Genomic DNA, 72,089 nt, shown 5'->3' with positions numbered 1-72,089 from the left:
CAGCAGATCAGGCAGCATTTGTGGAAAGGAATAAACAGTCGACGTTTTGGGCTGAGACCCTACTCTGCATCAGGCCTGGGAAGAGCATTTTGTGTGATTTGCTTTGGCGTAAAAATCTACATTTGACAACTGGCACAGACCTCTTGGTGCGTTTCTCCACTGTACCTGCGTCTGTGGCTCGTTCTGTTGTGCTCTCTTTCTCTCTAATTCCCATCAAAATAGATTTGTTCAAATCAATATCCAAGTGCTGAGGCTTGGCACCTTCTGCTGAGTTTAAGACTGAACAATAAATTCTGGTTGGTGAGTGCATTGACTTGTTGCACAAAGGAAGAACAGGGGTGGGGGTGTACCAGCAGCAGCAGAGGCCTTTTCTAAAAAGCACCTAAACAGTACTACATAAGGTGAGATCTTGACTGAGCACACGCACATCTACACCATAACATTCATCTGCTCAGATGTTCCTCCAAAATGCTAATATATATTGCTGATAAGAAATTCTCGGTAAATCTTTAAAGAGCTCATTACTGCATCTGCAATGTGGATAGAGATATTTTCAAAAACGCAGAGTGTGGACGCCTATCGTTTTTACTCAAAACCAGCGTTTTCAAAATTATCCAGTCTGGTGTGGATGTAGCCTCAGAGTAGTAGTTAGAGAAATAAGACTTCTGCATAACAAAAGACTTTTTATGACTGACGAATTTTAAAGACAACTTGGCCCAAAATTCAGACAAAGTGATTAAAAGAGGACTTAATTCCTCATCGGGGTTGGCACAGTGATGCAGCTGATAAAACCAGAGATATGGGTTCAATCCCAAACTTGGGTGCTGTCTGCGGGGAGCAAGCACATGCTCTTTGTGACTGCGGGAGCTTCTTCTAAGTGCCCAGGTTCCCTACCACATCACAAAGACAGAAACATAGAAAATAGGTACAGGAGTAGGCCATTTGGCCCTTCAAGCCTGCACCGCCATTCAGTATGATCATAGCTGATTATCCAACTCAGAACCCTGTACCTGCTTTCTCTCCATACCCCTGATCCCTTTAGCCGCAAGGGCCATATCTAACTCCCCCTTAAATATAGCCAATGAACCGGCCTCAACTGTTCCCTGTGGCAGAGAATTCCACAGATTCACCACTCTCTGTGTGAAGAAGTTTTTCCTCATCTTGGACCTAAAAGGCTTCCCCTTTATCCTTAAACTGTGACCCCTCGTTCTGGACTCCCCAACATCGGAAAAAATCTTCCTGCATCTAGCCTGTCCAATCCCTTTAGAATTTTATACGTTTCAATAAGATCCCCCCTCAATCTTCTAAATTCCAGTGAGTATAAGCCTCGTCGATCCAGTCTTTCTTCATATGAAATTCCTGCCATCCCAGGAATCAATCTGGTGAACCTTCTCTGTACTCCCTCTATGGCAAGAATGTCTTTCCTCAGATTAGGGGACCAAAACTGCACACAATATTCTAGGTGCGGTCTCACCAAGGCCTTGTACAACTGCAGTAGAACCTCCCTGCTCCTGTGCTCAAATACTTTTGCTATGAATGCCAACATACCATTTGCTTTTTTCACCGCCTGCTGTACCTGCATGCCCACCTTCAGTGACTGGTGTACAAAGACACCCAGGTCTCGTTGCATCTCCCCTTTTCCTAATCGGCCACCATTCAGATAATAATCTGTTTTCCTGTTCTTGCAACCAAAGTGGATAACCTCACATTTATCCACATTAAATTGCATCTGCCATGAATTTGCCCACTCACCTAACCTATCCAAGTCACCCTGCATCCTCTTAGCATCCTCCTCACAGCTAACACCGCCGCCCAGCTTCGTGTCATCCGCAAACTTGGAGATGCTGCATTTAATTCCCTCGTCTAAATCATTAATATATATTGTAGACAACTGGGGTCCCAGCGCTGAGCCTTGTGGTACCCCACTAGTTACTGCCTGCCATTCTGAAAAGGTCCCATTTACTCCCACTCTTTGCTTCCTGTCTGCCAACCAATTCTCTATCCACATCAATACCATACCCCCAATACCGTGTGCTTTAAGTTTGCACACTAATCTCCTGTGTGGGACCTTGTCAAAAGCCTTTTGAAAATCTAAATATACCACATCCACTGGCTCTCCCCTATCCACTCTACTAGTTACATCTTCAAAAAATTCTATAAGATTCGTCAGACATGATTTTCCTTTCACAAATCCATGCTGACTTTGTCCGATGATTTCACCTCTTTCCAAATGTTGTGGCGACCCATTTCCTGGCACATCCGAACCGGCTCACAATTTGCCAGCGTTCCAGCTAAGGGACATAGCCTACGGGGGTTTGTGAGTACGTGTCTTTTGGAGCATCCACGCCCACGGGGGGCGGGTTGAGGGAGGCTTAAAAGCAAGGCTCGAATAAAGTTATCTTTGACTGCAGTTTACCGACTCCGTGTCGTTATTTTAGCGCTGCGTGTAGCACGCCGCTACAATTGTTGACCCCGACGGTCCAAACGATTTTTGGACCAGAAATAACCGACGCCGCCTCTGTTCATGCGGTTTCGTTGAAACTGCCCGGTTTCTGGACGCCACAACCTCACCTATGGTTCCAGCAAGCAGAAGCCCAATTCCACGTTCGGCAGATAACCTCAGAGGACACCCGCTACTACTACGTGGTGAGTTCCCCCGACCAGGACACAGCGGCCCAGGTCGCGGAGTTCGTACAGTCGCCCCTGGCAGACGGCAAGTACACGGAATTCAAAGCCCTGCTCCTCAGGACTTTCGGACTCTCACGGCGCGAGCGGGCTGCCCGTTTACTGCACCTGGATGGCTTGGGCAACAGACCTCCATCGGCTTTAATGAATGAGATGTTGTCTCTGGCCGACGGACACAAGCCGTCCCTCATGTTTGAGCAGGCATTCCTAGAGCAGCTACCCGAGGACATAGGCCTGCTGCTGTCCGACGCGGATTTCAGCGACCCCCGGAAGGTGGCAGCCCGGGCGGACTTGCTGTGGAACGCCAAGAAGGTGAGTGGGGCGTCCATCGCACAGATCACCCAGCCCCGCTCCCAGCAGCAAACCAGTCCAGGCCCGGCCACAGAGCCCGCTAACCCCAGAGGCAGGGGTGGGGAACCCAACGAACAATGGTGTTTCTACCACCAGCGGTGGGGCGCAGAAGCCCGCCGTTGTCGCCCGCCCTGGAAGTTCTCGGGAAACGCCAGGGCCAGCCGCCGCTGATGGCTACGGCGGCTGGCCATCGGGATAGCCTCCTGTATGTGTGGGACAGAAGGTCGGGACGCCGGTTTTTGGTCGATACTGGTGCAGAGATCAGCGTCTTACCTCCGATGAGTTACAACACCCGCAGCAGGGCACCGGGTCCCCCCCTGAGGGCCGTGAACGGCAGCACAGTAAGGACCTATGGCACCCGTCAGGTGCAGCTACAGTTTGGCTCCAGCCAGTTCACGTGGGACTTCACACTGGCCGCCGTAGCCCAACCGCTTCTGGGTGCGGATTTTTTGCCAGCTCACAGCCTACTGGTCGACCTGCCCAGGAAGAGACTGGTACACGCCGAGACCTTTCAGACGTTCTCCCTGGGTGCAGCCCAGTTGCCAGCCCCTCACCTCAACTCCATCACGCTGTCCAACAACGACTTCACCAGGGTCCTGGCGGATTTCCCATCGGTTCTGGCACCGCAGTTCACGGCGGCCATGCCCCAACACGGCGTACAGCACCACATCCCGACCCAGGGACCACCCCTCCACGCCCGTGCTCAACTTCCCCCGGACAAGCTCCGACTGGCAAAGGAGGAGTTCAAGAGAATGGAGGAATTGGGGATCATCTGGCGGTCCGACAGCCCATGGGCCTCCCCCCTGCACATGGTGCCCAAAGCGACAGGGGGCTGGAGACCATGCGGCAACTACCGCAGACTGAACGAGGCTACAACACCGGACCGCTACCCTGTGTCGCACATTCAGGACTTTGCAGCAAATCTGCACGGTGCACAGATCTTCTCCAAGGTTGACCTCGTCTGAGGGTACCATCAAGTCCTGATGCATCCGGACAACGTCCCCAAAACGGCTCTCATCACCCCGTTTGGCCTTTTCGAGTTCCTCCGAATGCCATTCGGCCTGAAGAACGCCGCACAGACGTTCCAGCGGTTAATGGACGTGGTGGGACGCGACCTGGGCTTCGTGTTCATCTATTTGGACGACATCCTCATAGCCAGCAGCAGTCGTCAGGAGCATCTGTCCCACCTCCGTCAACTCTGCGCCCGACTGAGTGAATACGGTCTTACAATCAACCCCGCCAAATGCCAGTTCGGGCTCGACACCATTGACTTCCTGGGCCACAGCATTACTAAAGACGGGGCAACCCCTCTGCCCGCTAAGGTAGATGCGGTCCGCCACTTCCCCCGACCCACCACAATCAAAGGCCTTCAGGAATTCGTAGGTATGGTCAATTTCTACCGCCGCTTCCTCCCTTCAGCTGCCCGGATCATGCGTCCCCTGTTCCCCCTGCTGTCCGGTCCGGGCAAGGACATTACCTGGGACGAGGAGTCCGCCGCCGCTTTCATTCAAATGAAGGAATCCTTGGCGAACGCCGCGATGCTAGTACATCCCAGAATGGACGTCCCTACCGCCCTCACAGTGGACGCATCTAACACGGCAGTCGGTGGGGTGCTGGAGCAACTCATCGAGGGTCGCTGGTAACCCCTGGCGTTTTTCAGCAAACACCTGCAGCCACCCGAGGTCAAATACAGTGATTTCGACCGGGAACTGTTGGCGCTCTACCTGGCAATCCGGCATTTCAGGTACTTCTTGGAAGGTAGGCCCTTCACCGTGTTCACGGACCACAAACCGCTTACCTTTGCATTTACGAAAGTGTCCGACCCCTGGTCGTCCCGCCAGCAGCAATATCTATCCTACATCTCTGAATACATGACGGATGTCCGGCACGTCTCGGGTAAGGACAATGTCGTGGCGGATGCGCTCTCTCGCCCTACCGTTCATGCCCTTTCCCAAGGGGTAGACTTTGAGGCACTGGCAGAGGCACAGCAGGCAGATGAGGAGATTCCGAGTTACAGAACCGCAGTCTCCGGTTTGCAGCTCCAGGACCTCCCCATAGGCCCAGGTGAGAGGACCCTACTCTGTGACGTCACCATCGGCCAACCCCGCCCCGTTGTCCCGGCACCTTAGCAGCGGCGCGTTTTCGACTCCATTCATAACTTGGTGCACCCCTCTATCCAGACGACTGTCCAGATGGTTTCCAGCAGGTTCGTTTGGCACGGACTCCGCAAACAGGTCAGTGAATGGGCCAGAACGTGCATGCACTGCCAAACAGCCAAGGTGCAGCGGCACACCAAAGCCCCACTGCAGCAGTTCCACCCCACTCACTGGCGTTTCGACCACATTCATGTGGATATCGTGGGCTCCCTGCCAGTGTTGCGAGGAGCGCGGCACCTCCTGACTATCATGGACCGGTTCACAAGATGGCCAGAGGCGATCCCGCTCACTGAAACCACCTCTGAATCTTGCGCCCGAGCACTGATCGCCACCTGGATATCTCGCTTTGTTGTACCGGCCCACATTACCTCCGACAGAGGCGCCCAGTTCACATCCAGCCTGTGGTCAGCCATGGCCAGCCTTTTGGGGACTCAGCTGCATCACACCACTGCCCACCACCCACAGTCGAACGGGCTAGTGGAGCGTTTCCACCGTCACCTGAAGTCGGCTCTCATGGCCCACCTGCGAGGAGCTAACTGGGTGGACGAGCTTCCCTGGGTCCTACTCGACATCTGCACGGCACCCAAAGATGATCTGCACGCCTTGTCGGCCGAGTTGGTGTACGGCGCGCCCCTGGTCGTCCCCGGGGAGTTCATACCAGCCCCAAGGGGGCAAGAGGAGGAACCAGCAGCAGTCCTGGGCCGACTACGCGAGAGGCTCAGTCACCTGGCCCCCGTACCCACTTCGCAGCACGGGCAAAACCCGACCTGCGTACCCAAAGACCTGCAGAACTGTAAGTTTGTGTTTGTACGAAGGGGCGGGCATCGGCCACCGCTGCAACGGCCCTACGAGGGGCCATTTACGGTGCTCCGGAACAACGGGTCCACGTTCGTGCTGGACATTGGGGGGAGAGAGGAGGTTTTCACGGTGGACCGCCTCAAACCGGCCCATGTGGACCTGGCGCAACCGGTCGAGTTTCCGGCACCTCGGCGCAGAGGCCGACCTCCCAGACTGTGGACATTGGGGGGTGTATCGCCGGTTCTGGGGGGGGGGGGGTTATGTGGCGACCCATTTCCTGGAACAGCCGAACCGACTCACAATTAGCCAGCGTTCCGGCTAAGGGAGATAGCCTTCGGGGGTTTGCGAGCACAGAGCTTTGGAGCCTCTGCGCCATGGGGGGCAGGTTGAGGGAGGCTTAAAAGCAAGGCTGTTTAGTTCGAATAAAGTTATCTTTGACTGCAGTTTACTGACTCCGTGTCGTTATTTTAGCGCTGCGTGTAGCACACCGCTACAATGTGCTGTTATTACATCTTTGATAACCGACTCTAGCATTTTCCCCACCACCGATGTCAAAGTAACCGGTCTATAATTCCCCGGTTTCTCTCTCCCTCCTTTTTTAAAAAAAGGGGTTACGTTAGCCACCCTCCAATCCTCAGGAACTAATCCAGAATCTAAGGAGTTTTGAAAAATTATCACTAATGCATCCACTATTTCTTGGGCTATTTCCTTAAGCACTCTGGGATGCAGACCATCTGGCCCTGGGGATTTATCTGCCTTTAATCCCTTCAATTTACCTAACACCACTTCCCTACTAACATGTATTTCCCTCAGTTCCTCCATCTCACTAGACCCTCGGTCCTTTACTATTTCCGGAAGATTATTTATGTCCTCCTTAGTGAAGACAGAACCAAAGTAGTTACTCAAATGGTCTGCCATGTCTTTGTTCCCTATGATCAATTCACCTGTTTCTGACTGTAAAGGACCTACATTTGTCTTGACCAATCTTTTTCTTTTCACGTATCTATAAAAGCTTTTACAGTCAGTTTTTATGTTCCCTGCCAGCTTTGTCTCATAATCGTTTTTCCCTTTCCTAATTAAGCCCTTTGTCCTCCTCTGCTGGTCTCTGAATTTCTCCCAGTCCTCAGGTGTGCCGCTTTTTTTTTGCTAATTTATATGAAATTATGTAATTTTTTTTACATCATTTACATGTAATTTGGTCGAGTAATTGCCCACTATACATTGTCCGTAGGGTGTAGATAAAGGGTAGAAATTGGAGGGAATAGGAAAATCAGTTAATGTTCAGCGCAGGCCTGGTAGGATGTACAATGTTTCCAAGGAATTAAGATCAACATGCATTCCAATCCCAGGCTTTTCACCACTGTTGTAATGTGAGTATTATTAAAAGTAAGTTAATACTACTCGGGGAGCTGTTGGTAGCAAGAGGTGGGATCCGGGGTTGGCGGGGTCTTTACTTCCGCTCTTTCTATTCCCAGTATGCATTGTATATAGTTCCTCCACCCAGGCCGCATGAGGTACCTGGAAGCCCCTGTATTGTAAATATCATTTGCCATCCCAGATAAAGATGCTCTTTTGGCCATAAAATTGTTGAGTTGTTGAATTGTTGAATTGTTTACTATTTTGTAAAGTAGAAGTTACCACAACCACGTTTATTTAGATTACAGGAATCTAATACATTTATTTAGATAAGGTGATAAGCATTGATAGGCAGTCAGGACTGTTTTCCACTTGCAGAAGTGTCAAGTACCAGAAGATGTGCAGAGTGGGAAAGTTTAAGGAAGATGTTCTTTACACAGAGTGTCTAGGTGCCTGGATTTGAATTAGAATTTATTTAAATCTTACATCCGTCCCACAACGTGTGGGAGTAAAGACCTTTGCATTATGACTCTGTTGCAATGTACAGACGTGTGAATTTAAAAGTCTTGTAGAAAGAGGCCTTCCCGTAGCCTGCCGGTCCTGGCTTTAATGCTGCGGTCCTGTTTGCTAGATGGAAGCAGCTGAAACAGTTTATGGTTGGGGTGACTGGTGTCCCTGATTATCTTCCTGGCTTTCTTTACGAACCTGCTGCTATAAATATCCTCAATGGGGGAAGTTCACATCCCTCCAATGGTCTGCTAGGTGTAATGGTGCAAGCAGATGCAATAGTGGTATTTAAGGAACTTTTAGATAGATACATGAAATTGCAGAAAATGGAGGGATATGGATCATAAGCAGGTAGAAGAAATTTAGTTTAATTTGGCATCATGATCGGAACAGACATTATGGCTGAATGGCCTGTCCTAGTCTTTACCACATCATCCACTTCTTATTGTACAAACTATCTCCCAGTCATAGCACGAGTTTACCCTGGGACACAATACTGAACTTCAAATAATAACCTTCAACTTGATTATGCTTTCAAATCTTCAAAAAATAGTGAAATCTTCTGGAATGTAGCTTCAGCTTATTAATTGCAGGGTTGGACAGCAATAAAGTTCAAAAACTAAATGCCCATTTCAGTCAAAAATGAAAAAAAGGACCTTTATGTATGGGCTGTAAATTGATTATTAGCCTGGCCTTTGTGTACTTAACCAGAGGTGGTGAGTCTGTGGAACTTATTGCCACAGACAGCTGTGGAGACTCGGTCATTGGGTATATTTAAAGCAGAGGTTGATAGGTTCTAGATTAGTAAGGGTGTCAAACGTTACAAAAAGAATGCGGGAGAATGGGGTTGAGAGGGATAATAAATTAGCCATGATGGAGTGGCGGAGCAGACTCGATGGGCCAAATTACCTAATTCTGTTCCTCCATCTTATGGTCTAACCCAGGCATGGGCAAACTACGGCCCGCGGGCCATATGCGGCCCGTTAAGCTTTTTATCTATGTCAATCAGTCTTTAAAATGCAGCTTGTTGTTTACGTGCATGTTGCCTCCTTCTCTGCTGGCCCATTGCAGTGTTTTTGCCCCTTCAGTCTCTGGTAACTGAAACTATCAGGCATGGCTGTCAGTAGTTACTCTGTGAGCAAGATATCTTTGTTTCAGGTTCCCTGGCAACAGGTTCTGTGCCATGATTCTGGATTGTTAGAATAATCTGACCCAAATCCCTCTGATTGATATACAGGAGGGTTTGCAATGGTCTCTATTCAAATACTATAGCTCCAAGGACCTCACTCTGGTGGCATACCTTTCCGACCGTCCCTTCGGTTGCTGGCCCAACCACTGAAAGGAGGTGCAGTGGCTAACAGACTGGTGCAGAGCCAACAACCTGTCTCTGAATGTGAACAAAACAAAAGAGATGGTTGTTGACTTCAGGAGGCATGTAGCGACCACTCCCCACTGAACATCGACGGCTCCTCGGTAGAGATTGTTAAAAGCACCAAATTTCTTGATGTTCACCTGGCGGAGAATCTCACCTGGTCCCTCAACACCAGCTTCATAGCAAAGAAAGCCCAACAACGTCTCTACTTTCTGGGAAGGCTGAGAAAAGTCCATCTCCCACCCCCCATCCTCATCACATTCTACAGGGCTTGTATTGAGAGCATCCTGAGCAGCTGCATCACTGTCTGGTTCAGAAATTGCACCATCTCGGATCGCAAAACCCTGCAGCGGATAGTGAGGTCAGCTGAGAAGATCATTGGGGTCTCCTTTCCCGCCATTACAGACATTTACACTACACGCTGCATCCACAAAGCAAACAGCATTATGAAGGACCCCAATGCACCCCTCATACAAACTCTTCTCCCTCCTGCTGTCTGGGAAAAGGCACTGAAACATTTGGGCTCTCACGACCAGACTATGTAACAGTTTCTTCCCCCAAGCCATCAGACTCCTCAATAGCCAGAGTCTGGACTGTCACCAACTTACTGCCCTCTACTGTGCCTATTGTCTTGTTTATTATTTATTGTAATGCCTGCACTGTTTTTGTGCACTTTATGCAGTCCTGGGTAGGTCTGTAGTCTAGTGTAGTTTTTTTCTGTGTTTTTTTTCTGCATTTGCATTCCCATTCCTTTTCATCCGCAGACCTGCTTCCAACAGGAGTGGTCAGATGAGATGCAGCCAGCTGGGGGTCATCACTATGGTTCTCTGCAATGACACTGTTACCAGGTGTACCTGATCCCTTGCTCTGTCTGTGGGGGTGATAAACAGGCGAATCATGCGGCTTAACCCGAGTCCAACATTTCCACTGGCTGCCTCACCAAGTCTGTACACAAACCCAGGTGTCATTTGTCAGAAGCACCACCTGTGGTCCTATCCACCTGGGAGTGACCTCTTCCTTTTCAGGTAGATCCCTTATCAAGACGTGGTCACCCGGCCGTGGGAGGGCTGTCTCCGCTCCCTCAGGCTGCTCTGATTAGCAATATGTTGTTGCTGTGTTTCAGATTAGATTAAATTAGATTCAACTTCATTGTCACTGTGCTGAGTACAGATACAAAGCCAATGAAATGCAGTTAGCATCTAATCAGAAATGCAAAGAATAGAGTTATTTACAGAATAACTGCAGATAAAAAGTAAGTGCCACAGCACACAAATATAAAAGTACTGAGACAGTACAATATGGGAGCAATACGGCTTAGCGCTGTGATGTGAGGTTCAGCAGGGTCACAGCCTCAGGGAAGAAGCTCTTCCTGAGCCTGCTGGTGTGGGAGCGGAGGCTCCTGTAGCGCCTACCGGATGGGAGGAGAGTAAAAAGTCCATGGTTAGGGTGAGATACATCTTTGATAATGGTTTTCGCCCTGCCCAGGCAGCGCTTATGGTAGATGTTCTCAATGGGGGGCAATTGGATGCTGATAATCCACTGGGCAGTTTTCTCCACCCACTGGAGTGTTTTGCGGTCCGATACGGGACAATTGCCATACCACACTGAGGTACAGTTGGTGAGTATGCTCTCAATGGTACAGCGATAAAAGTCCGTCAGTATCCTGGGACAGAGGTGAGCTTTCTTGATGCTCTGCAGTGCAATTGGGCAGAAGTCATTCAGGCCCGTGGTGGTGGAAAGCTTCGGCACTGGCACGATGATGGTGATCTTGAATCTTGTGGAGACAACTGCCTGGGCCAGGGACAGATTGAAAATGTCCGTGAAGACCCCGGCCAACTGCCCTGCACAGACTCTGAGCACACGGCCAGGACCAGCTGCCTTCCGTTCATTCACCCTGCTCAGGGTGGCGCAAACATCGGAGGTGGAAAGTGAGAGAGGGAGTTCACCAAGTGGGAGATCCACTTTGAGGGTGACCTCCTTTTGCCCTGTCCCTCAACATTTTTACCTCACATTGTCATATAATCTTCCTGAACTGCCTCCAATAGTTTCTTCCCATCGACTGGTGTTCCTTTTTTCTCTTTGCTCCATGATCTGCACACTCATTCCCAATCTGATCCTTACTCTCCCCCTCACTGTAACTGCTGCTACCTCTGCAGGCAACTGCACTGCTTTTAACACTTCTTGACCGTGTTTCGCCCCGACCCTTTGGGACTTCCTGACATGATTCACGCACATCATTACATGTCCTGTCCCTGCTTGGGGTTGCAGTCTCTTTGTGGGCCATGTTGTCTGCTCTGTGGGTCACACATATTCGCTGCTCTTGTCTAACTTATTTTATTTAGACATACAGTGTGGAGTAGGCTCTGCTGCCCAGCAACCCCTGACAGCTCCTGATTCAAACCCAATCTAATCACGGGACAATTTACAATGTCTGTTTAACCTACCCGGTACTTCTTTGATGGACTGTGGGAGGAAACCGGAGGACCCAGAGAAAACGCACACATCCCATGGGGAGTACAAGCACTCCTTACAGAGGATGCTGGGATTGAACCCTGATTTTCAAAGCTCCGAGCTATGATAGTGCTGTGCTAACCGCAACTCTACCACAGTCTTGTCGATGTTATTTTCCTTTTTCCTGAGTCTATGATAACATCTGCCTTACTCATTGTATCTATCTCCAGGACAGTTCCCTCATGTCTGGGCACACCCAAAAGTCTACAGGAAGCTGCACTCTCTCAGTCTCAATTACCCAACGCTAAGTCTTCTCCAACCCCCCCCCCCCCCCCACCCCCGCACTGGCAACAAAAATCACCTCTCCAGTCATTGGCAAGCATAGATCAGATATTGGTACTGACAACCCTATGTCCACTAACATATCACATAGCTGCCCACCTAATAAACATCTGTGGGTGACCACCATCGCCAATAGCTGCTGCCGCTGGCTGTTCGCCTGACCTCAAACAAGCTCTATAATCTAGTCGACAGTCAAAATCAGACAGAGATGGTGCTGCCATCATTTCTGCCTGTTTTGATGAGTGACTCTCACACCTTCCTCCCTTTTTAGGACACTGCCTCCAAACATGGCCAATAGGCCACAGCTATAACATATAACTTTTCTTTACCCATCTATATCTATTCTGGCACTTCCTTGCTAGGTGTACACGAAGCAAGTCTTTTGCATCGTCATAGCAGCTACATTCACGACAGCCACCTAATGACCTCTCTTCCGCCTCCTCTGGTCTATCTCACCAGCCCACGATACTATCTTGAGGTCGGTCAATCCCACCGCTTATCTGCAGATCTAAAACTTCCCGGTGGGCTGAGCTCAGGCCTTTCTTCAGTGTTTTCAGGAAAGTTGGATCATCCCTCCCTGGACTGTCCAGCCCTGAGTACTCCTCATACACTTGATATTTATGCTCTGCATAATCTATGGCAGGCTCATCAGCTCTCTGAACCACTGACATAATCATTCCTCAGTTATTCTCATTTCCCCCTTGTTGCTGCCTCACTTCCCCTTTAAAAAAGTGATATTTCCCCTCACTACTGTCATTCCTACTGGTTTCCCACATACCATCCCACACTCCCGGGTCATATTCCTTGGGCACTTTGCTTTTAACAACACGTGAATATCTTCTGCGTGCATCTGGCGAATTTCAATCATTTCTTAGAGCTTGCTCCAGAATTCTGAATTCCCACATGCGACTTCAAGTGAGTGCAACTCTGACAAAATGCTCTGCTTCTCCCCAGGGTGAAGGGTTTATGAATGGTCGTAATCAAGGTCCATGGCTGGCTGGGATTATCACAAATCTCGAATTGATGTTGTCTGACCTCAACAAGATCCATCCTGACAGATACATCTGGGTAAAACCTCTCCCTCAAATATCTCCACACTCCCTAATTTCCGCACTACGCAAAATATAAACAATGGATAAAAATTAAACAGTACATACTTAAAACCACAGAGTATGTGCTCTGCAATCTGTCACTTCTGTGCGACTGAACTCGTGATGCCTGTCGTATTCCCTTTCATATGAAAGTCTGTTACACCAAGGTTTCAAACTTGTTCTTAAAAGACACTAACAGTCTCCTGAATGAGGATGCGTGCACCTCGCTGGCATCCTGAATGATCAGTAACCACCTATCACCACTAGAGCCACTGTCTCACCAAATTACCCCAACCTGTCTGATAGCTGGTTCCATAGACAAACACACAGGCATGCACACACACAACAGTTATATACTTACTAGTTCAGCTCTCCGTTAACTTCGTTAGTATTTCGTGATCCCGCAGTCAAGAATCTGAATAGACCTAAAGCGTGGGTATAACTCTTTAAATTACTCATCCCCTTAGACAGTTTGTTACTGGCCTCACAGTGGGTCATGGACGTATCCTGGACAAGTCCCCAAATGTTGTGTCTGTGATCAAAGTGACTGGAAAGACACTGAAGCTGGTGATATAGAAGCCTTTATTCATCATAACAAGCAAGCATCATTCTGGAGACAGTCTCAGCAGAGGCTCACAAACGCAAATGTGCATCACATTCTGATACCTTTAAGATCAAAGGCAACAGCAGGAGATTAGTTAGAATGACATTCAATAGTTACAATGACATTGTTTACTTCAATACTTCGAGTTGACAATACTTCCTTTGAACTCACACAAATAGTCTAAACGCCTCTGAAGATAGAGAGTCAGACACCCAAAATTTATGTTGGCGGGGCTGTCTCTGACTGGACAGAAATATCAAGTACATCAAAGCTATTGATTGCAAGAATGCCTGTGACCATATTTTATATGCTAAATAGCAACACCAACCTGGTCTGTCAGTTTGAATTCAAGTCATAATGGTGCAAATAATTTAGCCATGTTGCCTAGTTTGATGCACTCCAATTAACACAACCCCATTGTTTTAGCGTTTGGCTCATGCATATGAAAAAAATCTCATTGTCATCATTTTGCAAACCTTATAGTCTGTGTGTTTTTAACTTCAGTATACTGCTTACAATTTACAATAGAAACTGAAGTCTAATTGCAAGCTTCCTGAATTTATTTACATTTACAATAAGAACAGAAGTCTGGTTCTTGTTTGAATTGGTATCTGCTAATTCTCACAGAACTTCAGAACACTCCCTAACAGTGAAAACATATCACTGTTCCTTCACTTTTGCTGGGTCTGAACCCTGCAGATCTCTATCCAAAACCATGAAACTACCATCACCAGAATGATGCTAGTGGATCGGAGTGGCTTATCTTCTTAAAGGTGTTTGGAAATGGGTTATCAGGAATTTTAATATCTAGTAAATGAAAACATAAAATACTCCAATAACTGCTTATCTGTATAATATTAATAAAGAAATCTCACTATGCAAGTCTCAAATATAAATTATATTATTATATTGTACAAAAATTATAAATATAAATAGTGTACTGTATACATTTTGGCAATGATGTGTCAGAGGGAGCAAACAACCTGTTGTAAACCTTCACTTCCTCTGCCAATAATGTGCTTTATCTTAGAATTTTGGTACATATTGGTACCCCAATATTTGCATTGGTTAAATTAGTATCCACGTTTCAATGAAGGACTCACATTGCTCTCCTAACAAGAAGTATTCTAAAGGAAGGACAAGGCAACTGTGTCTGACAAGGGAAGTCAAAGACAGCATAAAAGCAAAAGTGAGGGCATATAATAGAGCAAAAATTAGTGGGAACTTAGAGGATTGGAAAGCTTTTAAAAACCAACAGAAGGCAACTAAAAAAGCCATAAAGAGAGATAAGTTGAAATATGAAGGTAAGCTAGCCAATAATGTAAAAGAGGCTACCAGAAGTTTTTGTCAGATACAGTATATAAAGAGTAAAAGAGAGATGAGAGTGTATATCAGACCACTGGAAAATGATGCTGCTGAGGTAGTAATGGGGAACAAAGAAATGACGGACAAACTTAATAAGTATTTTGCATTTGTCTTTACTGTGGAAGACAATAATGGAATGCCAGACATGTGAGAGTGTCAGGAGCTGAAGTGAGTATTGTTGCTATTAGCAAGGAGAAGGTGCTTGGGAAGCTGCAAGGTGTGAAGGTAGATAAGTCACCTGGATCAGATGGACTAGAACCCAGGGTTCTGAAAGAGGAGGCTGAAGAGATTGTGGAAGCATTAGTAATGAGTTTTCAAGAATCACTAGATTCTGGAATAGTTCAGGTGGACTTGAAAATTGTAAATGTTACTCCACTCTTTAAGAAAAGAGGGAGGTGGAAGAAAGGAAATTATATGCCAGTTAGCCTGACTTCAGTGGTTGGAAAGATGTTGGATAAAAACACAAAATGCTGGCAGAACTCAGCAGGCCAGACAGCATCTATGGGAGGAGGTAGTGACGACGTTTCAGGCCAAAACCCTTCATCAGGAGATGTTGGAGACTATTATTAAGGATGAGGTTTCGGGGTACTTGGAGGCACATGACAAAATAGGCCAAAACCAGCATGGTTTTCTTAAGGGGAATATTGGAATCTTTGAGGAAATAATAAGCAGGATAGACAAAGGAAAATCAGCGGATGTTGTATATTTGGATTTTCAGAAGGCCTTTGACAAGGTGCCATACATGAGGCTGTTAAACCAGATATGAGTCTGTGGTATTGTTGTAACGTGAACAGTCACTGGAGAGACACTGTAGCTAATGGATACAGAAGTGCTTTATTCAACAAAATAAGACACTCTCTGAGGAAGAGGCCTCCCTATCCAGTATTACATGACATCTTTATATGTTAATGATCAAAGGTTACAGCAAGGCAATTCTATAGTTACAATGCTTCCTTTGAATTACATATAATTTTCACACCTCTTTCTTTGCACCCACACTCCAGACACCCAAAATGAATGTTAAACAGCTATGTCTAGTTTTCAATTAATTGGTGTCCACACCTCCAGGAAAATATTGCCTAGGGCTGCATTTTAAATTTAATCTAGAATCCACATTCAGGTCTAAAGTTTGGTTGCTGATGTTAATATTCACTATATACCCTAACTCCAGGAGATGGCCTAACAGTATCACAGGAAAGATACAAGCAATGATAGAAGATTGGCTGTTTGGCAGGAGACAAAGAGTGGGAATAAAGGGGGCCTTTTCTGGTTGGCTGCTGGTGATTAATAGTGCTCCACAGGGTTCAGTGTTAGGTCTGCTACTTTTCACATGATATGTCAATGATTTGGATGAAGGAATTGATGGCCTTGTAGCCAAGTTTGCAGATGATATGAAGAGGGGTAGGAAATATTGAGGAAGCAGGGTGTCTGCAGATGGACTCAGAGAGATTGGGAGAATGGGCAAAGAAGTGGCAGAAGGAATATATTACAGGGAAGTGCATGGTCATGCACTTTAGTATAAATGTGGAGAAAATTTTAAAAAATCAGAGATGCAAAGGGACTTAGGAATTCTCATGCAGGATTCGCTAAAGGTTAACTTGCAGGTTGAATCTATGGTAAAGAAGGCAATTCCAATGCTAGTATCCATTTTGAGAAGACTAGAATACAAAAGCAAGAATGTAATGCTAAGGCTTTATAAGCCATTTGTCAGACCATACTTGGAGTACTGTGAATACTTTTGGGTCCCTTATTTAAGAAAAGATGTGCTGGCATTGGACAGAGTCCAGAGGAGGTTCATGAGAATGATCCCAGGAATGAAAGGGTTAACATATGAGAAGTGTTTGATGGCTCTGGGCCTGTACTTGCTGGGTTTAGAAGAATGAAGGGAGATCTCATTGAATTCTATTTAATATTGAAAGGCCCAGATAGTGTGGATATGGAGAGGATGTTTCATATAGTGGAGGATTCTAGGACCAGAGGGCACAGCCTCAGAATAGAAGGACATCCATTTAGACAGAGGTGAGGAAAAATTTCTTTAACCAGAGGGTGGAGAATCTGGGGAATTCATTGCCACAAATGTTACACAGACCAAGTCTTTGGGTATATTTAAGGGAGAGGTTGATAGGTTCTTGATTAATCAGAGCATCAAAGGTTATGGGGAGAAGACAGGAGAATAGGGTTGAGCGGGTTAATAAATCAGCCACGATGGGATGGCGGAGCAGACTCGATGGGCCAAATACTCCAACGTCTTATGGTCTTATGTTCCATCAATCATTTTACTGCTTTAATTTAGACTTGTGATTCTGAGCACATTCACAGGATATTTCAGCGTTATTTTGTTGTTTATGAAGGCAGGTTCACTATGGTGCTGTTAAGGCATCAAGGAAGCATGAAATGAGCTGTCCAGCCAATCAAATGGAATCCTGTACCTTGGTTTGGTGTAACTCATTGCTAGCCAGTTAGCCATTGTTCTTCTGTGAATCATTGCTCAAAGTGGCTCCAATTATTATATGCTTCACTGTGAATTGCTCTGGGAAGGTTGTGTTTAGAATATGCTCAGTAGTATTCCTGGAAACAAAACAACTGTGCTCTCTCTTGTGTGGCGAACTGATCTCTACTTTTCTGAGGCTGGGTGGCAATTGTCAGACAGCTCCTCTTACTTACCTCTTGAAAAGGACCCCAGTCTGGACCATCACTAAACTCATCAATTCTGGAGATCTTCCATCCATTGACACCAAACTCTTAGTTCCCTTACCCCACACTTCTCATTTCTACCTTCTACCCAAGATCCACGAAAGTGTCTGTCCAGGTAGGCTCATTGTCTCTGCCTGCTTCTGCTCCACTGAACATGTCCTCATACTTCAACTTCATTCTATCCCCCTTTGTTCAGTCCTTTCCGACCTACATGCACAACACTTTACACGCTTTAGATCTCCTCAACAACTTTCAATACCCTGGCCCTGATCAGCTTGCTTTCACCAGGGATATTCATTCCCTATACACTTCTATTCACCCATCAAGAAGGACTTAAAGCTCCCTGCTTCTTTCTCAACAATAGACTCAACCCATTCCTTCCACTATCACCCTCCTCCATCTGGCTGAACTGGCCCTCACCCTCAACTATTTCTCCTTCAGCTCTTCCCACTTTCTCCAGACTCAAGGGGGAGTCATGGGCACCCACATGGGCCCAGCTATGCCTGCCTCTTCATTGGCTACATAGAACAGTCCATGTTCCAAGCCTTCCCTGCTAATGCTCCCCAACTCTACCTGTGCTACATTGACGACTATATTGGTGATTCTTCATGCATCCATGCTGAGCTCATCGGGTTCATCAACTTTGCCTCCAACTTCCATCCTGCCCTTAACTTCACCTGGTCTATTTCTGACACCTCCCTCCCCTTTCTCAATCTCTTTGTCTCCATCTCTGGAGACAAACTGTCCACTGACATCTTTATAAAACTACCAGTTCCCATTGTTATCTTGACTATATCTCTTCCCAACCTGTCTCCTGTAAAAATGCTATTCCCTTTTCTTAGTTCCATCATCTCTGCCACATCTGTTCCAGGATGAAGCTTTCCTTTCCAATACATCAGAGACGTCTTCTTTCTTCAATGAATGGGGTTTCCCTTCCTCCACCATTGATGCTGCCCTCATCCAGATCTCCTCCATTTCCCAAACAAACGCGCTCACCCCATCTTCCTGCCACCTGAACAGGGATAGAGTTCCTCATGTCCCCATGTACCATCCCATGAGTCTCCGCGTCCAACACATCATTCTCCACAATCTTGGCCATCTTCAATGGGAACTTACCATCAAACACATCTTTACCTCCCCCAGGCTCCACTTTCTGCAGGGATTGACCCTTCATGAGTCCCTTGTCCATTCGTCCCTCCCCACTAATCTCCCTCCTGACATTTATCCCTGCAAGCGACAGAAATGCTATGCCTACCCATTCACGTCCTCCCTCATTTCTATCCATGGTCACAAATGGTCTTTCCAGATGAGGCAACACTTCACCTGCAAATCTCCTGGGGTTGTTTATTGTATCCGATGCTCCTGATGCAGCTTCCTCTGCATTAGTGAATCCCAAAAGCAGAATTTCCCAGTAGCCAACCATTTTAATTCCTATCTCCATTCCTGGTCCTCTTTCGCCACGATGAGGCCCCTCTCAGAGTGAACATAAGAGATAGGAGCAGGAGTAGGCCAATCGGCCCCTCAAGCCTGCTCCACCATTCAACAAGATCATGGCTGATCCAATCTTAACTCTAGTTATCACCAAATCCCACAAGGCAACAGTGCCAACCAACAGGGCACCAGGCCGCCCATTTTATTTTATTATTCATCCCGCCCAAACCCATGTGATCACCTGGGGGAAAAAAAACGATTTGCCAATTGAGGAGAAAAAATCTGGAAAATTCCTCTCCGACCCATCCAGGCTATCGAAAACTGGCCCAGGAGATCACATGGCTGATCTAAACCTAGCCTCATGTCCACTTACCTGCTCGCTCACCGTATCCCCTAAAGCCATTTTTATCCAGGAAAATGTCTATCTCCGTTTTGAATTTATTGAGTGTAGTAGCTTCCACAGCTCTCTGGGGCAGTAAATTCCACAGCCCCACTACCGTCTGGGTGAAGAAATTTCTCCTCATCTCAGTCCTGGCACGGCATCCCCTTATTTTAAGATTATGCCCCCTAGTCTTAGTTTCACCCATCATTGGGAACATTCTCCCCGCATCCACCCAATCAAGCCCTTTCACAATCTTATATGTTTCAATAAGATCGCCTCTCATTCTTCGGAACTCCAATGAGTAGAGTCCCAATCTACTCAACCTCTCATCATACATCAACCCACCCATCCCCGGAATTAACCTAGTGAACCTTCTCTGCACTGCCTCGAGAGCCAGTATGTCCTTTCTTAAATATGGACACCAGAACTGCACGCAGTACTCCAGGTGTGGTCTCACCAATACCCGGTACAACTGCAGTAAGACCTCCCTGTTCTTATACTCCATCCCCCTAGCAATAAAAGCCAGCATTCCATTGCCCTTCTTGACCACCTGCTGCACTTGCATACTAACTTTTTGTGTTTCCTGCACCAGGACCCCCAGATCCCTTTGCACAGAAGCACTTTCAAGTTTCTCTCCATTTAGATAATAACTTGCTCTATTATTTTTCCTGCCAAAGTGCAAGACCTCACACTTGTCAGTATTATATTTCATCTGCCAAATGTCTGCCCAATCACTCAGCCTATCTATGTCCCCCTGCAGAGTTTCAATGTCCTCCGCACTCATTACACTCCCTCCCATCTTTGTGTCATCAGCAATCTTCAATACGTTGCACTTAGTCCCTTTCTCCAAATCATTAATATAGATTGTAAAGAGTTGGAGTCCCAACACTGACCCTTGCGGAACACCACTAGTCACCAACTGCCAGTCTGAGAATAAACTATTTATCCCAACTCTCTGTTTTCTGTTAGAAAGCCAATCCCCTACCCATGCCAGAATATTATGCCCAATCCCATGATTTTTTACTTTAAGTAATAATCTTTGGTGTGGCACCTTGTCAAATGCCTTTTGGAAGTCCAAATACACCACATCCACTGGTTCCCCTTTATCTACCCTATATGTTATGTCCTCAAAGAACTCCAACAAATTTGTCAAACATGGCTTCCCTTTTGTAAAGCCATGCTGACTTTGTCCTATTAAGCTATGTTTATCCAAATGCCCTGTTACTGTTTCCCTAATTATCGATTCCAACATTTTGCCAACCACAGATGTTAGGCTAACTGGCCTATAACTCCCATAACTCCTATAACTGTCTATTGCCCTTTTTAAATAAAAGAGTTACATTAGCATTTTTCCAATCTGCCGGGACCATTGCCAAGTCCAGTGAGTTTTGAAAAATTATCACTAATGCATCCACAATCCCGACCGCCACTTCCCTTAAGACCCTAGGATGCAAGCCATCCGGTCCAGGGGATTTATCCACCTTCAGTCCCATTAATTTATCAAGTACCATTTCCTTGGTGATTTGAATCGTAGTTAGCTTCTCTCTCCCCTGTTTATCCAGTGTTGGGATATTTTGAGTGCCCTCTACTGTAAAAACTGATACAAAATATTTGTTCAGCGTTTCCGCCATCTCCACGTCCCCTACCATTAATTTCCCGGTCTCATCTTCTAAGGGACCAACATTTACTTTAGCCACCCTTTTTCTTTTTATGTAACTATAAAAACTCTTACTATCTACTTTTATGTTTTTTGCCAATTTACTTTCATAATCTATTTTCCCCTTCTTAATCAATCTTTTTGTTATTTGCTGCTGATCTTTAAAAGCTTCTCGATCTTCAAACTTCCCACTAGATTTAGCTACCTTATATAACTTTCTTTTTAGTTGTATACTTTGCTTTATTTCTTTATTTAGCCACGGATAACTATTTTTTCTTTTACACCCTTTTTTCTTCAGTGGAATATATTTTTCTTGATAGTTGTAAAATAACTCCTTAAATATACACCACTGATCAAGTACCCTTTAATCTATTTTCCCAATCCATCTTAAGCAATTCCGCTCTCATACCATCATAGTCTCCTTTATTTAAGATCAATACGCTTGTTTGAGATCCAACCCTCTCATCCTCTAATTGAATATGGAATTCGACCATGTTATGGTCACTCATTTCAAGGGGATCCTTTGCTAGGACATTTTTTATTAGTCCTGTCTCATTACACAGGACCAGATCTAAGACTGCTTGCCCCCTTGTTGGCTCAGTAACGTATTGTTCAAGGAACCCATCCCGAGTACACTCAATAAACTATTCTTCAAGGCTGCCGTGTCCGACTTGATTAGTCCAGTCAATATGAAAGTTAAAATCCCCCATAATTATAGCTGTTCCCTTATTACAACACCTCGTATTCCATCTGGGTAGTCTCCAATCCGGTGGCATGAACATTGATTTCTCCTTCAGGTTCCATCCCCATTTTGATATGTCTATTCATGGCCTCCTCTATTGTCAAGATGTAGCCACACTCAGGTTGGAGGAACAACACCTTACATACTGGCTGGGTAGCCTCCAACCTGATGGCATGAACATTGACTTCTCTAACTTCCATTAATGCCCCTCCTTCCCTTCTTACCCCATCCCTGATTTATTTATTTCCCCCCCTTCCCTTTTTGTTCTCTCTCTGCCCTTCACTCTGCCTGTTCTCCATCTCCCTCTGGTGTTCTCTCCCCCTTTCTTTCTCCCTAGGCCTCCCATCCCATGATCCTTTCCCTTCTCCAGTTCTGTATCCCTTTTGCCAATCACCTTTCCAACTCTTAGCTTCACCCCACCCCCTCCGGTCTTCTCCTATCATTTCGCATTTTCCCCTCCCCCTTCTACTTTCAAATCTCTTACTATCTTTCCTTTCAGTTAGTCCTGACGAAGGGTCTCGGCCCAAAACGTCGACAACGCTTCTCCCTGTAGATGCTGCCTGGCCTGCTGTGTTCCACCAGCATTTTGTGTGTGTTTCTCCTTCTGGTAATGTTTTTTCTTCCTCCTTTCCTCTTCTATTCCCACTCCTGCCTGCCTATCACCTCCCTCTGGTGCCACTCCGTCCCTTTCTCCCATGGTCCACTTTCCACTCGTATCAGATTCCTTCCTCTCCAGCCCTTCACTTTTCCCACCCACCTAGCTTCACCTGTCACCTTCAAGCCATCCTCCTTCCCCTCACCCCCCATGTTTTTATTTTGGTGTCATTCCTCTTCCTTTCCAGTCTTGAAGAAGAGTTTGCCCAAAATGTCGACTATTTATTCACTTTCAGAGGTGCTGTCTGACCTGCTGAGTTCCTCCAGCATTTTGTGTGTGTGTTACCTGAAGATCTATTCCTTATTTATTATGATTTATGTATCAGATGCCACAGGACCACCAATATGTTGTACTTTGGGATGGCACGATAGCGTAGTGGTTAGTGTAATGCTATTACAGTGACAGTGACCTGGGTTCATTTTCCGTTGTTGTACATTCTCCCCATGACTGTGTGCGTTTCCTCAGGCACTCTAGTTCTCTCCCACATTCAAAACATGTGTGGGTTAATAGGTTAATTGGTCACATAGGTATAATTGGGCTGCACAGATTTGTGAGCCAGAATGGTCTGTTATTGTGCTGTATCTCTACATAATGTATGAGGGAGAATCGATAGGCTGGGTTTGATTTCCTTGGATTAGAGGGGGCTGAGGATGGATCTGATTGAAGTATACACAATTTGTAGTGGATAGGTGGTGAGATACTTTTCCCCATAAAAGAGGTATATATAACCAGGAGCAGAGTTGTATAGTAAAGGATAGGAAGTTTAGGAGGGACCTATGAAGATTTTTTAAAATCCAGATTGTGACTGGAATCGGGTAGGTACTACCATTGTTGTTAATCCCCATATATCATTTCTAAGGTGCGGTGTCCAATTTGCCACAGACCTCCGAATATGGTGTAAATGGGGCTTTAACCAACCTTGGTTGAGAGAGTATGGAGGCAGAGAGATTCGCATAATATCAAGACAAACATGGGAACTGCTACTGGCCAAATGCCAGAAGCTAGGATTTGTATGGAGGGGTATTTGTCAGCTTGAACATAATGGGTCAAAGGACCTTTTTTTCTGCTGTGTGACTCTATGATGACTAGCATTGGTGGTCAAAGCACTGATGTTCTAAGAAATTGTCCAGTTGAAAGATTTTAGATTGTTTGCAGATTACAGAAGGATCACTGGATTCATGAAGGAGCAGGTGCCTGAGCTGAATCATTGAACCATTCAGATTGCACACACTGTTATTGTCTTCTGACAGCAAGTGGTGTTTCTCTGGAGTTTTCTGCCCCAGAAGATGACAGAAACTACATTTTGAGAGGTATTTAAAAAGGTGGTAAATACAGTTTTTGAAAGATTGGGCAATGGATGATTGTGGGAAGCTGGTACTTATGACCATATTGAATAGCGAGGCATTCATGCTCTTACTTTCCTGGGACACAAGCTCCAGGATATCACCCTGAAATCTCTTCAGTGCTTTGTGCCTGTCTATTTTGATTCAATGACAAATTTTGTCTGATTATGTAGCTAAAATAAACTTCAGAATATTCTGCCACTTTTTCAATGTTTTCTTGCTATTCTATTGGAACAATGGGGTGTTTGAGGCATCCAGGGAGGGACAGCACCTTTGGTGGAAGGGCTTGTCGTGTCCATTCTGGGGCAGCTCACTCACCTTTGGGCCCTACCAGACGCACAGCTCTCACCTGTGGCTCCAAGTAGCTGTTTGCATGCGACAGCGGCCACACCCCGGTACACCGCTTTGACAGGTGGGACAAACTAGGTAAAGGTAGCTGGTGGACCTCCTACCCCCATAAGATAGAGACTGCCTGTCCTAGCATGTGAAGTCAGCTCTGGGTGGATGAGATCAACGGTGAGATCTAAAGGCCAGAAAGGCTGTTCTGCGATGCTTTACGGAGAAGTCATGATCATCCATTGCATCCAAGGAAGACCCCAGTTTGTGACAACCACTCGTTCCACTGGACCTGGACTTCCAAGGTCAAGAGAGTGGAATTGCCCCAGTTTCCACTTTAGAAGCTCTCATACATAGGCTTCCTGTCATTGTTAGATCAGATCGACAACCAACTTTAGAACAAAATGGGAACATTTTGCCATCAGGCTCCTGAACCAGTGTGAATAATTTCACTCACTTCAACACTGATTAGATTCCACAGCTATAGACTCACTTTCAAGGATTATTTAACTCAAGTTCTCAATATTATTTATTTACTTACTGATTCAATTTTTTTGTATTTGCAGTTTGTTTTCTTTTGTACATTGGTTGTCTGTCTTTGTCTGTGATTTTCCATTGATTCTGTTGTTTTTTTTGTTCTACTATGAATGTCTGCAAGAAAATGATATCTCAGGATAGAAATATGCTGGTATACATACTTTGAAAATAAATTCACTTTGAACTTTTGGACATTTTACCCCCTGCCATCAATAATGGACTATAGCAGAGAAGAGAGCTTTGATACCTGAGTCTTAAAATTGTACAAGAAGACCCACGAGAAGATGCAGATAAATCTAAAAGGGGCGTGAATAAACAGACCAGCCTGTTTAAGATAAATTGCATTTAACCCTTCAGGAGGTATATAAAACCAGCACAAAAGAAAGAAAGCTTTAAATTCCATGCTCTTCTGTTTACCCAGGTGAACACAACAACACCCCCCCCCCCACTCACGTTTAAAAGAGTCATATTTTCCATATCCACTGGTAACCTGTTAAAGAACAACGTAACATAAATTGAAGTCAAGATGCCCCAGGCTACAAGGTCAAGTAACATTATACAAAAAAAAGACTGGTACGAGCAGATGACAGAGTAAAACAACTGCATGTACAGTCAAAACTTTTGCATAGAATCGTGTACATACTGTAATTGGAGTGCAGGTAATAATTACACTTAATATTATGTCACTTTAGTTTTTTAAGCAAATTTTAATGTTTTTTATCTTTCTATTTACGTTTCAGATCCATGTGGACTTTGGCAACCTGATAAATCAATAGGTATAGGTATGTGCTATATTAAACACTAGTCCTCGATTTGATATTGATGGACTCAGCTTCCTGCTGGACTGTGGATTCAGAAATTAATAACACAATAAATCATCAACAAAGTTGAGAGTAAGTGTGTATTTTAAAAAATGTTTAATTTGAAGAAAAAAAAGGCCGTGATCTTGACCGCGTGGTGAATCAGCTTCTGGGCCTTTACACTGGAGAACCCAGAAACAAAAGCAAGGACTATAACTGCTTTACGAGGAAATCTGCAGATGCTGGAAATTCAAGCAACACACACAAAACGGTGGTGGAACACAGCAGGCCAGGCAGCATCTAAAGGAAGAAGTGCAGTCGACATTTTGGCTGAGACCCTTCGTCAGGAGTCCTAACAAAGGGTCTCGGCCCAAAATGTTGACTATACTTCTTCCGATTGATGCTGCCTGACCTGCTGTATTCCACCAGCATTTTGTGTGTGTTACTATAATTGTTTGCATGTTGTCCAGTAACCTCTCTTGGTGGGGTCTGGCCTTATGTATTCCTGGGCATAAATTTCACAGGGATCCAAAGAACATCCAGCTCCAGTTCTCCCAATCCCATCACTGTCAATACATTCATACACTGCTTGTCCAACATCAAATTTATCAAAGATATGAAATTTTCCACATCACGGTAGTGTAGTGGTTAGTGCAATGCTATTATAACCAGGGCATTCCGGAGTTCAATTCCGGTGCCATTCCGTGAGGATTCTCTGTATATCCTCCTCATAGAATGTGTGGGTTTTCTCTGGGTGCTCCAGTTCCTCCCACAGTTCAAAGACAGACTAGATAGGTTAATAGATCATTGTAAATTGTCGTGTGATTAGGTTAGTGTTAATTGGGTTTGTTGGGGTTGCTGGGGCAGCAGGGTTCAAAGGGCCAGGGGGGTGGGGGTTCCTACTCTGCACCGTATCGCTAAAATTTAAAAAAGATGCAAAATCAAAGCCAAAGTCTTTGAATCACAAAGAGTTCCATAAGATTGCTCTCCCAGCTACACTCAGAATAAACCAGGTTGTCAGTATCTACTCTATCCCATAATCCCTCTGCTACTAACACCATCCACTTTTAATCATACCCCTACTACTGCTATCTGTTGCTAAAACTCTCATCTATACCTTTGTCAGTTTACCTAAAACTATCCCAATGCAGATAAGCAGTACTCACCCATACATCATAACCAATATCATCTCCTACACATCCTTCTTTCCCCACCTTCCCTGATATTTCCATGAAGATTCTCATTTCAGGTACAGTACTAACAAATACTATCTTGACTTAATGCTGATTTTCAGCTCAGAGACTATTTCTGTCAAACACCACTGCAATTAATGCAATAGACAATAGACAATAGGTGCTGAAGTAGACCATTTGGCCCTTTGAGCCTGCCCCGCCATTCTGAGATCATGGCTGATCAACTACTATCAATACCCGGTTCCTGCCTTGTCCCCATATCCCTTGATTCCCCTATCCTATCTAGCTCCTTTTTGAAAGCATCCAGAGAATTGGCCTCCACTGTCTTCCGAGGCAGTGCATTCCAGACCCCCACAACTCTCTGGGAGAAGAAGTTTTTCCTTAACTCTGTCCTAAATGACCTACCCCTTATTCTCAAACCATGCCCTCTGGTACTGGACTCTCCCAGCATCTGGAACATATTTCCTGCCTCTATCTTGTCCAATCCCTTAATAATCTTATAAATTGCAATCAGATCCCTTCTCAATCTCCTTAATTCCAGCGTGTACAAGCCCAGTCTCTCTAACCTCTCTGCGTAAGACAGTCCGGACATCCCAGGAATTAACCTCATGAATCTATGCTGCACTTTCTCTATAGCCAGGATGTCCTTCCTCAACCCTGGAGACCAAAACTGTACACAATACTCCAGGTGTGGTCTCACCAGGGCCTTGTACAAATGCAAAAGGATTTCCTTGCTCTTGTACTCAATTCCCTTTGTAATAAAGGCCAACATTTCATTAGCCTTCTGCACTGCCTACTGCACTTGCTCATTCACTTTCAGTGACTGATGAACAAGGACTCCTAGATCTCTTTGTATTTTTCCCTTACCTAACTACAATCTGCCTTCCTGTTCTTACTCCCAAAGTGGATAACCTCACACTTATTCATATTAAACATCATCTGCCAAGTATCTGCCCACTCACTCAGCCTATCCAAGTCACCCTGAATTCTCCTAACATCCTCATCACATGTCACACTGCCACCCAGCTTAGTATCATCAGCAAACTTGCTGATGTTATTCTCAATGCCTTCATCTAAATCATTGATGTAGTTCGTAAATAGCTGTGGTCCCAATACTGAGCCCTGTGGCACCCCACTAGTCACCACCTGCCATTCCAAGAAACACCCATTCACCACTACCCTTTGCTTTCTATCTGCCAACCAGTTTTCTATCCATGTCAATGTCTTTTCCCCCAATGCCATGAGCTCTGATTTTACCCACCGATCTCCTATGTGGGACCTTATCCAATGCCTTCTGAAAATCGAGGTCCTGCCCAAGAGACAAAAAGAAATCCGGGAAATGCTTGATTAAAGTAGAACAAGCAAAGCAATAATTCATTAATTTTAAAAATCCAGATCACATCCAAGCAATATGTCAATTTCTCTTCACAGATCATGCAGAGTACTCTCACATAATGCAAAACAATGCATTTGTTGGAACATTTGCCAGAAACCCAGACAGGATACGCGCTGTCGTCTGAATTCAGTTTTATCCAAGTAACTTAACTTTAAACAGAGGGTATAAATCTCAAATAAGAGGATGTTTATGGCTCCAATTATAATTCAGTTTGCCATTTTCATTCTTGCTTGGTAATCTTTAACTTTTGTTCACTTTGTCTTTCCACGGATTAATGAAAAACAAAGAGACACAGGTGTTCTTTATAATCACCAATTTACTTTAAACTGATAAGGGATCTGGATTTCAAATTGACCCCTTACTGGAGGCCGGCAAAATTAAATTTGCTTTGCTCTCTCACTCAAAATATTGAAGTTAGGATTCTGCTGCATCCGACTGTAACATTTTCAATTTTTAACTTAGGTCTGATTTATTTTGTTTATGTATGTTTTTGCTTTAAAAGCAAAATAAATCAGTAGGACAGTTTCATGTTGGTGTTAACTAGTTTATATTGTCTTCAGGCCAACTCCAATCACAATCATCTTGGTTTAAGACAGAACATCCAAGTGTTGTGTGAATGAAATTATCCAATGTTGTTTGTTCAGTTTTGAATTTGAATGAATATCATCTTCCACCAATTCAATTTCACATTAATTGCAGATGAATGGAAATTATGCAAGTTTTAAAATATCCTTGTGTTTTTTTTCAGTTGAATTTCTAAATGGGAACAAAGAATTTAACATCAAAATAGTATTCAAATTCTCATTAATACTTTTGGCATATCCAATTGAGGAAACACATCCAGGCCAGAGAAATACTACTGTGATTTAGAGGTTTAACAGAAAGTTATGTACTGATAAAGTTCCAATCTAATAGGTACCAGTGCCTGGACCAGGAGGGCTGCCATGACATTTTATACTTGTCTCCCTGGTGATATTTTGACAGTAATGTGTTCCTAGCATTTTATCAAGGGAGGACTCCACTGAAGTTAGATTTTCCCTATTTCTTCTTGGCAAGAGGATTGCATTGTTTTCTAAGCTTCAGACTGAGGAGTATCAGATTGTCTCTCACTGGAATGCAAACCATGTTTTTTTTCCAAGGTTGGAGTTGAGGACCTCTTTGGACACATCCGTAGCTTCCCAGACTGGGGTGTCTAAGAGTGTGCCAGAGGATCATGAGGCAATTTTTTATCCCATGGCTTTGGAGGGGTGGAGTTTACAGTCTAGCCCAATCTAGATGGCAAAACCCATCCCATAGATAACTTGCCCTTCCAGAAGGGTGGCGATGTTACATGGTCTGAGGCACCCGGCTATGATAATGGGGTGATGTACAGGTCTCTCTCCTAGGATTATCCATGGGGTTCTGATATTTTAAGTTCAAAACCTCGAAGAGAGGGGTGGAATTTACTGTGCAAGACTCCTGTTAATTTAGAATTACCATTTGACATCAGCTACCACACAGACTGACAGAGTGAGGTCCTGATCCAATGGCAGAGTTCATTTTTGTTCTGACGAAGAGTCTTGGCCTGAAATGTTGACTGTTTATTCATTTCCATAGCTGCTGCCTGACCTGCTGAGTTCCTCCAGCATTTTATGTGTGTTGCTTTGGATTTCCAGCATCTGCTGAGCCACTTGTGTTTTTGAGATGATATTGGGTAAGATGAGAACCACAATGGACTAATGACTGCCTGGGCCTCATTCAAAGCTGTATTCTGACAGTATTGCTCTATATACTGAGATTAGAATGAGTCAGAAAACCATGCTCTAACTCTCAACTGATCCAAGCCTATACCATAACCTCTGATCAAACTGCTTATGTTTTCATATATGCAAAATAGAAGTGATTATATTATGAATATTCCCTTCCACTAAAAGTGTGCTAGGTATTGGATCACTGTAGGAACAATGGCTTCAGCAGTGTTTGGGGGTGGGGGTGGGTGTGGTGGAGGAAGGAATTGTCGATGTTTCAGGTTGAGACCCCCTTGCCTGCAGATCTCTGCAATATCTCCCATCTTCAGGTGAAGTATTTGTTCAGTCACTCATCATTTCTAGCTCCTCAGCAGCATCTAGTGGTTGGAGTTATAATGAATCAAGGTAGGGATGTAACTTCATAGTGAATAAAAAACGATCTGTGAAACTTTCTAAAATATCATCAACAGGCCACAGCCCCAGAGTCCTTAGGAGGTGAATCATTTAAAACTCAGTTGAAACTCGTAAACCAAGTGCCTGCTTCAGGGCTGAACATAATATTTACAGACAATGAACATCAGGGAGAATGACAGGTTGTGAGCATATATTACAAGGTTTAAATCAGATCTCCAATAAAAATCTGTCTCTATTAACAATTAAATTAGGGTCACCATATTTCAAAATGATACAGGATTCATGCCAGTTATGAAGATAAAAGCGGCACCAGATCCTGGTTCCAAGCCCCACAACCTCCAGCACAGATTTATAGCATCAGATAGCACAGATACATACAGGCCTTGAGACCCCACATGTCCATGTCAACCAAGATATCCTTTTAAGCTAGTCATACTTCCTCACATTTTTTACATAACCCTCATAACTTTTCATTCCATGTACAGTATCTAAGTGCCTTTTAACTGTCGTTGATGCGCCTGCCTCAACTACTTAATTATACAGATCACCTTCAGGGTGAAAAAGTTGCCCCTCAGATTCCTATTAAATTTCTCCCTTCTCGCCCTAATTATTTGCCATCTGGATCTTGATCCCTTATTCCTGGGGAGGCGGAACTGTGTGCTTTTTATCCTATCTACGCATCTCATGATTTTATACACCTATGATCACCCCTCAAGATATAGCATCATTGGAGTGCAAATCAAATTTAGCATAACAAAACCATTGACACGAGACCTCCACGCCTGTTCATTACCTGACTCTATGCACTGGATTGACAGCTCCTTTTTCAGGTAGCAGGATCAAAATTTTGAGTCATTTTTAGGCAAGTTCTTACTTTAGGCAGTATTTTCCATTGGATATAGAGGTGACATAGGAATCATTCTGACCATTTTAGTTGCTTTGGGAAATCAGCAAGTGTATTTGTACTGCAAATCAAATTGATAACCAGACTATTCTCATTGGTTCACCTAATACGGTTATTTAATGTACTATGCAATGTATCACGAATAAATTTGATTTTGAGGCTGGAGGAAGAAATGGATGCCTGTGTACAGAACTACAATTCCTTGTTTTGCTTTTCCAACCTCAAAACAAGGTAGTACCATCACACAAAATAGACTGGTTCAGTTAAATTTCAAGATAGTGATTTTCCACCATCGACAGCCAAGGATGTGTTCATTGATGGTACAACTGTTGAGGTTCAAAGGTGGTGGTTAAAGTCTTTTTTTGAGTGAAATGTTCTCTTGATTGATTGGCACATGTGTATTTTGAATAGTTTAACACTGGTTGAGTGATAGTCATTTTTTGGTGAGGTTAATTATTTTGTGTTGCAAGTACTATAGAACTGCACTTACCAGTAAACATTTAAGGTTAGAAATAGGATGATAATTTTGATAAAACCGAGCCAAGAGAAAAAAGAACCACTCTGAGGAACTCTTCATTCAATATACTGAATATGAAGCAATTTATTACCAACACCCACACCCTCCTTAAACCTACCAACTTCAATTTCGCTAGGGCTCATTGATGCTATTGCACTGACTGTGCTGGTCAAACACACATTTACACCCCCCCCCCCCCCAAATTTCTGGAATTAAGTGACAAAAGAAAATCTGCAGATGCTGGAAAATCCGGGCAACACACACAAAATGCTGGAGGAACTCAGCAGGACAAGCAGCATCTAGGAAAGGAGTACAGTTGATATTTAGGGCTGAAACCCTTTGGCCTGGGTCTGAAATGTCAACTGTGCTCTTTTCCTAAATGCTGCTTGGTCTGCTGAGCTCCTTCAGCATTTTGTGTCTGGAATTAAGTGTTTCAGTTCAGATGTCTCCTACTAGTGATCTTGGCAAAACTGCAAATAGCCATTTGATAACACCTTCACTGACCCTTCCATCACCTTGTTGATGCAAAGGAATTGGTTGCATTAGATTTGGCCCACTTTTGTGGATTGCATCTCGAGTCATCACAGGAGGAAAGTCACTGAATTCAAAAGGCACATTCATGTATCAAAGGGGCACCACACAAATAATACTTCCCAGATATTTTGCTCAGAAATATTAAACCCAATGATAATTATGTGGAGAATATATCCCCCATGAACAAAGCAAATAAGTATATATTTGTAACATGTTAAACAATACTTCCCTTTGGAAATGTTAACAAATTTGGAATTGTTCAGCATAAATTGTGCTCTTATCTTAATTTAAAATCTCTCACCTTATCCATCCATGTAAAGAAATTTACTGCCAAAGGTTATACTTAATTTATTTCATATAACATCAGAACTTGATTCTGCACAGAAAATGTATCTTCTGGAGTGATAAAGATATCAATTAACAGCAACTCCCTTATTTAAAAACTGATTTAAAAAAAATGTTAAAAGCAATTGACAATAATAGATCAGATATTTAAACCTTGTAAAAGCATCCCATGAGTAAAAAACCTTTTAGCATCTTCTCTCCAGAAATCCCTTCCCCGACCAAAAACAATTTGCACAGGGATACATCTTTCAAAGACATCCACTCTTATGAAATGCTGGTTGGCCTGTGCTCATGTGTATTGGGAATAAGAAATTGGACTAAGCTGTGAACCTAGGAATAGGATGGGTGGAACATTGAGCCAGGTTTTTAAGCTACTGATTAATAACAACTGTATTACTGTATACACCAAACTAGCATGTTAACATCATTGTCCTGTGCTTGAGTAATGAACTTTAAAAATGAAATATAATCAAGTGATAGGTTGGCAGGAACATTTTATTGATGTCATAAATGGTGCACCACACACACTAAATTGACCATTAAGAGTTCACATGAAATATCTCATGATCTATACAAACAGGAAAAAAGGTAGAAGACATAATCCATTACATAATTTCAATCAAGTGTGAAGTAAATAAGATACACTGCTCAATGGTAACAGAAGGGTCCTTGCATAATACAAATATATTTCACATAATGAGTGGAAGTAAACAGTTTCCTTACAAACTTGTAAAAAAATGCACAATTAAACACTTTCTACAAAACTGTTATTGTGAGGTAAATGTGGTATGTTAATATATAAGGCTAATGGTTTAAATAGACAACAGACGTTCCTGGTTCAAAAATTTTGCAACTGATTTTGGTGCTTTGATCGCTGCAAATGTGGCTTTAAATCTCTTATTTTGTGACATGCTTTCTAGGTACACCATTAGAGAACCCTCACCTCTTCAGCTCCCCTCACTTATGTCTATGACATAGTTTTACTTCTAAAACACAGGTTGAGAATAAGTCATGTGCAAAAATAACAAGCTCTACTCCCTTTTACTGCAATTTGTGAAATTATTTTAAAAATCTAAGCTTGCCCATTTACTGAGTCTTTAAAAAAGATATGATTTGATGTGCCATGCAAGAGGCATCTTCAGCTATTCCTGGGTGAATCGAGGAGAGTGCAATGATATTATTTTGTGACTGAGTTCCTGATGCAATTGTCAACTTTTATTAAAAGTCGAGACAGTACAAGGGAATGCAGTAACTGGTGCAGTGGCTCTCTGGCTGGGATACTGTGTGCACTGTGAGGATTCTACAGCTGGAATAGTATAGGCCAGTGCGATGTTCCTGCAGTAATTCAGAGACTGGATGATGATAAATACACAAGACCATAAGAGTAGATGCTTCAGCTAAGAGATTTAAAAATCATTTGTCCTGTAAATGTACTGTGTTGCTGCTGGTTTGAAGAGAATATGGACTAAAGTCTTGCTTTGCATGCAATTTTACTGTGAAATTGATTTGTTTCTTAAAAATCCTGTTTCAGTGTAAACAAATCACTGACTCCAGCTTGTCCACACCTCATGAGAACAACAGGATAAGTAGTCAATAAATTTCATAATTGCTGTTTCAACACTTCAAAAAATCTACCTATGAACATTCACATTATCTGAATTCTGGTCAAAGTATTAATAATTAATGTATAATATTTACAAGGCATACACTGTAATGGCTTTTGATAAACAATGTTTATCGGTGGCTCCACAAGAAATCAGCATAGTATCCATGCTTTTATACAGACCCAGTTGTGTAAAGATCAAGGTATTGCTAACGGCATCTAAGTTGCAGTCTGAGAGATATCTTTAGTAGGAACGAAATATGGTGCATTTGGAAAAATATTGCATAGATCTCCACCTGGATTAATTAACAATATCTCTACTGTTATTTTCATATTGCCAAGGGGTTTCCTGACTAGACTCAAGAGCAATCAGGACCATCAACTCTTCAATGACTGCTCTGAAGTTTCCAGGAATGAAAGATTAATCAGACAGTAACCCAAGAGGAAAATAAATAATCAAGCTTTTTCCCCCACAAATTCTTTCAACAAACAAAATGAAGATTTGACTAGGTGGAGAGTTGGAGGTAGATAGTCATGCCAAGAAACCTCCAGTTGAACTGGAATTTATAAACCCAGAAAATGATGTAAATAATAAGGTTTTCTTCAAATCATTATATTATTGGTCCTAATGCAAACAGATCAGGAATCTAATAGAAATTTCATAGTTCTTTCAGAATTAGCGTTCTTTTTAACACCATAACCTGCAAAATGTTTTCAACTGCTTGTGAAAGTGAGAAAGGGAATGCTGACCTTCTTTCTCTACTATCACTAACTACACAATTAAAATGTTAAAATCTTGAACTTGACTTCCTAGAAAAATACATATGGAAAAAAAGATAATGGAACATTAAAATAATATTAAAAATTGAATCCTTTGCTGAAGCATTCAGTGCTACAAAGGTAACCCCACATTAAAGGCTTTTCATGTGAGAATGTGATTTAAAAATACTACAGGAAGTGGAGTATCATCTAGTTTTCTACTTTAAAAAAAAAGTTCTAGTGTCCTTTCATTTAAAATTAAACCTCGAAAAAAAATTCTCAGTTCTAGAAACAAAATTCATCTGTTTCATAAGGAGGTTAAAACCTAGAGATGAACATAACCAGTTAAGAGGAAGGAATGTGTCGCCCACACTTTATTGCCTTTTACTCAAATTCACATTCCAGATAGCTAGAACAAACCCATTCTGATAAAGTGTTAAATAATTTTTAAATTTTGAGTACGATTCTCTGACAACCCTTTCAACAGATTCATTTATCTATAAGTTCCTATATTATGAAACAATTCATCTTGTTAATGGAGGTTAATTCTGATCAGTGCTCCACAGAGCCCTTTTAATTATCACACATTTAAAGAGATACATATTCTGACAATATTACACATTGAATTAAATCACTGGTTAAAAACAAAGTCATATTTCATCTTGGTATTTTGAAGCCTTAAGTAAGTTCACTTTCCACATAACATGGTTACTTAAGAAGCTGTTCACGTAGTTTGTTCAGTGACCTTGCAGAAAACACAATGTTATTTTAAGTAACACTGCATTAACTGTCTTCTATTCAAAAAGAATCTTTCAGATGAAACCAATAATTGAAAAAGTCATTTTAAATTTTAACAGTTGTATTGAATATTAATATAATTGATCAGTCATCTCCCATTGGGATAATTTCTGGGCAATTGGACCAGTATGCTTAGAATCAAATACTGTGGAAATAACAGATTTAATTCCATCAGTGGTGATTTCATCTTGCAAAACCTGCTTTATAAATTTAGCAGCTGCTTTGGGAAGAGATTTCCTCCGGGACAATGCCTTTGTCAAATATCTGCAAGTCCAAATTCATCTATATTATTCCCAAAATGAGTGCACACTTAAGAAATGAACTTAGAAGGGGTAATTTTTTGGCCAGCTATGAAGAGATAGTTATTTCCAGATACATAATGTATGCTAAATTTGATCTTCTTAATGTACTTATTGCTATAGTTATCATTTTAGTAATACCTATAAGAATTTTAATACTGGGCAGCTGACAATCAACTATTGCTTGCGATCATTCTGATAACTGGATTTTCACCACTCAAGATAACACTACAGCCCAATTTGGATCACTAGCAGCAAATTACACTGTAATATGCCTTTAAACTAAAGAAAAGTGACACAATCTTGCTAAATAAAATGATAAATATATTAAGAACAATAGATGAGTTATTAGAGCATGAGAACTAAAGAAAACCATTTCTAAAATCTGTGATTTAAAAAAACTGCAATGGTCTGCTATACTGATAAGCGTATAACAATCAACTGAGTAGGAACATTCAACTTTGTTCCATTCAATCTACACAGGTTAGAATCAGGAATTCACTCTGCCACATTCTTTATTGCTTTAAAAAGAGGAGGTCTACTCCCCATATTGATAATCAAATAGCGCCATAACTGTTTTAAATTGAAGGGAAAATAACAGCACAAAAATAACAACTTTCATTAAGCACAACTGCAATTTGAATGTTCCTGAAATCCAAACTCAAAATGATCTTAACAGTTGAACATTTTACAAAAATTCAATGCAAACTATAGATTAATAGCCTTAAACACACACACTAAAAAGTTCCTTTGTGTGTGCCAAGTTGTTTTGTGGTGTCAAACATTAGTATTAAAATGAAATGAAGGTGCAAGAAGAAAGGTTCTTCTGATGCAATGTATTCGGTCTTGAGTATTCAAATGTCAGAAAATTCACCTATTGAAAGCTTGCAATTAGCCAAGAACATATAATCCAGGCATATTTAAAAAATATTTTACAGAAATTGAGCAGTTATATACAGTATCTGATTTAGTTTAGAATGTGCTGACAAAAGCAGTCTAAACAGAGTGCAAAAGATTAATATATTCTGGTCACTAAAAATAATCAGAAAATATTTTGTAACTGTTATTCTCTATGGCATTGTGAAGTTTATGCACCAGATTCAATGCACAAAGTCCTTAAATAAACAAGGCAAAACTAGACATTAAAAATTTAATCAGGTAATAATCAAAGCTGGTGGGAAAAAAAACAAAAGGTCTAGAAACTAGTGTGTGTAATTTCAATCAGATAACTGAAATGACTGGAGACCGAAACTAGAAAGCAATGATGTGTGCAACAATGAAGACAATTTGTTTGTTCATTTGTTACGTGCTGTGCTGAAGACAATAGTAGAGGTCAAAATAAAACAAATACTGTAAACTACAAAGTACATAGTACAAAGAACACTCAGCTCACTTCAACAACAAACAAACCAGAAATCAAATTTGTAGCTATTTTTCATTTGGCATAAAATTTGAAGTACTCATTTCAAGGAATAAATGAAGAAATCAATTTAGGTTATTTTAGAGATTAACTTTTAGAGATGCACATGTAACAAAATGGAGTTAACCATTTCTGGTCACTTTAGTTTTCTCCATTTGCATCATGGTAGGGAAAATATAAACTGCAACTTTAAGTGATTTAATGTCATTAGATTCTAACCAAATATTTATGTATTTTAAATGGTGTTGTTTCAATGCTAAAATAACTTCATGAAGAATTATTTTTGTCAAGATGTCAACAATGTAGGGCATACAAAGATAGAAAACTATATTGATTTCTTTTTCTCACTGTCAATGAGTCATTGTACAACTGCTCATTGTATGGCCTGTTTACCACATCATTGCAAAACCAGGACTGCAGTGCCCCAGTCTTACACACCTCATTTATAGTACTGTAGCTTGACTCAGCAATGAGTGCATATCAGCAAGGGGAAGACATCCCATCCATGGGATGGAATTCTGTTCTAGCATACAATTTAGATTTGAAATAGTGAAGTAACAGTTCTTGATTTTTGTATATAAAAACAATCAAAGTTTTCATTTAACCCATTAACATTTGAAATGCAAAGCTTTGTTATAGCTGTTACACTGGTGCAGTCATGAAAATAAAAGTTCAACTGAAATATGTGGGAAGCATCCAAAACAACTTATGAAACTTTTTACAGTATGTTTTACTGCAAGTCACAATTTCTACATAATGCAAGTTTGACCTTTGGTCAAACATAACATACAGCAAGGAAGTAAAACAACATTTCAATCAATTTTAAAACATTCAACACTGTTGGAATACTATAGATTTAGTTACAGGTATATTCAAAATGTACTGTAAACACCTTCAAAATCGACTACTCTTCCAATAAATAGCCAAGTCTCTTTTAGGATGATTTAATTTTATACCACTGTGTTAACAACCTTAGCTCCTTATTCTTAGTCAATAAAACAAAATAATTCAAAATGCAAATTTTCCAGTTTAAAAATGCATTAAAAATGTGGAATAAACCACGGCCCCCCACCTACCCCACAGGCACTCAACCCCCCTCCCCCCCACACCTTCTTTACTTCACTTACTCAGAATTTAGCTGAGGTTTTCAAATGAAGATCATGGACTACAACAGTAAAATAGGCTCAACATCCCGGTCAGAAAGATTTTCTGATTGAAGCTTCATGGAAGATAAAGAAAACTTTAATGTGTATACAATCTTTGCCCAGACCGATGCTCAATTAAACAGGGACTTTTATAGTTTTTTTTCTATGTTGCCTCTCAGCTTCAGCAGATGCACTGTCAAATCCTGACAGCAGCAACTACTGAAGTTTACAAATCAACAGAGAATTGTGTAAAGAATGAATATGCTATATTCTAAAGATAAAAATTGGATCTAATCAACATCTCAGAACAAACATTAAAAATTAATGCTTTAAAGTGGAGAACAATTATTAGTTGTCATTAAATAGTGCCATAAGGTGTTTTTAGGATAAGGTGATTATATGTTGGTCTTAAGCCTTGCAAGATCACTTAAATAACATATCAGAAATCAAAATATAGAAATAAAAAGCAATAATTCACAGTAGATTGAAAGATGTATTCAGAATTATGATACATGAATTTAAGATAAATGCAAAGGGCTACCAATAAGAGTGTTCAAGATAAAGTCACTGTAAAAATGATAGGTTTCATCTAAGTGGGCTTCCTTCATATAAACCTAATGTGTGTGCAAATTTGTAGTCCGACAATGCTTTAATTTTAACAGTTTAAAAATCTCATTTAATCACACTGGGTACATGCCAAAACTCTTCCTTCATGCGTTCTTTAAAAGACCAGCCCAAATAATGTTAGGCCAACTCATCAGCAAAACCTTCAGTAGGTAGGGTGTTGACTTAATTATAAACGGTGGTAACCTATATAATTTGTTCAGTCTACATTTGTTAAACTTGCTTAATGGTGAAATGTCATGGAATTAGGCTCAGTGAGCAGACTGTGGTGAAAGACCTAGAGTAATCTTCATCATGTTGAGATAATTAAATAGAGAAAGCTTCAGATCATGATTATTGTTGCTTAGGTAATTGCTGATCAATGCATCATCTGATCTCTTCTACGTTAAAATCCTGAGGAAATGTTCTTGACAGACAAATCACAACCAGAGTTTACCAAGGATTTCATATATTTTTCCTGGATATGGGAGATTTCCTAACTGACCCTTGAAACAGAGTAAAAAAAAATTCTCCAAACATACAGTATAATTGTAAGCAACTTTACAAGATGACTTCCTGAAACTACACAAACTATTTATGAATTATAAATAATGAAGCTTATGTACTGTAATCATCTATGGCCTCAGGAATTTAGGATGGAATACAGAATCAAAGTAAAATGACTCTGAATATGTACAACTGGGCCAACAGGCATTTGTCGGCTTAATTAGATTTGAATGTTGTGACCTTTTTTTTGTTTTTCCAAGGTCTTATAACACAAAACAAAGCAGCAAATTACCACACACTTTTAATGGCTATTATATTAACAGGTTACCTATCAAACTGACGGGTAAATCTGAATTATAACACTATGCTTTTGCAACACTATGAAATGTATAAAGGACATTATGATCTAGCATACTGAACTTTTCAATATACTTTGCAGATTTCACTGTACAGAACTGTGGTTTCATCCTTTCACCCTGTACTTTACAATTTTCTAAAACAACAAAATTATCTTTTTCCCTGTAAACATTGCTAACCTTAACCATAGCATCCAACAGGAATTATTATATTTACGCAACGCTGATTCACGCTACTTTTACTACTGATATTTGCATTGGTACCTGCCTATTCACGGCTTTTAAAATGTAGAATGAGGTAAATAAAGTGTTGCTCTACCTAATTTTTAAAATTTTTTCACTTTTTAAAAATTACTATACTGAAATGAAATTGGTCAAATATTAGTTCCTTTTGGGTCAATGAGGCTGATGCCTTGTGGCTTCAAAGCTGTTGTCAGGGACCAAATGCTTGAATGCGCTGATGGACATTGCAATTTTTCTAACAAAGTTCTGTGCCCCTTTCAAATTAGAGCTTGTGGAATTTGATTCAATAGAAATCTCCCCTTACTGCACGTTTCCTGAGTTGCACTATAAACAAGAGCCACAGCTCAATAGAAATGACGTCTCTATTTTTCAATATTGTATGTTGAGTATTTCCCTGATGTTTTAACAGCTACACTTCTTCCATTAATGGTACAGCTGAATTAAAAAAACAAATCCCACAAAAACATTTAACCCCATCCAAGTCATGCTACTTTGCTAATTATTTTTCAATCCACTGAGAAAAAAAGAATTGAGACTTAGTTAAATTTCTGCCTATCCACTGTTTAAAATTTATTCCTAATACAAACTGTTCTAAACAGGATTACAGACTGAATGCACCAAACAAAATGGTAAAATGTTGCATTGGAAGGGCTTCATTAATTTTACATTTTCTTTCTCAGAACCTGATATATAAACATTTGGACTGACAATGTGCTTACACATGATTAAAAACATGGTATCAAGCACTCAAGGCCCTCCAGCCTGGTCATTCTTGTGACCTTACCGGTAACTTTGGCTGGTTGGAGTCTTGGCTCCCGTACTAATTGGCTCATTAGCATCAGACAACAAATTAGTGTACCCTGAGAATTCAGAAACTGTAGTCCTTATTCGGTGGCCTGCTTCTTCACTGGTGCCACTGCTGAAGGTCATCGGCACTCTACCGCCTGACTTGAACTGAGAACCAAATGCCTGGGCAAAATTCTCAATCTGATAGACCTGATGATTCAGACTACCTTCCAAGTTCTTTTGTTGTTCCAACTGCCCAACCAGCTCTTGAGATGGTGTCAGCCTTTGATGAGCAGTTTCTGTACTGGGAAAGTGAATACCAGGTTGGGAACTTCCGACCAACAAACCAAAATGTGGCTTTGGTGAGGTGGTTGGCAACACTGAGGTAATTGATGGACTGAAACCACACTCAAGTGCAGGGGTGGTATAAGCTTGTTTATCAGGGAATAAATTATGGCTGGGTAGACTTGATGGAAGACTAGTAGAACAAAACTGCATTCCTGGGGTTAGTGAAAACCCATCGCCTTGACTTGTTCTTTCTAAAGCTTGCTGGAGGTACTTAGAATATTCTTGGAGCATTCCTGTTTTGTCACTACGTGATGGATGAGACTCTGGGCAAACAGCCTCCTCATGCATCTCTGGATTTTCGCCTGAAGAATGGATTGGTATATGTTGGTCAGCAATATCAAAAGCAACATCATGCTGGCCCTCATGTTTGTGGGAATATTGGTCTAAAAGGCTCTGAAGGACCTCATCTGGAATTCCTGACTTCTCATGACAGACTTTCACATCCACATTCATTGGAGAAGAATCCAGCAAAGTAAGCGAGTTTTCATTATCCATCACACTGGCAACTGCTGCCTGGATTACAGACTGCTGAGATGCCATTTGTCCTATACTCACTGCATAGTCATTGTTATTGGAGGCAGCTTGCAAGTATCTTTTTTTCTTAAAAAACTGCATAGCGTCATCATAGTTGCAGTTATTAGCCTGTTCTGTTTTATTGCCTGCGTTCTGCAACAAGACAATATTATCCATGCTGGTGCTGCTGTTCAATTCTACAGCTCCTTGTTTATTAGTCATTAACTTTTGTCTCATCAGCTCCGTGGTAGGTATAACAAGATGTGCTGCATTGTTCACACCTGTCCTTTGAGGGCTCTTCCGATTTACTTTTTTAATTACTAATTTAGGTGCTCTTGTTTGTAAATCCTCTTCGTTTGCATTTCCCAACTTTATACTGGAGGACCCCATTGGCAATTCAACAGCATATTCATGCATGTTATACACAGACAATTTATCTTTGCAGCTGGTTAAGCTACTTTGCAGTTCAGACATGTTAGATTTATTCTTTTTACGGACTGCCTTGTCCTTGGTCTCCTGAGATGTAGCTTTAGATTTTGTTTTTTTGCGTGCTCCTGTCGTTCCCTGAGTTGAAGTGAAACATCCATTTCCAATTTGACCGGATGGTCCAGGTTCCATTCCATTTTCACTTTTTCCAAGGATTTCACCACATGTACGCCTGTGCTTTAATAACCTATCTGTTCTGGAAAAATACTGAAGATAAAAAAACAATTATATCTTACGTGCACATACATAGACAAGCATCAATATGAATGATGATTTGAACAAAAAACGAGTTTCTGTTCACATAATCACCTGTTCTCTCAAGTATATAATTGAACTTTAACACTTGACTGTTAATTTGTGATGTTCAAAGTAAATTTATTAGTAGTTGTATGTCACCACATAGTATCCTGAGATTAATTTTCTTGTGGGCTTTCATGGTAGATACAAAGAAATTCAATGGGAGCAATGAAAAACTACACACAAAGATGGAAGACAAACAAAGACGGGGTTAATTATTAATTTGCTCAGAGAAAGAAAAACTTAGTCCTACAAAATGTAAAGCATGTGTGGAAAGAAGGGGAATGGAAAACTAAGGGAAAAAGAGACGAACGACTGTTTAGAAAAAAATCTGAATGTTAGTTTGTTTTACAAAATGTGGTCTTGTGGTTTCACTGTCAACAGGTTGTGGGTTCAAACTCTGTTCTACAGAATTAAGTTGATATTTTAATGCAGCACTAGAAGCATGCTGCACTTTTGCTGATGGTAAGACAATAAACAGGGCCCTGTTTTCCTCTTAACTGGATATAAAAGAACTCTAAGATTCTTTCATGAGAAAAAATCCCCAATATCTTAACAATAAATATCCTACAATATTACAGGAACAGATCATTTCATCATTATACTAATATTAATTCAACTTTTATATTCTCAAGCGTATGATCATCCAGTACTCCATCCTTGCTAGAAATTTTTTTATGTAGGGCACAGTTTAGAGCACTCTACTCAGCTTGAACGCAACAGGAGTTGACTAAAATAGACATAAGAAAGTCTCTCAGGTTTAGTGCCAAGCACTCTGCTGATGTGCAGGCAATGTGAAGCAACTTCTCCCAGGGTGAAGGGTTGCTCTCATCATCAGTATATCCAGCCAGATGCTGGGGGCGGGGTAAGAGATGCTGTTGTTGAAAGGAAAGATAAATGAAATAACACTTTTGCATGACAACCAATTTTTAAAATTTGGGCAACACACACAAAATGCTGACTGAATGCAGCAGGCCAGGTAGCATCTATAGGAAGAAGTACAGTCGACGTTTCGGGCCGAGACCTTTCATCAGGACTGATGAAATTTGGACTGGTTTGTTCTGTGCTGCATTGAATTGGCAATTGCTTTATGTTTGACAATGCACTTACAATAATGGCCGTTAAGATTGGGCATGAAAAAATAAGCAACTTTGCAAATTGTTCAGGGTTCAAAAGTTCTGTCATAATTTGCTCTCTCTATTTTTTCTATACAGGTCAAAATCCATATACAAGTTTGATATGAGAAAAGAGAACAAGTTTACTAATAAGTCAAATACCAAAAGCATGTTTTGTGATCTTCAACAATTATTCTTCTGATATGAACTCAGCAGGTCGGGCAGCATCCGTTGAAATGAGCAGTCAACGTTTCGGGCCGAGACCCTTCGTCAGGACTCCTGCTGAGTTCATCCAGCTTTTGTATGTATTGATTTGACCACAGCATCTGCAGTGTACTTTGTGTTTATTCTTCTGATATACTGCATTTGCTTCTTACTATGAAGCTGGATCAGTCAATATACAATTCCATACCCATTACCAGCCTATCCAAACCAGGTTATTTAATCAGATATGTGTAATTTAACATTTACATTCTATATCTTTCTCATACACAAGAAATGTTTTCTATACCTGTTGGCAAGTGTGGCACTGATAAGGCTTTTCTCCACTGTGCGTCCGTTTATGTCTTTCCATGTGATATTTCTGGATGAATCTCATATTACACTGATCACAACAGAACGGCTTCTCTCCTTCAAGTAACATACATGTTAGCTTTACTTCAAAGAAGATAATTAACATATTGCATTTACATTAGGTCAGTAAGTTTTTTTCCAAACATATGGCAAGAAAAATAAAAAAGCAATACAATTGGTTAAGACAGATGTCAATGTAATCTGTGTACATACCACTGTGGATCTTCTCATGCCTCTGAAGGAGATATTTCTGAATGAAACACATATTGCACTGGCTACATTGAAAAGGCCGTTCACCTATAAAGGATAAATATAAAATTATTCCTCAAACACTAACTAATAGAGCAAGCCACTTGAAATTATTAAGCTCAAATACACAGAAACAATAAATAATACCATGCATAGTATCAAATCCTTAATGCCGAATAGCACAAAGAACACTGAACAAAATTGGAAAACTTAAAGCTTATTTTCAGTACTATGTTTTTTAATTCCTTACCAGTATGAATAAGGACATGGCGACGAAGGTGGTAAGAACTACGAAAGGAGGCACAGCAATGCTCACATATGTGAACCTTCGGACCATGTAAAAGATTGGTACCATCTCCACCTGTTGAAGGCTATGAGAGAAAATAATTCCTTTTTAAAGGCAAAGAATAATTTGATTAAGTCACAAAAAAGATGAATATCACAGCAAGGTTAGAGATCTGTTCAGATGCACTGGTGGCAATTTAATAAATTCTAAGAAATTATCTAACATCATGTGACAATGCCAATTTTATTTTCAGTAATTTTAAAACACTAGTCTTTCTCCAACAGGAGAAGGTAGATAACTGGTCAATTTGCTAAGCCATGGCACACAAGAAAGACAAGATCTGCAAGTGAGTTTTCATAATTTCAGAGCATCTCAACTGGATTTTACATCCAATGTAGAACTTCTGAAATACAGAAAAAGTTGCAATTTAACAAGTTTAAATGAAGTTCTATCTTTCGATAATATGAATAATTGGTTTAAAAGGTACAGATATAATTTATTTTGAGATTGTGAAATCATACATTGTGCTCATTTCCATTTATGTCTTTCATTTAAAATACTTAAGTCTATATCTCTAGAATGAAATTTGACCACCTAAATTTGTCTTGTAATTATAACCATTAATGGGATGAATATATTATTTATAATGGGAAATGCAGAATGCATCTATTTATACTGATATACATACATAACACACACAAGTGCATGGTCAATGAACACAAAAGATTATCACCCGATGCTGATTTCAAATGTAATGCAAATAAATCTCTAAAACATAGTACATTGAAAACAAGGCATAATTCCCCTAAAAGTCATCAATCTCCACTTTGCTTCATTTCCCAATCTATTTTCCACCATTTTTTGTGCAATAAACATTTGATGGCTTTAATAGTCAAGATTTTAGCAGAGAAAATACAAGGATTAAGCAAACACTATCAATATTAATTCAACTGGAGATTGCTCAGGAGCATTTTGTTTGTTTACAGATTTAAAATATCTGTCAAATAATGTAGTTTGGCTCAATTTAGTCATGGAAATAAATACTTCCGAATTATATGTCGGCAATGTTTAATATAAATGAAATTTTTATTTTTTTAAACAGGTTGCTCACAAACCATTTTGTGTGATATTGTTTACAAGCACTTCTTTATATACTGATGTTGTATCACACGTCATCTAAAATTATAAATAATCAATAAAAACTGAACTGTCAAGATATAGAATCTGTCAAGATTAGTAAGAGAAGACATTAAGAGAATATTTTGAAAATGTTTTGTAGTGGTACAATATTAGTTTCTTGATAAATTGGATTGTGACAGCTACAGTGACAAGTGTTGCGAATAATTTAAGAAATGGTATCTTAAAAAAAAAGTGTTAACTAAAATAATAATTAAACATAATTTTATAACATATAGGTATGATAGATCACAAATGAGTTACAGAAATACTTTGTTCCACTCTGATGTTCAGTGTAACTCAAATATTTCAGAGATTAACAAATGAATTCTGGCAGCGGTGTGAATCCAGATTGTTGCTGATTTACACCCATAAAAAGATCTTTTAATACATCATGTCGATATATTTGCTCAACCCTACTTGCTGCTGAGAAGGCAGCGATACCTTGGCTTTGTGAACCACAGTACTCTCATAGTGGCGTTTTATGTTTTTATCCCAGCAATAATAAAGAAAACACAAAATATTTCTGCGTTGAGATTGGTATGTAATTAGAGGTGCTGCTGCTACTCTATATAAACCTGAGCATAGAACTGCCATTATTATAAAACAAATCACTATTTAAAATCTGTACACTTGGAATCATTTCAAGATTTTGAGCATTTTGTTTTGCAACAACTTTTCACTATTTTTAAACTTCAGGAGTTGCCAACAAAACATCAACAGACATGCATATGTTCATAAACTCACTCAACTCTGAGACTGACTTTATTTTGCCAGCAATCAACAATGAAACAAAATGCTAAAAGGCTTTGAAATTGTAATCCGTACTGTTATTACCTTTTTAATTGCAAGCTTACAGAAATTTTGTGTATAGGAACTCAGAGTAACTTCAATTTAATAGCAACCCAGTTAAATTCTAAAATCGTTAATAAAATCTGCTGAAATCAGTAAGTAGTTAACTCATAATTGAAAAGGGTTAACAACAGCATTCTGAATGGCTTTAAGAATATAATAGACAACAATTTCTGAGCCACTTTTGGATATTCCATGCACCGACAGAACCCTACCTTGGAGGTTTCACTTCGCTTCCGCTTGGGTTTTGTATCCTGAGATTGGGAATTTTGTTTTTTTGCCCTCTTAACAGACCCTTGTTTTGGAACAGAGAGGTAATCCTTTTCATATCTGACCTGTGACTGGAAGAATTTAAAATAAGATTAGTAATTGTTAATTTCTGGTCTCCAGGCCAAGCCTAACACTACAAACTTTCAAAGAAAATATTGAAAATTCAGAACAATTCAACATTCATATCATTACCAATTTGTTCCTACACTGAGACACGACAGCTGTAAAGTTTGTTTCAGTAATTTTCCAAATAAAGGCAATATTTTCTCTCTTCCTTTGATATGTCTACTAGAAAAGGAAGCATGGAACCCCAAACCAGAGCTCTGCAAGTAGAGGCAACCTCCACGTTACAGCTGTTTGGGTTACGGAAATTTGCTCTTACCTAATTCACAAACTACTACGCAAAAATCTGAAATATCAAATCTTCTCTCATCCAAAGTGAGTGAAAAAAATAAATTATTTTTCAACTCTTGCATTCTTTAGTGCGCGTGCAGCTGATACATTTTTGTATTATGGAAAATCATTTTTCTCAGAATGCCACCCCCCCCCCTTCCCACAATGCAAGGAATGCAAGTAGTGACGAAGCATTGGCCTTATTTATCTTGCTTAGCAAAATGTAGTTAGCATTCTGTGAATGATTTCTTGAAGGAGTCAAAATCAAACTGGGAATTTATTGCAAGTGATTCTGAGGATATGGATTTGGAATAATTGCATTACAATGATATATTGAAGTCATTTGGCTTTCAAACAGTTGGAGCATACATTGTTAACTCGGTCATTTTAAACACAATTTTGCCAAAACATATTTAATTAGACTATAAAATAAAGAAATGTCACTAATACTGTCACCAACTTAAACCTGAATAACAATTCACTTAAAATATAAATGAACAGAAATTCCAATTTAAATAAAAACACAATGCACTTTAGGATGGCAACTTACTGATAGCACAGATCAGGTCATTCTCAACTTGAAATATACCGAAAGGCAGCAAAGAATGAAAATACCTAGCAAGTCTTTTAGTGGGTTGAAGTACTCTTTTGTATTATGACCTCTGATGCCAAAATGCACTAAATTACTAATTCAGAAATAGCACAACTATTGAAAATTTTGACTGGATATTTATCAAATAACTTTCAAGTAGTTGGTAACTACAGTACTAGGGTAGGAGATTTAGAATCTGTCTTGACAAGTTTGAGTAATAATTGTCATATACACGTCAGAGGTCAATAACTATTCATCTGGAATAAGATCTGGTGAGCGGCATAAACTAAAATAATTTTTTCCATTTTCTACTGGTAACTTCTAACTTTCTGGGCTTCAAGTCCTGACGTTATCAGTCACCACTGCCGGATAACCTAATACAGGGATTGGTGTAGTGACACAACAGCCTGGCAGTGATGCTTTCATACACGGCTTTGACTTGCAGTTATTGAAGAGATGCCTGATGCGATGCAATGACCAGAGCCTTGAGAGCAGGGAAAGAAGAGAAACAAGGGAAAACAGGAGTAAATGAAATATAAAAAGAACAGAACTCTGAAAGTTCTCAGCAGGTCAGACTACATTTGTAGAGAGAATAAAAGAATTCATTGACTCAAAAAAAGGAAAATGTTTCTAGTTCAGGTGGGACAGTTTTTCAAATAATGAAGATAAATTTGCAAGACTGAAATAGCACCATGAACAAAGTAGAGCCAAACGAATCCAATGTCAGGAAAACATTAGCTGATCATACAAATAAACACCACACAGAAACCTTGAGATGAACAAACAAGTTATGGCAATGCTCCAAGTTAAAACACTTTATACCAAGGACTGTGACATGTTTTATAAATGAAAATTATTTTTTATTCCATACGAGAAATACACCATTATAAAATGGGACATCTTGAAATTACAAAAATACATGGGAACATCATTTCCCATGCCCGAAGTACTCCCAAGAACATTTCTGTTTCGAATGTACTCAAGGAAAAAATTATGTTCGAATAATAACATCATTCAAATATCAGGCCACCAATTAAATTGACTCTGAGTTTGGATAAAATAGCTCATCGGCCAATTGTAAAAAATGACTCTACCCTGAGATAATGGTGCAATGGTCACATTTTCTCTTTTTGAGTCAATGAATTATTTTATTCTCTCAACAAATGAATGAAAACATTGCATTTGCCTTCCTTCCCACTGAATCAACCTGTAAGTTAACCTTTAGGGAACCCTGCACAAGGACTCCTGTGCACATCTGATTTTTGAATTTTCTCGCCATTTAGAAAATAGTTTATGCCTTTATTACTTCTACTAAAGTGAACGATCATACACTTTCTTTCCTACACTATATTCCATTTGTCATTTCTTTGCCCATTCTAACACTCTGTCCAAGTTTTTCTGGCAGTCTCTGCTTCAACACTACTTCCCCTCCACCTATCTTTGTATCGTTTGCAAACCTGGCCACAAAGCCTTCAATTCCTTCATCCAAATCGTTGACATACAATGCAAAAAGTGGAACACCATTTGTAACTGTAGCCAACCAGAAAAGGCTCCCTGTATTCCTACTCTTTGCCTCTTGCCAGCAAGTTAATCATCTATGCTAGTATCTTTCCTGTAAAACCATGGGCTCTTATCTCGTTAAGAAGGCTCATGTGCAGCACCTTGTCAAAGGCCTTCTGAAAATTCAAGTAAACAACATCTCTGACTCTTTTTTGTCCATCCTGCCTATTATTTCCTCAAATAATTCCAAGACTTGCCAGGCAACATTTTCCCTTAAGGAAATCATACTGACTTTGATCTATTTTATCATGTGCCTTCAAGTATCTTGAAACCTTATCCTCAATAGACTCTAACATCTTCCCGACCACTAAAGTCTGGCGAACTGGCCTATTGTTTCCTTTCTTTAAGAGTGGAGAGACACTTGCAATTTTCCAGTCCTCCAGAACCATTCTAGATTCTAACGATCCTGCAAAGATCAGTACTAATACATCCACAGTATCTTTAGCAACCTCTTTCAGAACCCTGGGGTGTAGTCCATCTGGTCTAGGTGACTAATCTACTTTCAGCTTCCCAAGCATTATCTTCTTAATAATAACAACTACACTCACTTCTGCCTGCTGACACTTGCATTTCAGGCATACTGCTAGTGTCTTCCACAGTGAAGACTGATGCAAAATATTTATCGTTCGCCCACCATTTTTCTGTCCCCCTTTACTATCTTGCTAGCATCATTTTCCACCTATCCAATATCCACTCTCGTCTCCCTTTTATAAAATATATATATACACACACATATACATATACATATATGTATGAGTGAAAAAGACTTTCAGTACCTCCTTGATATTACTGGTTAGCATACCTTCATATTCAAGCATGGCAAGCTAAACAGATATTTTAAAGGATAGGCACAACCAACCTCTTTCTTCCGGGCAGCACAGCGTGCAGCTAATAGAACCACTGCCTGACCCAAAGTGCCGCCTCTATGGAGTTTGTACATTCTCACTGTGATACCAGAGATTCCCTCTCTTATGTCAAAGTTGCATGGGCGATAAATTAACTGGCCAGTGCAAATTGCTCAATTGTGTGTAGGAGCGAGTTGATGGGAATGTAGGGAAAATTAATGTAGCATGAGCATAAATGGGTGGTTGAATGTCAGAATCTACTTGGTGGGCAAAAGGCCCAGCTACATATTTCTCTATCATATTGCATAATCCCAAAAAACTGTCAAATTGCAAATCTTACTGAATACTTGATATGGTGTCAGTCCAGTAGGGCAATTGCTCAAGCTGTTCCAAATTGCAAACAACAAAGAAATTTAGATACGATTTTGATAATATGAGAACAGGAAATCACATGCCTCATGTTATGCTGTGTTCACATCATGTGATCTTGCCTCAAAGTTATTAAGCTTATGCTCCAATCCTAGAAAATGCAAACAACAGTGTTTGTCCCTGAGATACAGATGCCTAACATCAGCATATATCACTCATTCCTAACTGTTTAGTGCACCAGTCAAATACTACTGAACAAATAAAAGAATGCAATCTCACATTAGATTGCCTTCAGGGATACCAGTAGTAAATAATAACTAGTACACTCCTCACGTGTTCTTCATGTCAAGAACAAGTAAATTAAACTGGGGAGATGTACAGTAGATTATGACTCAATTTTGCATTGTAGTAGTAGTGGCGTCCCTTTCTTTACTGATATGAGAAGCCATGACACAGTTCATCTCTTCAGGGACATCTTGCACAAAATGTCAATGTTGACACAGTTGATAGGACTGCCCTTCAGAGATTGAAGTTATAGTATATTACTGAGACAGTATTGATAACTATTTTACCCGTGTATGTTTGATAACAAACTGAAATGTCAACAAAGAAAACAGATCTCCCATGCATTGCCACCAACCTCAAGGATCATGTACCCCACTTTGCTTGCTTCTACTTCCTACTCAAGAACCACAAACCTGACTGCCCCAGCAGAAGACAGAACAGTACAGTACAGAAACAGGCCCTTCAGCCCACAATGTTAATAATTGGTAGGCCCATTATTTCTGCTTGCTGCTGTGCCACTGAGGTTGTGTCTGCATACCATGATTCCATTTTGTTCCCTCTGGTTCAGTCCCTACCTACATCTGTGACATTTCACACGCTCTCGAATGTTGCAATCCCTGGACCTAATCAACTAATTTTCCATTGCGGATGTCCAATCCTATCCCCAATCGGGAAGGCCTTAAAGCTCTGCACGTTTTTCTAGACAACAAACCTAACCAGTTCTCCTCCATTACCTTCCTCTGTGCAGTGGAACTGGTTCTCATCCTTAACAATTTCTCTTTCAGCTCTTCTCACTTTTCACAAACCCAAGGTGGAACCATGAGCATCCGCATGGACCCCAGCTAGGCCTGGCTTTTCATCGGTTACATGAGACAATCCATGTTCCATGCCTTCATGGGTATTGCTCCCCAAATCTTTCTATACTACACTGATGACTGAATTGGTGCCGCTTCCTGCACCCATGCTGAGTTTGTCAATTTCATAAACTTTGCCTCCAACTTCCACCCTGCCCTCAAATTTACTTGCCCCATCTCTGACACCTGTTCCTTTTCTCAATCTCTCTCTCTCTCCATCACTGGAGTCAGACTATCTAGTGTTATCTTTGGCAAACCTTCTGGCTCACAGTTATCTCAACTATACCCCTTCCCACCTCACCTCTTCTGAAAATGCTATTCTGTTCTCAGTTCCTCTGTCTCCACTGCATCTAATATTAGGATGAGGCTTTCTATTCTAGAATATCTGAGATGTCATCATTTGTCAAAGAATGGCGTTTCCCTTCCACCACCATCAATGCTGTCCTCATCTGCATCTCCTCCATTTCCCGCACATCTACCCTCACCCCATCCTCCTACCATCATGACAGGAATAGGGCTTCCCTAGGAATAAGGATCAGCCTCCACATTCAGCACATCATTTCTGTAACTTCTGCCATCTATAATTGGATCCTATCACTGAGCACATCTTCATCACCCGAATTCTCTGCTTTCCAAAGGGAATGTTCTCTATGTCACGCCTTGTCCCGTTGTCTCTCCCCACTGACCTCTCTCCTGGCATTTACCCCTGCAAGTGTTACAAGAGCTACACCTGCCCCTACACCTCCACCCTCATGATCATTCAGGACCCCAAACAATTCTTTCAGGTGAAAAATATTTCACCTGTGAATCTGTTGGGGTCATCTATCGTATCTGGTGCTCCCATTGCGGCCTCCTCTACATTGGTCAGACCCGATGTAGATGGTAGACTGCTTTGCAAAGGACCTTCACTCTGAAAGCCACAAAAGGCAGATGTCCAGGTGGCCACCCATTTCAATTCAACTTCCCATTCCCATGTGTCGGTCCATGGCCTCTTTACTGCCATGCTGGAGGAGCAACACCTCATACTCCGTCTGGGAAGCCTCCAACCAGATGCCATGAGCACTGATTTCTCTAACTTCCGGTAGTTTCTCCCCTGTCCCCCACCCTTCCATTCACCATTCTGGTTACTCTGCCACCCATTCTCTTCTCCTCACCTGCCCATTTCCTCGCTCTTGTGTCCCTCCTCCTTTTCTTTCTTCCATGGTCCACTATCCTCTCCTCACGGATTCCTCTTCTTCAGCCCTTTACTCTATCAGAAATCACTTCTCAGCTTCCAAGTTCACCCTACCCCCCCCCCCCCCCCCCCAGCCCACCTTATCCCTCACCTGGCTTCAGCTATCATCTTCCAGCTGTTACTTCCCCTTCCTTCACCTTCTTATTTTGGCTTCTGCCCACTGAGTTGGACTGCCTAGTCCAACGACAGACCTTCATTATTGCTACAATGGAAAGTAACTGATTTAACTTCATAACAATATTCAACTAACAAGCAATGCAAGCCTTTGACTGGAAAACATGATACTTACTACACCAGTATGATTTAGGTTGTGGGTCAAGATGTTCTGTCCCCTGCCCATCTCCTCTTCCTCGAGAAGCTTATTCTTAAAAAATAAAAATCCATCATGCGCGGAAAATTTCTTCTCTTTCACATCTGAGATGGGCTGCACGTATTCTGATGGGTATTTTTCTGCCGGAGCGTCAGGATCTTTTTTGAGGATCAAATCCTGAGGTACAGCTGGTGTGACAGAATGAGCAGCAAGGCTGGAAAAATTTGTGATTGGTGGGAGGTGACTGAACATGATCATGCCAGAAGAAAAATTTGGTTCCATCCCACCGTTCCTGAGGAATTCGTTACCTAATTTGTCGTGAACAATGCTCATGATGTAGGTCTAAAATTATTCAAAGCCAGATCGATAGCACACTCCTAAAGTAATAAGAGGACAAAAATATTAGGCATATGAAACAGCTAAGTATATACAATGTTATAAAAGCTTCTACTGAAAGGATTACAATCCTTAAATGCACCTGATAGCCAAAGGTATGACATACTGCACTGATGACTGATGACAAGAGAATATCAATATTGAGGACATTAACAGAAGCTGGGATCATTATGTTCACAAGAGTAAGTTACAATGCCAATCATCTGATGTGGGATAGTTGTGTAACCACTCAAAGCATTACTCTGTGACATCATAATCATTACCTAGTAACAGATTTGCTTTCATTTAGTGAACTACAAGTAAGTTTTTGGAAGTGAACTTCCACTTGGGTCAAATTATTTGCAAATAGTATTAAACACAGCATTTCAGCAGAAAACAGTGTCTGTCAGATAAAGTGCACCTCTCATGGTAGCTTTCTACCACAATAAAAAAAAGTATGTTCAAAAGATGAATTTGGTCTTGTTAAGGCACCTGAAAGATGAAACAACACACATAGACCTCTTGTAGGGAAAAATGACGAACAACAGAAAATTAATTCAGGCTTCCTACAAAATTAAATCACTAGTAGAAGCTAGAAACCATTTACTGAATACTACAATAACTTTAGAGATTTATGTAATGGAGAATCTCCTCAAAACAGGTCTAATTTCTATTTTTGTTATTCCTTATACCTCAATAAACTCCTCTCAATATACTATACTAACTTCTGCTGATAGGCACATCTTTGTGGACCTGATTAACTCAACAAGGAAATAAGTCAGTTTGAAGTGTGACATAATGGAAGTCTTGATGACTTTTTCTTTTAATGTTCCCACTGCATTTACTCTCAGCATAACTTTTCAATAAATCCCACACCTTTCTGACAAAGCCATTAATGGATTATAGCCCTAAAATTGATTTTTTATCTATGTATGTACGGAAGTCACTGCAATGCAGAATTTATATTGAATTTGCTATAAACCACTCTTGAACATTCACAATTTAGTACTCAGTATGTATCATACAAAATAAAAATATTGTTAATTTAACACAAATTACCCATTTATTTTACACAAAATTAAAGAATGGGGAATGAAACAAAAATGTTTTTTATAAGTGTAACATGGGCTAATCTGATGAAGAATGGGTTGAAGTTAAGGCATATTTTTGGGACATGATAAAGGGAGCATCCATCGAAATGAGCAGTTACTCTTTTCCCTTCTAAATTTTAAATATCATTAAGTTTACACATTCCAAAGGTAGATTTTTTCCATTATGAAAATATAAATTAAGATTTTATAATAATATTTTAAACTCTGTGTTTAGCTTAAGTTTATCACTAAGTACAGCTCAATTTTATTTCATGGCATTATTTGAGTTGCTTCAGTCAAGCAGCTTCCATTGTCAGCCTGGCTCATCTAGCATGAACATTGTTCTTGTGTCAATCTACTAGAAGTGGATGACTGATGACTAACTCCATACTGGACTACTCGCACTAAGATTGAGAATTTGATCAAATTTCACAATAAAAATTCCAGGACCTGGTCACAGTCTTGCTGGAACTTATTTAACTCCTGCAGTTCATATACTCCACAATCTAGCTACTAGTACTAGCTACTGAACATTTTTTGCCGATTAAGTTGAATCTACAAAGAAAACATTGCTACAAAGCAACATGGATTCTGAAAGAAAGTACTAAGAAGTGGGTAACACCTTTATACCTGTATACTTTTGCTTGTAAAATAAAATGCCCGAATTCTGCTGGAAAAAGAAACAATCATTGCTCAGAATTGTTAAGGAACAAATCACACACGTACATTAATACAAATATAGAAATTTGCCACTCAAATATACACAAGCTCATGATGTATAGCTTACTTTAGTAACTGACTTCCAAGACACTATGGACATAGTTAGGGCCTTTCCATTCAAGAACAAGACATATAGGTCACATGCAATCACTGCAAAACCACTCCGGTACTGAAATTTTTAACAAGTTAGCAGCTTCATTCTTACCAATTTTAAGCAGTGAAGATCTAGAAATACTGGAAATTTTCTTACCCCTTTCTACATTTCGCTCTCTGGCCATTAAATAACATTTTCCATTTACAACTTACTGCATCAATAAGATTCCTCAGTCCAATTGCTTAAGGATATAAGCAGTCGCTTACCCTGTGCATATAGGCGCCAGATTTCCAGTGCAGGACATCACCAGAAGATCCGGTAGAGTTTTGGATTTCTAAATCACCGTATGCTCCATTGTATGTGGACAAATGTATGTGAAGTGAATACTTGTGCACTGAATACAAAATCTGGTCTACTGACACGGGTAGATGTGCTTGTACAGTCACATTGGCATGTTACATGGGATCAATATAGAGATGCATCAGCCAGATAGTTCTAATACATGCTTCTCCAAACTAAACTTTTTAAATTAAGGTTCAATCTACAGCCTTTCATGTTATTATACAGTATAGCTTATGGTCTCAGTTATACTGTACTCACCCTGAGAAACAGAATTTTTTGAAATTGATCACCAAAAGAACTAAAAGAGCTACAGAGAAGGCACATCTGCAGGAACAGAAGTTCCCCCCAGTTCTGTATACTTTCAAAATACTGTTCAGAAAGTATCCAATCACATTTTACACTCACTGTCCTTATCAGTGATTAAACTAGAAAAGAATATGGGTATGAAAGAGCACTTTAAGTCCAAAATACTTTGCCCATAAAAGAAAACAGAATGGGTTCTCCTCTTTTTCAAAGCTGTATAGAGGCATCAATTTCACTAAATACTCCAGAAGGGTCTCATGTTAAGTAATAATGTGTAATCTAAAATGATCCAAAAGCCAGACTGAAGCAGTACAAAAATAACAAAAATGATTTACCAATCAGAAACATAAGCTTTCAAATCTTTACCTCAATATTTTAGAATTGTGGGGTTCCTAGATTTAGTTTTATATTTAAAATAAAGGAACAAGCAAAACTAAGTATTAAAAGTGTCTTTTGCTGTACTGATTATAATCCATGATTAGGTTATTGCGACGCTACTGCAGCCTGGGGTGTTCTGAAGCTGGTAGCTCAATTCCAGTGCCATTCTCTAAGGAGTCTCTGTACGTCCTCCTGTGGAATGCATGGGTTTCCCCCGGGTGCTCCAGTTCCCTCTCACAATTTAAAGACGTACTGGGTAGGTTAATTGATCATTGTAAATTGTCCTGTGATTAGGTTTGCATTAATGAGGCTTCTGGAGTTGCTGGGGCAGCATGGCTCGAAGGGTATTGCTGTATTGCTGAAAGTTAAAAAAAATTATGAAGCCCAACACCATTAAAAAGTTTGATGTCCAGCTTTTGATACAATGTACCAATTTGTTCTCAACTAAGCACAATCTGAAATATGAACTTCAGGAAGATCCAACAATGAAATGTACAATATTGCACTCTTTTATAGTTAAATTTTAGTTCTTCTGATTAATCGTTCATTCATTTTGGACCTCAAGTTAAGAGAATAAAATTGGCAAGAACTGAATTTATCAAGCAGAGAGAAGACTAAAAATGTTTTGGAATGCGATACAGATACCATATTTAAAGAAAAATAATGAGAAAATTGCTGTAGTTTTAAAAACAAAGAGAATGATCCAAATTGCTTTCCTCAGCAACAGAGATAGTCCAATGCAGTAGCTTGAGAGGTCATTTCACTGACAGAATCAACAAGAAGCATTCCCAGGTCCTGAACTACTACACAGACCACAGGTGACTGAAATATAACTGAACCAAATAATTTGAGCTGTTGGAACATCCCAAGATCAGCACTCACTAATCTACTAATCTGATTCCCATTGTTTTCTATGGTGCTGCGGGGGGGAAGAGTATATTCTCCAAAGGACACAGCATATGTGCATTATTTTTTAAATAAATATTTTTTGAATTAAGCCAACTTACCTACAGATGTGTAGGATTTGAATGGCAAATAGTGTGGTCTAATTTACTTTATAGCAGATTGACAGGGGAAATTATGTATTAAAATTCCAATCAGGGCAAAATTACAATTTTATTGCACTTCATTTTAACGTTTAAGCTTGTTATTTTAAACGTTTGTTCAAAAATATCACCTGAAAGTGGAAATGCTTTTTTCACTGAGGCACATGCCTGTTTTTTTTAATTTCCAGGGTCAGTCGGATTAAGTTAAGCCGATTGTGGGGAACGAGCTTTGTCAGGGAGAGTGGTGGCCCCGAGACCGAGTTCGCTCCCGGGCTGGTGGGCGCAGGACCCGGCGTGGCTCCCGGGGAAGATCGGGGGCTCTACCGAGCTCCAGGCCGCTTTGTCCGTTGCCGGTCGACTCTCGGCCTGCGCTCCGCAACAGTTCGGGGCCAGCGCCCCGATCGCCGGCAGCCCAGCCAAGGCAACTGCCTTCCCGCTCTCGCGCCTACCTCGCATCGCCGCTCCCAGGATCTAAGGCCCGATTCAGTCTCTAGTTTGTCAACATCCCTCAGTCGCTCGGCTCCTCCATCTTGCCTCAAGCTGCACGCCGGGTAATACGGGAGCTCGGATGAGGACAACCACGAGAGGAGCCGAGCGGAACCGAGCATTGCCGAACTCGCGCCCCAAACTATGCATGCGCGGAGCTTTCCTGTAACCCAATCCGCTGTACCATCGGTGACGTGAGAGACGATAGATACTGGAATCTGGGGCAACAAATAATCTGCTGGAAGAACGCAGCAGGTCAAGCGGCATCTTATACCTATTATATCGGATAGGATATAAAAGCGGAGGGAAGACTTTATAAAAGTTTATTTATGTTATATTTCAAAACTAAACTTTATTCGAAAAAACAAACAACTTTTACGTTGGTGGTCATTGCATTCAGTCGTGTTAGCTTATTTTTTAAAATCATATCACCATAGCCACTCTTGTCGTCGTCTCCACAAGGTGATACACCCTTTCATTATTTGAGGGGCTTCCCCGCCCCGTGCGATCGCAGAAGCAGCTTAGATTGTGGCTCTTCCCCACCGAGCCTTTACATATACTGCACCCAGCTTCAGTGTATCAGTAGTTCTCCGGCACTATTCCCTTAGGGACATCTTTGCTGTGCGGCAAGATCAACAAGTTTCACGCAGACCAAAGGGCATCTTTCACTGAGTTGATGACCTTACAGCAGCACTTGACGTCTGTTTTGGTGCGTGCTTCACAAAAGTTTATGTGGGATATAGACAGAGTAGGCAGCCAGTACATTTCTAATACTGGAAGGAATACATTTAAAATGAGAGGGGCAAAGTCAAGTTGTAGAGCAAATTTTTTTTACACATAGAGTAGTGGCTGTCTGGAATGCACTGCCAGGAGTGGTAGTGGAGGCAAACAGACGTTTAAGAGATTCTTAGAAAGGCACGTGAATATGCAGAGAATGGAAGAATATGAACTTATGAAGGCAGAAGGGACAAGTTTAGTTAAGCTCTTAATTACTAGTTTAGTTAGCTCAGCACATCATCATATGATATATGATTAGATGCTGCTCAACCCACTGGGTACTTTCAGCAGATTGTTATTTGCTTCAGTGTACCACTGAATGTGCCAACGATTAGCACACACAAGATGCTGGAGGAACCTCATGAGTCTGTAGCGACTACGTAAGAAGCAGAAAGTTGACATTTCAGGTCAAGGTTCTTGATGATGTCACATGATGTTGGGATTTCTTTTTCCCAAAATTCCCATAAAAATGTCAAAGTTGTCAAATGCACAAGTACACATAAAAACTTACTTGCAGCAGCATTGCAGCAGCATTGCAGACATATAGAATCAGATACATAATATTTACAAGGAAAACAGAAATTAAACATAAATTATACACAATTTTTATTTAAAAAACCCAGTTTGAACAAAAAGACAAAGTCACATACTGTATCAGTGAATTTTGCTTAATGCATATTTTTCCTGAATTAAGGTAGGTGTGATCTTTAAGAGAGAAAGATTAGGAGTTTCTAATATAGGATCCACTTGCTGCTTCATGGACTCTGCATAGCCCATGTTTATTTGCTATTGATGGGGAGTTATAGTCACCATTGGCTTGTGGACACATGATAGCCAAATGCTCATAGCCAAGTCTTACAAATAATGAAGTGAATATCTAACAGGTTTTGAAAGAACTGCTGTAGGAAGAATTTTAGCCAAGGCAAAGGAAAATCATTCACTCATTTGGAAAACGTTGCTAGGGATTCGTACTGCTGAAGGGCTTTGATCCAAAATGTCGACTGTACTCTTTTGCATAGATGCTGTCTGGCCTGTTCAGTTCCTCCAGCATTCTGTGTGTGTTGATTTGGATCTTTGCAAGCTTGGAAATAAATTTTTTTTAGAAGTTTTGTTCTTGAATAGCAGCATTAACTTTGTAAAATGGTGAAAACAATATAGGAATAACACTGATAAACTGATTTTTAGCATAGCTCAGGCATGGGCAAACTACGGCCCGCGGGCCATATGTGGCCCGTTAAGCTTTTTAATCCGGCCCGCAGAACTTGATGAAATTATATTAATAAACCTTGTTAACATTTTTTCCCCGCAATTCTGGCGTTTTCCCAATAGATGACGCACTCTATATACATTGACCTTTGTTGAGGTGCAGCGTATTACTCCACATTTGCGCTTTACTCTTTGTTTGGCTCGACCTATTTGTGTGAACAGGCGTTCAGCGTCATGAACATCAACAAAGCCAGCCACAGATCCAAGTTAACTGACCAACACCTCAGATCCATCCTGAGAATCGCCACAACAAAACTAAATCCAGACTTTGATGCGCTGGCTAAAAAGGGAGACCAACAACACAGTTCCCACTGAAATTAAAAATAAGTTTCTTTGTTGTGTTATGTAAAAAATGCATTTGAAAATACTTTTTTCAATAAGCCTTACATGTTACATGTCATTTCTGTTAAGTGATGGACATGAGTAGTGCGCAGGTGCACGTACGTTCTCAAAATAAAAAATGCGCTCCAGATCAAATAACGCGCTCCGTATACTGGCGCGCTGTCATTGTTCTGTCTTTGTGCTGGTCGTTGTTGAGTTTTGGCACAGGGGACAATTGAATAAGAAGGAGCAGGACAAGTAGACCTGCATCTCCTACCGTTTTTGAAATAAAGACAGTCAGGAGGAGAGTGATGATAATATCTTGAAGGATAACAGAATTTTCAGTGTTTTAAAATAATAACTGTTACTATTAAAAAAGCTGTATTTTATTCATTTAATTTTCAGTGTTTTAAAAGTCATTTCAATAAATAGCTAAATACCATGGGACTTCAAAGACAGATATTTTGTTGTAATGCATTTGTTCATTTTCAATTGAAATTAAAGCACATGTTTTCTACATATCCCATGATATTTTATTTTCTCTTATGAGGTGTATTACCAAAACACTCCGTCCATCTGCTCCTGGTCCGACCCACCTGTCAAATTTTAGAACCCTTTGTGGCCCACAAGTCAAAAAGTTTGCCCACCCCTGGCATAGCTGAACAAGGCTTGGGTAAAGGTTGCAAACAGAAAAAAACTTTAGATGCTGGAAATCTGAAATAAAACCCCAAAACTGCTGGAAATTATCAGCAGATCAGGCAGTTCCTGTGGAGAGAGCAACAGTATTGAAGCATCAGATCAATAATAATCATTTCTATTGAAGGGTAATTTTCCTGCCACAAAAACTTGATCGAAACAGTTTTAAAGAGCATCTTAAAATAGGGATGAAAAGTCCAGGAGGTTGAAGTTGGGAGGAAATTCCAGAGTTGAGAGCCTTGGCAGTTGAAGATATGGCTACTGGTGACAGGGTAGCAAAGAGCAAAATTTGATTAATGCAGAAATGTTACAGCAGTAAAGGACGGAAGAAGGTTACAGAGGTATTTCCTATATTTCTCCTATCTGAGGAGCAGACCCAATAGACTGAATGGCCTGATTCTGCTCCTATATCTTATAGTCTATTTTCTTACCACATAGAAGGCGACTGAGGGATTTGAAAACAAGCAACAATTTTTAAAATCGGGAGGCTATTTGTCAAACATTCACCATAGATCAGTGAGCATAAGGATGAATAGTGAACCAAACTTGCGCTCGTGAAGTAATGGAAAATGAAGATTTGGATGGTTATAAAATTATGGAAGGTTAGAGGTCAGCTAAAAAGAAATCAACGTGATGCTGAGATACATCCTAGGATGCTCTGGGACACATCATCAGTGAGGTAACCTGGGGTCATCGAGTGTTTTGGGTCTTTCAACATCAGGCACTCTCGCCCAGGTGACTCAGGCAGTGTTGATCAGACCCTGGCTTGTGTTCCAACAGCATCAGTCCGTAGCTCACACCTCTTTTTCCATAGTCATCTGGAGGCTCACTCAGCTGCCTCTGTGACAGTCCTGATGGCTCTTTTCTGTTCAGCCTCTGTAATGCCGAGGAGAGAGCAGGTTTTTCACAGCAGCAGTCAGCAAAATCTCTAAACCCCACCTCTATAGGCTCACATTGCACCTTCCACCCCTGTCTCTGGCACTGCTCTACCAGCTACTGGTATTTGACTTTTTTACACTCAAACGCCTCCTCAATCTGGTCTCCTAAGGAACTGTCAGTTCTACCATGACCACTTGTTTTGTGGTTTCTGACAGAATTACCATGTTAGGCCTCAGGGATGATGACACCATGAAGTCAGGGATCTTTAATTGCTTGCCAAGATCGACTTTCAGCTGCCAGTCAGACGCTGTGGCGAGCAAGCCTGCTGGTGATCTGGGCTGAGGCTGTGGTTGGTCTCCAGCTTTGACAAAGACCATGGGCTTTCTGGATTGGCAGAGGTGCCGACTGTTGTTAATGGTCAAGGAGATACTTTCTGCCACTGCCTTCAGCACCTGGTCATGGCGCCAGCGGTAGTGTCCTTCTTCCAGGGCTTTTGGGGATGTGCCCAGGCTCCCTCTGAGAGGACATGATGGTGCCTCACTTTTATCCAGAGCAAGGACACAATTAGATGATGTTAGTAAGTGGGACTTGGCACTTAAGTGTGATCTAAGACTCATCTTGGGATCAAGTATGATACCAAGGCACATGGAGCTGAGGCTTAATATCTCAAATGGCAGGCAGAGCAATTGAACAACCATAAAAACAAGGCATTACAATCTTCACCCTGCAATTATATGGAAAGAAACTCCAATATTTCAGTATATATTATGTGTTCAAATTAACATATTGATAAAATTATTGAAAATGGAGATAAACATTTACCAATTGAATCAACATTTTGATGTCTTTCAACTAAATAGACTATTTGCAAATAAAAACATTTGCTGCAAAGAAAATTTCACAATAACCCTGATTCTGATTCTAATAACTTAGATTACTATTTGCACAGCTGCAACTACCACAAAAGAATATTTTCATTATGAAATGAATCTACCTGTATTTGTTCAGAACAGACAAGTAACTTAACAAAAGTTTCTGGAGTAATTTATAGTTTATGATGGAGTGGAGGAATGCATTTTTGTGGTTTTCAGAGGTAGGGAGGAAGAGGAAGAAATTTGTGGATAACAACTGTGGTTAAAGAGATACTGCATATCCGATGAAAAATTGTAGAAGTGTGTGGAAGGTATAAAAATGAGTTTGAATTTGGGATAAAAATATTGACTAAATCAAACACCTGAAGAATCTGCCTGGGATGGCAATGGAGGGAGTGGGAGACACACAGCCAGCTGAGGCTACGTCCACATATGACCAGATAATTTTGAAAATGCCGGTTTTGTGTAGAAACAATAGGCGTCTACACCAGGTGTTTTTGAAAATACCTCTGTCCACATTAAAACGGGTGTTTGGGCGAATCTCCTCCTACTGGGCATGCGCAGGACACATCTACAGAAAACAATTGACATGTTTGGTGTTGAAACTCGCTGTGAAAGTGCACGTTTGTTCAGTTACAGACTAGAAAATCTTGAAAGGAAATTGCCAAACAATGGATAACTGTTGGCTCTCGTGCAGAAGGACTTAAAACTAAAAAAAACAAATACTGTAGCATATGGAGGCAACTGATAGGGAGTTCACGGACAGTATGACCTGGCTGACGACGAACATTGAAAAACTGACTAACTCTGTTGCACTAATAAAGCACCTTGTTAAATGCATAAAACATGTCTGCATCAGTGTTATCTTGTATTTCCATACAATGTTACATTAGGCTGTTATACATCTATTGTCAGAGAAGTACTGGCATAAATACTTTACTTTATACTTTACTGTCACCAAACAATTGATACTAGAGCGTACAATCATCACAGCGATATTTGTTTCTGTGCTTCGTGCTCCCTGAAGTACAAATCGAAGTAAATATATGAAAAATTTAAATTATAAATCAGAATCAGAAAATAGAAAAGGGAAAGTAAGGTAGTGCAAGTCATGTCCAGATATTTGGAAGGTATGGCCCAGATCCGGGTCAGGATCTGTTCAGCAGTCTTATCACAGTTGGAAAGAAGCTGTTCCCAAATCTGGCTGTATGAATCTTCATGCTCCTGAACCTTCTCCTGGAGGGAAGTGGGACAAAAAGTGTGTTGGCTGGGTGGGTCGTGTCCTTGATTATCCTGGCAGCACTGCTCCGACAGCGTGCAGTGTAAAGTGAGTCCAAGGACGGAAGATTGGTTTGTGTGATGTGCTGGGCTGTGTTCACGATCTTCTGCAGCTTCTTCCAGTCTTGCACAGAACAACTTCCATACCAGGTTGTGATGCACCCTAGATGAATGCTTTCTACGGTGCACCTATAAAAATTAGTGAGGGTTTTAGGGGACGGGCCAAATTTCTTCAGCTTTCTCAGGAAGTAAAGGCGCTGGTGGGCCTTCTTGGCAGTGTACTCTGCTTGGTTAGACCAAGTCAGGTCATTTGTGACATTCACCCCGAGGAACTTAAAGCTTTTGACCTGTTCCACCTGCACACCACCGATGTAGATGGGGTCGTGCGGTCCGCTACTCCTTCTGAAGTCAACAACCAATTCCTTCGTCTTGCTGACGTTGAGGGATAGGTTATTGTCTTCGCACCATGCCACCAGGTTCTTAATTTCCTCTCTGTACTCAGACTCATCATTACCCAAGATACGGCCTACAATTGTGGTGTCATCAGCAAACTTATATATTGAGTTCGATGGAAACATGGGAACACAATCGTGGGTGTACAGTGAGTACAGCAGGGGGCCGAGTACACAGCCTTGTGGGGCACCGGTGCTCAGAGTGATTGTGGAGGAGAGCTTGTCCCCTATTTTTACAGTCTGGGTTCTGTCTGTGAGGAAGTTGAAGATCCAGCTGCAGATCTGAGTGCTAAGACCCAGGTTCTGGAGCTTAGGAATCAGTTTATTTGGAAAGATGGTATTAAAGGCAGAGCTGTAGTCGATGAAAAGGAGCCTTACATATGCGTCTTTATTCTCCAGGTGTTCTAAGGAGGAATGTAGTGCCAGAGAGATGGCATCTGCCGTTGACCTGTTGCTCCGGTAGGTGAATTGCAAAGCGTCAAGGTTGACTGGTAGATTATGGTTGATGTGTGCCATAACCAGTAGCTCAAAGCACTTCATAGCAATTGATGTTAGAGCCACAGGTCGGTAGTCATTCAGGCATGCCACCTTGCTTTTCTTCGGCACCGGCACTATTGTTGCCTTCTTAAAACACGAGGGGATCTTAGACTGAAGCAGGGAGCAGTTGAAGATGTCAGCAAACACTCCAGCTAGCTCACTTGCACAGGCCCATCTTGGCCCATCATCCTCCTTGGATTTATCTCAGGAAGGCTCTTCTAACGTCTTCCTCGGTGACAATGAATCTTGATGCCACCAGGTCCGGTTCATCCAGAGGAGGCGGGATGCTCCTCTTCTGTTCGAATCTTGCGTAGAATACGTTAAGTTCGTCAGGAAGAGAAACGCTACAGTTATTGTGTTACGTACTCATGACATGACAGTGGTACCCTTGTCACGTGACAGGGGTTGAAGCTATACTGGACTTGAGGTAATGGTCTTGTGATGGTGGAGTGATGTCATTTTCCCACCAGTAGAGATCATGTGACAGGTTTTTTTACAAGCTATAAAAGGAAGACCCCACCCTGTGAGGAGGGGCAGTTCGTGGCTGGATTTGCCATATTGACTACATGCCACTGCGTGATTTAATGTGATGACACAGTTTTGTTGAAGGATGAAGTTTTTATCTAATGCCTAAAGTTTAAAAGGTCATTGCCAGCAGTTTCTTTACAATACTGCTAGTTGAGGATCAGTGGAGAATGAAGATCGGAGTTTGGGAGTTAAAGATCGAGGAGAATCGATTTTCGACGGTGAAACGGGTTCGACCTTGTTTAATCCTTACTTGGAAGGAATTCGTTGACTGTTCTCATGTTAATCTCTGCGGGATAGCAGAAGATTGAGGACAGTGTGATAAAGGAAATGTCAGTGCCTCTAAGCTGTTTCGTTTCGTAAATTCTTCGTGGGAAAAGTTTGACGTCGGGGACTGAAGCAAGAAGACGTGAAAGAGAATTTAAATCATCTTATAAAGTCTCTCCTTTTAAATGGACTGTGAGCATTTTGAACTTTTGGCAATCCGACTTAAAAGAACTGTTTTTGCAACATCGCTTTAAGAACTGTTTGAGCTGCCGCACAGCAGCTGATTTCCGGTTACGTTAGTGTTTGTTTACTTTTGGGGGTTTGTTTTCAGTGTTTAATAAACGTGTTGTTTGTTATAAAAACCCTTGCCAAACTCATATATTTATTGTTGCCTGAATATGTAACAATTGATATCCCCAGCCTTTTCCTTGTGCCCAGTGATCTCATTTAGACCCTGCCATAGTCGACTGGCATCCCTCTGGTTAGCCTGGACTTCCACCTTGGCTCGATAGGTAAGTAGGTAAACCACCTTCAGACAAGCAAGGACAGAAAACAGGGCAAAGTGAGTATATTTATTTATTCAGTAAGTTATGGGTCAAAGTATTTGGTGAGTACATTTCTAACTCTTCTGGCTTCAGTCTCTTTGCCGTCTGTTCTGAAATTGTTAGGATGTGTGGGGGGTTGCGTTCAAGAAAACAATGAAATGCTGCCATCTGTTTCGGCACGTCATGACAGTGTTTCTGGAAATCTCCGGTTACCCCATCCACACTGCTCTGTCCAAGCGGCGTTTTCAAATTTACACATTCTGGAGGGTGTTTTAGAAAAGCTCCATTTTCGGGGGGAGGAAAATGCTGTCTCAGTGTGGACGGAGGGTCAAAACGAAGAGAAAAAGCTTTGGTTATGGATTAATCTGGTCTAGTGTGGACGTAGCCTGAAACTGAAGGAACCGTAGCTCATGGTCGATGAATAATGTCTGGAAAGCTTGGAAAATGAGTGATCACCCTGTCAATCAAGCTGAGCAGGATGAGGTGATAAGCGAGTGAAAAGTTGGCTAGGCTAGTTTAATTCTTAACAGATTGAAGCTTATGGCAGTGGAAAGCTAGGTGAATAGAAAAGAAAATATTGCAAAGATTAGATATGAATGAGGCAGGTTTGATGGAGAGTCATCTTTTGAAGGAGGAAGCTCCTGATCCTGGTGATGTATCATTGTATTATTTGAAGTCCAATTCAAAATTTAAGCTGAATGACTGTGTTGAATTTGTATTAAAATCTAGGAAGAGGAAGGAAGTAAAACTGAAGGAATTCCAATGCACATTGTGGATGATTGTAGGGATACAGAAGGAGTCTTTCCATGAATATGCATGACATTTTGGTAGGTAGGAATGCAACTGGGTTAGAATGATGCCAGCAAAATGTACAGGGGAAGAACAGGATATGGTTGTACAAATGGGAAATTTACTGTGCCAGTTCTATAGAATATTGTGCTAGTTCTGTGGTCTGGATGGAAACCGGATCAAGTGGACAAAATGTAGCACTTCCTGAAGCTGAATGGGAAGTGAAAGTTGGAGATAAGTGATGCACCATCAATAACTCTCTCTGAGATGTGAAGTCGAGATATCGGCTTTTATTGACTGGAAGAAAGAACAAGCAGTAGTTGACCACCATACTACATCCTGGAGAATGAGGGCCGGGCTCAGGCCTTAATCGCCTTTATACCGGGGTCTGTGGGAGGAGCCACAGGAGCGGTCAGCGGGGGACGTGTCCAGACAGGTATATGTAGTTCACCACAATAAGAAATGGAACAGCAGTTGTAGCAGAAAGAAGATTGGTGATTAGTTTTTTTTAAACTTTTTTTTATTGAGTTTTCAAATAATTACAGAAAGAAAAAAAAGAAAAAAAATATACCCTTCCCCCCTCCCCTTAGCCCCTCCCCCCTAACATCCCTATAGAAAAAAAATGAAGAAAGAAAGAAAGAGTGCCTGGATATCGGGAGATCCCCACATGCTCCATGGAATTCAAAATCACTTTTAGATATATATATTTATTTCTTTACCCAGATAACCAATAACTTTAGCTTCGGAGCACCTATATATTTAATCCTGTTTTTTGTAAATGAGGGCGCCAAATTTTCAAAAATGTTTCATATTTATCTCTTAAATTATAAGTAATTTTTTCAAGCAGAATACAGCTGGAAATTTCATTCTTCCAACGATCTATACTTAGATTAGTATAGATTAGTTTCTTAAGAAGTAGCTGGAACAACAAATTTCATGTCACATTCATAAGCCAGTGATAATCAATCTGATTCTGATTTGGATTCATGTAACTCTGGGAAGAATCAGAATCAGAATCAGGTTTAATGTCACTGACATATGTTGTGAAATTTATTGTTTTGTAGCACCAGTACAGTACAATACACACAACTATACTGTAAATTATAAATAAATGTCATTAAATAAGGTTTGTAAAAAGAGAGCAACACACACAAGATGCTTGAGGAACTCAGCAGGCCAGGCAGTGTCTGTGGAAAAGAGTACAGTCGAGGTTTTGGGCCGAAGCCCTTCAGCAGGACTGGAGGAAAAAAGCTGAGGAGTAGATTTGAAAGGTGGGGGAAGGGGAGAGAGAAACACAAGGTGATAGGTGAAACATGAAGAAGGAGGGATTAAGTAAAGAGCTGGGAATTTGATTGGTGAAAGAGATACAGGGCTGGAGAAAGGGAGAGTCCAATAGGAGAGAACATAAGACCGTGGAAGGAAGAAAGGGGGGAGGAGCACCAGAGGGAGGTGACAGGCAGGCAAGGAGATAAGGTGAGAGAGGGAAAAGGGGTTGGGGACTGGTGAGGGGAGGGGGATGTGGGGCATTATCTGAAGTTTGAGAAATCAATGTTCATGCCATCAGGATGGAGGCTACCCAGACAGAATAAAAGGTGTTGTTCCTCCAACCTGAGTGTGGTCTCATAGTGACAGTAGAGGAGGCCATGGATCGACATATCGGAATGGGAATGGGACGTGGAATTAAAATGAGTAGCCACTGAGAGATTCTTCTTCTTCTGGCAGACAGAGCGTAGGTGCTCAGTGAAACGGTCTCCCAGTCTGCATCGGGTCTCACCAGTATATAAAAGGCCACAGCGGGAGCACCAGACACAGTATATGGCCCCAACAGACCCACAGGTGAAGTGTCGCCTCACCTGGAAGGACTGTTTAGGGCCCTGAATGGTAGTGAAGGAGGAGGTGTAGGGGCAAATGTAGCACTTGTTGTGCTTTCAAGGATAAGTACCAGGAAGGAGATCGGGGGGGGGGGGGGGTGGAGAAAGGGATGAATGGACCAGGGAGTCATGTAGGGAGTGATCCCTGCTGAAAGCTGAAAGTGGGAGAAAGATGTGCTTGGTGGTGGGATCCTGTTGGAGATGGGGAAGTTTCGGAGAATTATGTGCTGGACTCAGAGGCTGGTGTGGTGGTAGGTGATGACAAGAGGAACCCTCTCCCTGGTAGGGTGGCTGGAGGATGGGGTAGGAACAGATGTGCTTGAAATGCAAGAGATACGGTTGAGGGCAGCGTTGATGGTGGAAGAAGGGAAGCCCCTTTCTTTGAAAAAGGAGGACATCTCCTTCGTTCTGGAATGAAAAGCCTCATCTTGAGAGTATGGATGGAGGAATTGAGAGAAGGGGATGGCATTTTTACAAGTAACAGGGCGGGTAGGGGTATAGTCCAGGAAGCTGTGAGAGTCCATAGGTTTGTAATAGACATCGGTAGATAAGCTGTCTCCAGAAATAGAGAAAGGGGAGGGAGGTGTTGGAAATGGACCAGGTAAATTTGAGGGCAGGGTGGAAATTGGAGGCAAAGTGGATGGAGTTGACGAGCTCGGCATAGGTGCAGGAAGCAGCACCAATGCGGTCGTCAAGGTAGCGAAGGAAAATTGTGGGACGGTCACCAGTGTAGGCTTGGAACATGGACTGTTCCACATAGCCAACAAACAGGCAGGCTTAACTGGGACCCATGCGAGTATCTATGGCTACACCTTTTGTTTGAAGGAAGTAGGAAGAGCCAAAAGAGAAATTATTAAGAGTTAGGATAACTCCATTTCCTTCTGGAGGGGAACTGGTTGGATCTGGTGTCCAGAAGGAAATGGAGAGCTTTGAGGCCTTCCTGGTGGGGGATGGAGGTGTACAGGGACTGGCCATCTACAGTGAAAATAAGATCATGGGGTCCAGGGAACCTGAAATTATTGAAAAAATCCAGAGCATGTGAGGTGTCATGGGTGTAGGTAGGAAGGAACTGAACTAGGGGGATAAAACAGAGTTGAGGTATGCAGATATGAGTTCAGTGGGGCAGGAGCAATTGAAACAATGGGTCTAGCTGGACAAGCAGGTTTGTGGATCTTGGGTAGGAGGTAGAAATGTGGTGCGGGAACTATGAGGTTGGTGGCAGTGGAGAGGAAATCTCCAGAGCTAATAAGGTCAGTGGTGGTGTGGGAGACAATGGCCTTGGTAGTCCTTAGTGGGATCCTGTTCAAGGGTTAAGTGTCTGAGAGTTGTTGCTGGGCCTTGGCAAAGTGGAGGTCAGTCCACCAGACTACTATAGCACCCCTTTTATCGGCGGGTTGGATAGTGAGGTGAGGATTAGTGCAGAGGGAGTGGAGAGCAGAACGTTCGGAAGGAGTGAGGTTGGAATTGGAGAGAGGAGTGTTGAGATGGTTGATGTCCCGTTGGCAGTTGGCAATGAAAAGGTCCAGAGTGGGCAGAAGATCAGGGTGGGGGAAAATAGTAGTGTTGATGGATTGGATAATTGTCAGTTCAGAAATCTGATGGCAGAGGGGAAGAAGCTGTTCCTAAAACATTGAGTGCAGGTCTTCAGGCCCTTGTACCTTCTCCCTAATGATAGTAATGAAGAGAGAAAGAGAGAGCACATCCTGGGGTCCTGGTTGATGTGGGGGGTGGGGGTGGTCCTTAAATGATGGATGCCACCTTTTTGAGGCATCACCTTTTGAAGATGTTCTTTCTTCATGGAAATATGGAAAGAGATAGGAGCATATGAGAAGAGGGTGCAGACCATTCATGTTAAGTGGTCACATACTGAGCTATGAAGTAAATCTAACTGGGGAGATGAGACCCGTGAACACTTCAATGAAGAAAGAGAAACAATAGCTCACTGTGCAGACAGTGAGCTGGATGTAACCAGGAAGCAGGGGTAGTAAGAGGCCAAGAAGTGAATAAATAGGCTTAAATTTCAACAGTGAAATCCATTATCCTTTTGTAACTGGCACCAAGCACCTGAGGGATAGCAGAGAAAAGGGCTCATTAAAAGCATTTAGGTAATTTTAAGGTGACCTTTCAGAATTCTATTGTCTATATTTACACTGGAGGAATAATCTAACAGTGTGATTTTCACTAATTAAGTTTATTGTAGATTTATATGTCAAAGTTCAGGCATTTCATACAACAGTCCATTCATTAATATCTAATGGGCAAATTGATCAATTTAATTTAAGCACATAGACTATAATAATACTTAGTAATTTACAGCCAATAATTTTGTGTAATAGAACAGGAATGTGCCTTCAACAATCTTATGCTG

General features: G+C 41.3%; 1 protein-coding gene across 3 annotated transcripts; it reads right to left on the bottom strand.

Annotated features, from left to right (window-relative positions):
- Positions 1-33,162: 33,162 nt before the first annotated feature.
- Positions 33,163-58,711, bottom strand: LOC132384913 (zinc finger protein 281-like). 3 transcript variants are annotated; one of them, XM_059956543.1, is made up of 8 exons: positions 58,610-58,711; positions 55,908-55,944; positions 53,791-54,188; positions 47,315-47,440; positions 45,036-45,156; positions 44,750-44,833; positions 44,475-44,593; positions 33,163-42,758 (listed from the first exon to the last, which is right to left on the bottom strand). In XM_059956543.1, exons 3-8 carry the CDS (start codon positions 54,142-54,144, stop codon positions 41,199-41,201), a joined length of 2,364 nt encoding a protein of 787 aa, XP_059812526.1. In that variant the 5' UTR covers positions 54,145-54,188; positions 55,908-55,944; positions 58,610-58,711; the 3' UTR covers positions 33,163-41,198. The 3 variants fall into 3 exon arrangements, with proteins under 3 accessions (XP_059812526.1, XP_059812528.1, XP_059812527.1); XM_059956545.1 differs by having other exon boundaries at positions 55,908-55,947; positions 58,610-58,705; XM_059956544.1 differs by lacking the exon at positions 55,908-55,944 and having other exon boundaries at positions 58,610-58,705.
- Positions 58,712-72,089: the final 13,378 nt, after the last annotated feature.

This window comes from Hypanus sabinus, chromosome X1, assembly GCF_030144855.1.
Source record: "Hypanus sabinus isolate sHypSab1 chromosome X1, sHypSab1.hap1, whole genome shotgun sequence".
Taxonomy (NCBI): Eukaryota; Metazoa; Chordata; class Chondrichthyes; order Myliobatiformes; family Dasyatidae; genus Hypanus; species Hypanus sabinus.
The sequence above is the reverse complement of the archived record's forward strand: the minus strand, read 5'-3'. Positions and strand labels throughout refer to the sequence as shown.

Excerpts from the sequence above, each read along its gene's own strand:
- LOC132384913 (XM_059956543.1), bottom strand. The coding sequence starts at position 54,144 with ATGAGCATTGTTCACGACAAATTAGGTAACGAATTCCTCAGGAACGGT. Across the intron at positions 45,157-47,314 it reads AGCGAAGTGAAACCTCCAAG|CCTTCAACAGGTGGAGATGG; the intron begins GTAGGGTTCTGT and ends TTTCTCTCATAG. Across the intron at positions 44,834-45,035 it reads CCATGTCCTTATTCATACTG|GTGAACGGCCTTTTCAATGT; the intron begins GTAAGGAATTAA and ends TATCCTTTATAG.